This window comes from Tachyglossus aculeatus, chromosome 9 (genome assembly GCF_015852505.1).
Source record: "Tachyglossus aculeatus isolate mTacAcu1 chromosome 9, mTacAcu1.pri, whole genome shotgun sequence".
In the NCBI taxonomy this organism is placed as follows: domain Eukaryota; kingdom Metazoa; phylum Chordata; class Mammalia; order Monotremata; family Tachyglossidae; genus Tachyglossus; species Tachyglossus aculeatus.
Genome location: NC_052074.1, coordinates 8727530 through 8799618, shown reverse-complemented (window position 1 = coordinate 8799618; position 72089 = coordinate 8727530). Strand labels below are relative to the sequence as shown.

General features: G+C 43.3%; 1 protein-coding gene and 1 non-coding gene across 4 annotated transcripts; both read right to left on the bottom strand.

Annotated features, from left to right (window-relative positions):
* Positions 1 to 21762: 21762 nt before the first annotated feature.
* Positions 21763 to 50490, bottom strand: PAPOLG (poly(A) polymerase gamma). 3 transcript variants are annotated; one of them, XM_038751131.1, is made up of 23 exons: positions 50242 to 50490; positions 44248 to 44406; positions 44098 to 44164; positions 42619 to 42700; positions 42429 to 42538; positions 42056 to 42109; positions 40816 to 40927; positions 39382 to 39471; positions 37261 to 37399; positions 37005 to 37077; positions 36631 to 36751; positions 35473 to 35557; positions 35052 to 35105; positions 33465 to 33584; positions 33118 to 33227; positions 27881 to 28002; positions 27044 to 27222; positions 26483 to 26592; positions 26134 to 26357; positions 25014 to 25079; positions 24722 to 24784; positions 23036 to 23136; positions 21763 to 22880 (listed from the first exon to the last, which is right to left on the bottom strand). In XM_038751131.1, the coding sequence occupies exons 1-22, from the start codon at positions 50256 to 50258 to the stop codon at positions 23038 to 23040; spliced, it is 2256 nt and encodes a 751-aa protein (XP_038607059.1). In that variant the 5' UTR covers positions 50259 to 50490; the 3' UTR covers positions 21763 to 22880; positions 23036 to 23037. The 3 variants fall into 3 exon arrangements, with proteins under 3 accessions (XP_038607059.1, XP_038607058.1, XP_038607060.1); XM_038751130.1 differs by having other exon boundaries at positions 23042 to 23136; XM_038751132.1 differs by lacking the exons at positions 21763 to 22880; positions 23036 to 23136; positions 24722 to 24784; ... (1 more) ...; positions 26134 to 26357; positions 26483 to 26592 and having other exon boundaries at positions 27108 to 27224; positions 27882 to 28002.
* Positions 50491 to 60740: 10250 nt separating this feature from the next.
* LOC119932703 lies at positions 60741 to 60878 on the bottom strand. The gene has a single exon (XR_005452444.1). It is a non-coding gene; the product is annotated as a small nucleolar RNA SNORA7 (small nucleolar RNA).
* Between the last annotated feature and the right edge of the window lie 11211 nt (positions 60879 to 72089).

Here is a 72089-nt window from a genome sequence, read left to right as displayed (position 1 = left end):
TCAATGGAGCCTCCTCAGGCTTGAAAAATAGTTGGGGCTAGTTCCTGACCCAGACAGAGTTCGTGCAACCAACACTTGTTTGCGTGTCCTTTACTTAATTCCCATTCAAGCAAGGGAGTAGGGAATAAAGGTTGGAAAGAGGTGAAATAACTTCTTTTTTATTCAGATGATGTATTGGGCTAATATATCAGATCAGATACAGATATCTAATCTCAGACTTCAGATACGGACTTCCCTCTAACTTCCGCTTCCCAAGTTGGCTCTTCTCAATTTAGAATCGGTGGATAAGGCTGAAAGGTGCCTTGGGCTCTGGATCCTGGATCCTGGTCTGCATTGACTTTGGGCCAGGGTTGGCCCGGATCCCGGTCTGCATTGAACCTGGGCCAGAGTTGGCCTGATTAAATCAACATTCTGTGGAGTTGGTACTTCCCAGGGGCAGCTGGAAGTCAGCAAGCAGGAGGGTGGAGTCCCCGTCCCAAGCCGTTTCGCCTCACCCTCCTACTCACCCAAATACCTGGCAAGCCGAGAAAGTTTTCCAAATTTCAGCCGAAGTTCAGAAGGAACTCCCACCTGACATAGATGTGAGACTGAAGGAAGCGGGAGGGATCAGTTGGGGACTAGGCGTCATGGAAAATAGAGGGGGCTAAAGCCAGTTGCAGGGAGTTCAGCTTCCCCATTTGTTCCACGTCTTCCTCTGTTTCCCAGCGACAGTGAGGGGAAGCGCTTTGCAAACTGGCAAGTCTGGAGAAATAGAGCTGATGCAGTCTCCTTTGAGAATGCCGGCTAAGCCTAGGTCTTTCTAGTGGTTTGCACAGTGCCACTGGCACTCTCTTGTTGTCTCTGCCAGTTGTGTTTCCATCGGGGCAGTGGGGACATCGAGAGGGAGTAGGCAGGCAGAAGTGCAGCACATTGTGAATTTCATGCAATTTTTTTTATGTGCAGGACCTATTTTGTGGCCACAGTGACTGCAGCATGGTGCCCGTGTTACATGGCAGAGCCGTAACCCAGCAGGAAGTTGCTTGGGGAGCTGGTATGGTCTTCACCACCCACATTAGCCAGCTATTTTTCAGGATGCTTGCTGGGCCTGTCCAGCTTGCAGAGTGCGCTTGGTGACTCTTCAATCAGAGACCCTCACTGCTAATGACAATCAATCGATCGCATTTATTGAGTGCTTACCCTATGCAGAGCACTGTACTAAGTGCTTGAGAGAGTAGATATGTTTCCTATTCACAATGAGCTTACAGTCTAGAGGGAATGCCTGCAAGATATTTTCCTACTTAGAAAGCTGGGATTAGAGCCCAGGTCGCCTGATTTCCACTGACCAATAATAGGGCTTGAAATATTAATACACTAGAAAAGGAAATGTGGGTTCACATCTTGTGTTGGTTTTGTTTCTCCTCTTTTGAAGGAAGAGATGGCATATTGTTTGACCAAGTAGATTTACTTCTGTGGGCCTCCGGAACAAAGGTCCTCAGGTGTTATCTGAGTTTTTCATTATTTTGAGCAATGGAAATTTAATTCAGCAAGGGCTGGATGAGAGTCCTGTAAAATAAGACATTTCCCAATGAATTCCTCCCTGTTTCTGATTACGCCATCCCTTCGGTCCTTCAGAACTCTAATGTCTATTATTTGTATCAACTTTCACTCTTTAAGCTATCATTTTATCAATTTATGTCAGCATGCACCCTGTCAGAACTTGCCACGGTAAAGCAGCAGACCTAAAAGTGGAGCCAGGGACCAAGTTTTTATTGGCTAAATTTGGGTGCCCTCTTGTCTGCATGGTACCATATTCTCTACTATAATTTCTTTACTTTATGACACTTTCTTAACTCTTTTGGAACCATGGGACACATTATGATGGAACTTCCTTATGCAAAGCCCCACCCTTTTCTTTGCACTTGAGTTTGTTTCTGCAGTTGCACCTGCGTTTGTTTCTGCAGTTGCACCCTGCGTTTTCCTAAAAAAAGAGTGGAGCCAGGGGCTAAGTTTTTAATAGCTAGATCTGGGTGCCCTCCTGTCTGCATAGTACCATATTCTCTACTGTAACTTCTTTACTTTATGACACTTTCCTAACTCTTTTGGAACCATGGAACACGTTATGATGGAACTTCCTTTTGTAAAGCCCCACCCTTTTCTTGGCACTTGTGTTTGTTCCTACAGTTGCACCCTACTTTTTCCTAAAACCCCAGATCATCATCTCCAGACTTTTGGAAATGGATGGAGACTTTGGTTTGATGACTTCTCTTTATTGCGTTCTATAATAATAAATGTTGTCATAATGATTTATGAGCTTGCAGATAAGAATAGATGCAGTGACTAGGGCTATATTCATTTATTTCTCTCTCCCTCTCCCTCGCTCTCTTTCTCTCTGTCTCCTTCTTCTCCTTTTCCTTCTCTTCTGGGAGGCAATTTAGAGGCACAAAGCCAAAACCAGATCAAAGACATGCCCTAACCTCCCAGCTCTTCTGGACCAAAGGTTTCTTTCACCAGGGGGCTTTTACCCTGACTAGGACATAATAGTGCTCCTTCAATACCTTACTCTTCTCAGCTTTCAGAAACTGTCTCAGTAGAGGTGACAAGAGGGCTTGAGTTTTCAGGAACTATACAAATTATCTTCCTGTTCTCTAGAGTTGTGGACTGCCCTCTGACTTGTAAATCTACAAAGCTAACAGTTATACATAGGATGGGAAAGCACAGCCCAGTTAATTTTCTTCAGGCTGATTCCTTTTGTTTAGGGTGCTAAAATCTGTAGCTTTATAAATTCCTTCTGTGAACAGTGCCTGGCACATAGTAAGTGCTTAACAAATACCATCATCATTATTATAATTATCCACCCCCAACATGAAAACTAATGGGAAGACATCATGTTAGGCACGCCTCCTAGGATGGAGTGATAACACCTCTGGTCTGTGTAGCAATAGCTAGCAATTCTACTTGTGCTCTATGTTCTTAGGTGATGGTTCCATCCTGGTTGTTCTTCAGTTAGTTGTCTTACCACTATTGTTTCTACAAATTCCAAAATAGGGCAATTGATTTACTGGAACTAATACAAACATAGAAGGGCAACTGGCTGTCAAGAATGGTAACCACCACATGGTTCTTTTATAGTATCTATTAAATACTTACTATATTCCAGGAATCATAGAAGAATTGGGGTAGGTACAAGATAATCAGGTTGGACACAGTCCAGATCTCATATGGGGATCACAGTCAATCCCCATTTTACAGATGAGATAACTGAGGCACAGAAAAGTTAAGTGAGTTGCCTAAGGTCACAGAGCAGACAAGTGGTGGAGCCGGAATTAGAACCCAGGTCCTTTTGACTCCCGGGTCTGTGCTGTATTCACTGGGTCATTCCCTGCCCTTTCCATCCCTTCATTGCTTTTACACCTCCAGCCCACAGCCATGGATTGCAGCCACAATCCCTTCCTCACTTTTGTGTGGTGGCTGGATACAGAAATCCAGATTCCCTGCTGGCTTAACCCTTTCCCCCCACAGATTCACACTCTCATGCTTGAAGCTTTGTCTTCTGTTTGACAACTCCAATATTCCCCCTCAGGGACTGACAAGACTCCTAAACCCCACCAACACTTTCGAACTGTCAGCTCCCTCTTGAAACCCCCGAGTCTCCCCACCTTGTCCCTCACCCCGATGACCTTGCCAACTATTTTGTTGATAGAATCAAAGCCATCAGGAATGTTCTTCCCCAGATCTCCTCAACTTCTCCTCAACACTGGCTTCCTCCTCTTTTTCCTGCTGCCCAGCTATCTCTCAAGAGGAGATCACCCACCTCTACCTGTACCGCTGCCCCTATCCTCTCTTGCTTCCTAAAATCACTTGCTTCTATTCTCCTCCCTTTCCTCACTGTCATCTCCAACCTCTCACTCTCCAAGAGCTCCTTCCCCTCTGCCTTCAAACCTGCATGGGTCTCCCCCATTTTAGAAAAGTCTTCTCTCAACCCCATGGTCCACTGCAGCTATTGCACCATTTCCCTTGTCCCATTTCGATCCCAACTCCTAGAGTGAGTTGCGTACTCCTACTGTCTTAACTTCCTCTCCATAAACTCTCTTTGTAACTCTACAGCCTGGTTTTTTGACCCTTCCATTCCCCTGAGACTTTTCTCTCCAAGGTTACCAATGACTTCCATATAGCCAAGCCGAAAGCATTATACTCTATCTTGATTCTCCTTGATCTATGTGCTGCTTTTGACACTCGGGACAATCTACCACCTTGAAAAACTATCAGACTTGGATTCTTTTGACACCCGGGCCAATCCTACCACCTTGAAAAACCATCAGACTTGGATTTTACCGACACAATGGCCTGGTTCACCTCCTACTTCTCTGAGCATTCTTTCTTAGTTTTGTTTGCTGGCTTCTCCTCTGTCTCTAATCCTTTAACCATGAACCTCCCCCAAGACTTTGGTCTGGATTTTCTACTTTTCTCAGGGAGTTCATCGCTCACATTGCTTCAGCTACTTCTACACAGATGATTCTCACTCTATCTCTCCAGCCCCAACTTCTCGTCTGACCTGCAATCCTTCCTCTCCTCTTGTCACTATTTGAATGTCCTGCCGAATTTCTGACTCAACATATCTAAAACAGAACTCAACTTTCTTCCTAAACTTAGCACTCCTCTCCTTAACTTTTCCCTCTCAGTCAGCAAAACCACTGTCCTCTCCATCCCAGAAGCCTGCTCTCTTGGTGTCATCAATCATTCTTCGTTATTGGTCAACTCTAGACTGTGAGCCCGCTGTTGGGTAGGGACCGTCTCTATATGTTGCAAACTTGTACTTCCCAAGCGCTTAGTACAGTGCTCTGCACACAGTAAGCGCTCAATAAATACGATTGAATGAATGAATGAATGAACTCTCATGTTCAGTTTTTCCTGCACAACGTTTGCTGGATCTGCCCCTTCCTCTGACCCAAGGTGCTTCCACCCTGGCCCAAGCTCTGGTCTTGCCTTGGTTAGATTTTACTGGGTCTCCTATCCTTAGTATACGCTACTGCCCAGACAATCTTCCTGAAGTATAGCTCGACCCACATCTCTCCTCTCCTCTCAAAACCCTCAGTGTGGCCTAGTAGAAAGAGCACAGGCCTGGGAGTTAGAAGGACCTGGGTTCTAATCCCAGCTCCGCCACTTGTCTGCTGTGTGATCTTGGGCAAATCACTCCCTTCTCTATGCCTCAGTTACCTCATCTGTAAAATGGGAATTAACACTCTGAGCTTTATCTGTGACAGGGGCTGTATCCAATTCAATTCTCTTGTCTCTACCCCAGTGCTAATTGCAGTGCCTGGTACATAGTAAGTGCTTACAAATACCATTGAAAAAATGCCCCCCAAAGCCCCACCAGCTCCCTATGTCTCTTTGCATCTCGCAGTCTACTTAAGGGCTGCCCCCACTGCAGCACCATCTGCCCCCACTTTCTCTCTTCACCTGCTATTCCCCAGCTCACTGCCTTCGCTCCTTGCAAGTCAACCTTCTAGCCATACCTCAGTCTCGACCCTCCCACCTCCAGCCCCTGACACATGCCCTCCCCGCACTGTTCTCCCTCCCCATGTCAGATGGACCACAACTCTTCCCACATTTAAATCCTTTCTAAAATCCCACATCCACCAACGAGCTTGCCCAGAATAATTTCCTAGCTACCTAAGGCCTACTGTTCCTTCAGACTACTGTAGCACCTATGAACTCATTTATGAACTCGCAAGCACCTCCTTAACATTCATGTATCTATTAATATATATATCTGCACAGTTTGTTTATTTTGACCACTCTAGTTGTAAGTATTTTTATGTTTGTCTCCCCATTTAGAGTGTATGCTCCTTGCAGCCAGGGAATGTGGTACTTCATTATTCTGTCCCTAATACAGTCCACCACACCAGGTGGGCACTCAATAAATGCTGCTACTACCACTACCACTGTGATTACTATTACAACTACTACTACTGAGAAGCAGCGTGGCTCAGTGGAAAGAGCACGGGCTTTGGAGTCAGAGGTCGTGGGTTCGAATCCCGGCTCCACCACAAGTCTGCTGTGTGACCTTGGGCAAGTCACTTCACTTCTCTGAGCCTCAGTTCCCTCATCTATAAAAATGGGGATTAAGACTGTGAGCCCTATGTGGGACAACTTGATCACATTGTATCCCCCCCCAGCGCTTAGAACAGTGCTTTGCACATAGTAAGCGCTTAACAAATGCCATTATTATTATTATTACTACACTGTTGGAGTCTGGAGGTACCATTGTTCTGAGCTAGTAGTGGCACTGCTTGTGCTTTTATGGATTTAAGTGTTTTTCAGCAGCAGATGGCACCTGATAGCAAAGAAACACCAAGTTGCTGCTGGTGTTGATCCAGTTGGTTGATTTAGTGATGATCTGAACTAAAATCCAGTTATTGCAGTAAAAATATATTGATTTTAAAAGCTTTGTCTTGGGATCCAGGTGAATTATTCCCACAATAAGGATTTGTGTCTTCACTTCTACTTCTCTTGTCAGGACACTCTGTGAGCCTATAAGCAGAACAGTTGATCTCTACCCAGCGAAGGAAATCTACTTGTTTAAAGGACATATAAGTTAGAGGAAACCTAAGCATGACATTTGGAATTGATCCTTATCTATGGCAAAGCCCCAAAATAAAGGTTGCAGCTTGCTCAGCAAAGTAGGATTTGAATTTTCTTCTCATGCTTTAAAGGTTTTGATCTGTTGGTCTCAAGGGCTGGAATTTCTAGTATAACTGGTGAACATGAGAATTTAAGAAGATCCTGGATCAGACCAACAGACTGTCTGTCTTAGTATTCTGTCTTTGATGCTGGCAGTAGAGGATTCTGGGAGCTGGGATGGATGCTCTCTTGCCGTCCATCCGCAGAGCTGTGAATGAAGTAATAATAATAATGATGATGGTATTTGTTAAGCGCTTACTATGTGCCAAGCACTGTTCTAAGCACTGGGGAAGATACAAGGATTATCAGGTTGTCCCACGTGGAGCTCACCAGTCTTAATCCCCATTTTACAGATGAGGTAACTGAGGCACAGAGAAGTTAAGTGGCTTGCCCAAGGTCACGCAGCAGACAAGTGGCAGAGCTGGGATTAGAACCCACTTCCTCTGACTTGCCACTAAGCCACATGTACTTTCCACTGACTTTGATGAATCCCCAAACAAGCCTTATTTTCCCCTCCTCTGGATCATCAGTGCATATCCATGCATATGCAGTTACATGCATATCTGTAATTTATTTATTTATATCAATGTTTATCTCCTCCTCAAGACTGTAAGCTTGTTGAGGGCAGGAAATGTGTCTACCAGCTCTGTTGTATTGTGATATTGTACTCTCCCAATCGCTTAATACAGTGCTCTGTGTATGGTAAGTGCTCAATAAATATGATTGATTGATTGATCATGGATCTATCGTTCACGAATCTACTTAACCCTTCTCGAATCTCTGACACATCTGTTACCTTTAGCATCCCAAACTTTTTTCCTAATAAGCCAGAATGACTCTCTTATTATTATTGTGGTATTTATTAAGCATTCACTATGTGCCAAGCACTGTACTAATTGCTGTACAGGTTGGACACAGTTCCTGTCCCACATGGAGCTCACTGTCTAAATAGGAGGACAAACTAGAGAAACAGCGTGGCTTAGAGGCAACAGCATGGGCTTGGGAGTTAGAGGACATGGGTTCTAATCTCGGCTCCGCCACTTGTCTGCTGTGTGACCTTGGGCAAACCACTTCACTTCTCTGTGCCTCAGCTACCTCATCTTTAAAATGGGGATTAAGACTGTGAGCCCCATGTGGAACAACCTGATTACCTTGTATCTACCCCAGCGCTTAGAACAGTGCTTTGCACAAAGTAAGTGCTTAACAAATGCCGTAATAATTATTAGTAGTATTAATTAAAGCACAAGGAAGCTAAGTGTCTTGCCAAGGTTAATGTCAGGCAAACAGCAGAGCCAGAATTAGAAGCTAGTTCCTCTGATTCCCAGGCCCATATTCTTTCCCCTAGGCTGCTTCTCTCTTGTCCAGGAGTTTATTCAAAACTTTCTTGAATATATTGATTTTTGCTGCCTGAAGAGATTTCTTGAATTCTATAGGCTGACCCTCCTCTCTGTGGACAGGTTTCTCCTTTGATTTATTTTGAACCAGTCATTGTCAAACTTCTATGACCCTCTTCTTGGTGTTATGAAATTTGGAGAAGAAAAATTCTCTTTGCTTTGCCCACCCACTTCATGATTTCACAGAAATCATTTGTTTGCCAGAAACAAGACCAGTTTGTCACTGTCAGTGCAGGATATAGAAGGACCTAAAAGAAGCAGATTCTGAGTAACTAACTGCCTTTCCTCCCTTCCAGTCCTTCAGTGAAAGGTCAGAAAAGGATCTCGGACTATAAAATCCCACCTCCCCTCTTAACCCCAGGAGTAACCCTTTGTCCAACCTTCTGCTTTCTGTGTCAATTCAACCTAATTTATCAAAAGCACTGATAGCTGAGCAGTAGTAACAAGGCTTTTTTGTTGTTGTTGTTGTTGTTATTGATGTTTTCAGTGCCTTTGATGAGGAAGGAAATGATGAGAATACCCATCAACCCGCTTTCTGTGACATCCAAGACCAGCGATGTCAAAAAGGAAATGCAGGAACCACAATACAGCTATTCAGTTCACTGCTTATGCTGCAGATTTACACCTAATTGTCGTCCTAATTTAACTCATGCTAAGGCAGTGTTTCCGCCCTTAAGTATCTTGCCCAGTGAGCAAATGGAAAATGAAAAAAGAAATCTGGAAAAAATTAATGTACCGAAGAAAAATAAGATCTAGCATCAATACAAAAGGTGAAAGGGCAACCTTAGGGCTTCAGTCAGAATGAAGCCTAGGAAGGAAATCACTAGGTGTTCATAATGTGAGACTTTCTTTTCCAGTTTTGAATTGGGTTTGGGTCCCTCCACTCCAGGCTTTCTATATAGGCTGATTTCTCCACGTTCAAGGGTATGGACTAGTCTGTGGTTGGTATGTGGTACATCCTCTGTGTGTGCCTTCTCTCTGATCTCCCATTCTCGTGTCTCTCCCCACTTCAATCCATACTTCATGCTGCTGTCCAGGTTATCTTTGTCCAGAAACGCTCTGGGCATATTACTCCCCTCCTAAAAATCTCCAGTGGCTACCAATCAATCTGCGCATCAGGCAGAAACTCCTCACCCTGGGCTTCAAGGCTGTCCATCACCTCGCCCCCTCCTACCTCACCTCCCTTCTCTCCTTCTCCAGCCCAGCCCGCACCCTCCACTCCTCCGCCGCTAATCTCCTCACCGTACCTCGTTCTCGCCTGTCCCGCCATCGACCCCCGGCCCACGTCATCCCCCGGGCCTGGAATGCCCTCCCTCTGCCCATCCGCCAAGCTAGCTCTCTTCCTCCCTTCAAGGCCCTACTGAGAGCTCACCTCCTCCAGAAGGCCTTCCCAGACTGAGCCCCTTCCTTCCTCTCCCCCTCGTCCCACTCTCCATCCTCCCCATCTTACCTCCTTCCCTTCCCCACAGCACCTGTATATATGTATATATGTTTGTACATATTTATTATTCTATTTATTTATTTTACTTGTACATATCTATTCTATTTATTTTATTTTGTTAGTATGTTTGGCTTTGTTCTCTGTCTCCCCCTTTTAGACTGTGAGCCCACTGTTGGGTAGGGACTGTCTCTATATGTTGCCAATTTATACTTCCCAAGCACTTAGTACAGTGCTCTGCACACAGTAAGCGCTCAATAAATACAATTGATGATGATGATGATGTTTATATAGGATTTATACTTTCAATTCTCACACCTCCAACCCTTTTCCTTATGCCCTCCCCTCTTCCTGGAATTCCCTCCTTCTTCAAATCTGCTAGACCACTGCTCTAACCAGTCAATCGATCAACTGTATTATTGAGCACTTATTGTAAGCAGAGCACCATACTGAGCAGTTGGGAGACTCCAAACCCTCCTGAAATCCCCTCCTCCAAGAAGCTTTCCTCACTTAATTTTTTTTTTTCTCTCCAGATCCTCTCCCCACAGCTGCCAGCATGGCCCTTTTATGCATGTTGATCTAATGCTTTCTTATTTAAGCACTATTTCGTTTACCTCTTCAGTTTCCCATTCTCTTCTTTCTCCTAGATGTAAATTATTTACTGTCTTCCCCATTAGCTTGTAAGCTCCTTAAGGGTAAGGATTAGTGTCTTTTACCTCTTTTGTGCTGTCTCTTCTGAGAGTTCAGAACTGAACACTCTGAGAACTCTCTGAACTATCTATTCAGAACTGAACAGAACTGAGAGTTCAGTCTCTGTACATAGTAGATGCTACTGATAGATTTTCTATGATTCTGGTGGGTTGGCTGAGTTCTGGGCCTACCTCATGGGTCATCTTGTCCTGCCATTTGATAATGAGGTGTGGTCCTTGGATGACCTGCATAAATGACTCAAGAAGCTGAATGGACCTTCTGTGGTAGGACCAAGTTTCTCAGTCTCATAGTGGATCAGACTGTAGACCATAAGCTCGTTGTGGGCAGGGAACGTGTCTATCAACTCTGCTGTACTGTACTGTCCCAAGCGCTTAGTATAGTGTTCTGCAGAGTAAATGCTCAATAAATACCATTGATGATGGTGATGTTGACTGCCAGTAACCAGTATTAATTTGTGCATGAAATTAACTGCCCCAGTGCGACTTAACTGTCTCTCTCCCCAAGACTATGTTTGCCTTCTGGATTTTTGATTTCTCTTTATTTTTGCATAGCTGAATAGTGTACAGTTGTAGTGGATAGAGCACAGCCTGGGAGTCAGAAGTTGATGGGTTCTGATCCCAGCTCTGACATTGGTCTGCTGTGTGATCTTGGGCCAGTCACTTCACTTCTCTGGGCCTCAGTTACCTCATCTGTAAAATGGGGATTGATACTGTGAGCCCCGCTTGGGAGAGGGACTGTGTCCAACCTGATTTGCTTGAATCCACCCCAGCGCTTAGTACAGTGGCTGGAACACAGTAAGTGCTTAACAAATGCCACAGTTATTAACTATTATTATTACAGCCTGGGTAACAGAAATCAGCAGCAGCATTAATGTCTGCGCTGCTGCTGAAAATCTTAGGTTATGTATAGGACTACCCATGTGTGGACTGGTATAACTTTGGTTTGCTTCAGATGTGAGGTCAGTCCTTATCACTGAAAAGCTATTCAGAATCATCCCCATATCTCCTTGGCACTGTGGCTGAATCGTACAATCAATCAATCAATTGTATTTATTGAGCGCTTACTGTGTGCAGAGCACTGTACTAAGCGCTTGGGAAGTACAAGCTGGCAACGTAAGTACAAGTCATCAAACATCCAAGAGCCCTGGATGATTGTCGCAAAAGACTTACAGTGAGGCTGTGTTCATCATAACTCAGTTTGTTCAGTTTGGCTGGGTGGGAGATGTGAGGACGAATGATAGCAGAAAGGAAATGCTTTCGAGAAGTGCCAAACAGTCGTTAAATGGTGCCCAGGCTCAAAAAATGTGATCGAACTGTGAGCCATTTAGACCAGAGCAAAAGACAGATCAGCTGAGTGGCAGTCAGGAGGGGGTGGTCTGCTGTGCAGAGGTTTTCAAGAGGCAATCTCAAAAATAGGAACCAGCCTTGCAAGCAGCAAACATGTCAGGCCAGAAGGGCAGTAACTCTGAGTAATAATAATAATAATAATAATGGCATTAATTAAGCGCTATGTGCAAAGCACTGTTCTAAGCACTGGGGAGGTGACAAGGTGATCAGGTTGTCACCAGGGGGGCTCACAGTTTTAATCCCCCTTTTACAGATTAGGGAACTGAGTCACAGAGAAGTGAAGTGACTTGCCCAAAGTCACACAGCTGACAGTTGGTGGAGATGGGATTTGAACCCATGACCTCTGACTCCAAAGCCTGGGCTCTTTCCACTGAGCCACGCTGCTTCTCTCTGTTTTGTTTGTTGGGCATCAGTTTTTTCAGCTTCCTCTGTATGCATGATTAGGATCTCACTGACAGAAATGACATCTTTGAAAATGAAGGCTAGTTATATGCGTGTGTGTGCGCGCGTGTGTGTGTAGAGTTTACATTTGCCTATGTAGATTATGCTGCAAGCAATTATCGTTGTCATTTCCTGATTTTTCTCTCTGCTATTCCTGTTCACCCACTCTCAGTGACTCAGGTTCCCCAGACTGGAAATGCATCGCTATGAAGGAAAATAAAACCCGGACTAAGCTTGAGGGTCTCAACCTGATGGCTAGGGTCAAGGTCAGGCTGAGCTAAAGCTTGTTAAGGATGGATTCAGATGCCTTTTTAGCCCCAAGTCCCCTCATTTTGGTGGCTTCAGATCTGAGGATACCTTAACAAAGTAGCCAAAGCACTGTTGGGCAGGAAGTGAAGCTTAAGTGGGAGGGCCCCTAGCCTTACTTTCATGGAGAATAAGCACCCTTTTATGGCATGCTGCTGGGCTGCAAGTCCCAGTTCTCCAGCTACTCTCCCTTCCCGTCCCTCTTCACTAGATTAGTCCTCAGCCAAGTCTGTTTGACCCCAGGTCATGTTGGGTTTGGTACAGACCGGAAAGTCTCAGGCCAGGCCACCTGGGATTCCACTTATATTAATGTCTGTCTCCCCCTCTAGATTGCAAGCTGATTATGGGAAGGGAATGTGTCTGTTATATTGTTATACTGTACTCTCCCATGTGCTTAGTCCAGTGCTCTGCTCACAGAAAGTGCTCAATAAATATGATTGACTGACTGATGGACTGACCGACCGACCTTATGGCTTCCGGCCCCTGTAGGGTGTTAGGAAGTGAACAGAATCGGGAGAAAGATCAAGGGTGAGAGCCTCCAGAAATCTTTTCTGATGCACATGCCTGGGAATCAGGGGACTTGGGTTTTAATGCTGACTCTGCCACTTGCCTGCTCTGGGACCTTGGGCAAGTCACTTAACTTCTCCGTGCCTCAGTTTCCTGCGCTTAGTACAGTGCTCTGCACATAGTAAGCGCTCAATAAATACGATTGATTGATTGATTGATTTCCTCATCTGTAAAATGGGGATTAAATGTCTTTTCTCCCTCCTACTTATACTGTGAGCCCCTTGTCGGACAGGGACTGCGTCCAACCTGATGATCTTGGCATACAGTAAGCACTTACCAGATACCCCAGTTATTACTTGATTACATATGTACATATTGTACATATTTACTATTCTATTTATTTTATATTATTTTATTTTATGAATATGTTTTGTTTTGTTGTCTGTCTCCCCCTTCTAGACTGAGTCCGCTGTTGGGTAGGGACCGTCTCTATATGTTGCCAACTTGTACTTCCCAAGTGCTTAGTCCAGTGCTCTGCACACAGTAAGCACTCAATAAATACGATTACTTATAAGATTATAATATACTCAGCGCCAGAGCCGGGGTATCCTGGCCAGAGCAGCACCTTACCCAGACCCTCTAAAGCCCACACATCTGCCCTTAATGTTCCTGTAACTTGGGGGTGGCCCAGGGCAGGGAGGGTAGAGGCCTGCCATGGTCACGTTTTGACCGTCCCCCCGACCGTGACCTTTTCATTCATTCAATCGTATTTATTGAGTACTTACTGTGTGCAGAGCACTGACCTCCTCCCCTTACCCTGCTTCCCACTGGTGCCACCAACTTCCATGGCGGGGAAGGAGCATCCAGCACAGGTGTGCAAAGTGAAGCAAATTCTACATTTGCTGCCACACTGTTGGGATACTTCTGCCTTGGGCCGACGGGCCAGATTGGGTTTCTGCGTCTACACAGTGAGATAGTGGCACAACCAGTTCCCCGGCAGCACAGATCACTTCCTGTTGCAGTGGTTTACGCTCAGCTTTCGGTATTTAAAGATTGGATAGGTGAGTAACCCCTCCTCTTCCCTGCCCTCACCTTCTAGCCTCACTCTCCCCAGTTCCTGGCCCGGCTCTCAGCTCCTTCAGTACCCCAAACTCTCCATCTCCCCGTTTCCCGTACCCTTTATGCTTTTCCTTATTTGATTTGCTCCCGTACCGTATTTACTTAATGTCCATCTGTATGTTTTGGTTTATTCTCTATATTTACAATTTCCAGTTACTTAAGCTGTTTTCCTTCCAGCTTGACTGCAAGCGCCTTGTGAGCAGGGATGGTCTACCGACTTTATTGTACTGTTCTCTCTCAAGCACTTAGTTCAGTGCTCCGCACACAGTGCCATATGATCGATTGATTGATGTGCTAGTGTTCCTTCCTGTTTTTTTCTTGCTAGTCCTTCAGTTTTCTGTTGTCACCGTTTGGTCGCAAAGCCCTCAAGGGCAGAGAATGCATGTTTTGCTACTATTGTATTCTCCTAAGCATTTACTGCAGTACGCAGTAGATAGATGCTCAATGCTTACGATTGATTTTTCCAATAGAGCCACTACTACCAACTCCATGAGCTCCCTTCCACCCTTTCTTGGCCACCCTGACCCCCAGAACTGTCCCAGCTTTGGATTTTTACTTCTATTTTCAACATAGCATCCAGTCATTGCCGCCCCCTTTCCTGCCCCTTTCCTGCTCTGGCCAAAAGCCGAGAGGATGGGGCCAGGCCAGTGTACGTCACGGGGCGTGAGGAGCAGATGGTGGTGGGGAGGCTAAGGAAGGAGCCACACCATTACCCTCCCATCCTTCTACCTGACTACTCCGGTCTGGTTTAGTCTGGCTTTGGCCGAAGCGGGGAGTGGAACAGTGCATGCCAGGCATGGGGTGGGATAGCAGGAATCACTTGGTTGAAAGTAAGTTTTTTTTTAACAAAAGTCAGGCTTCTCACCCGGGCCGTGTCGGCCCTCAAGTAGGGTGGGGTAAGGAAGGGTGGTGGGAAAATGTAGGGAGAGGGGCCGAAGGTGGGTTTACTCACCTTTTCAGGATGCACGTGGTGAACAGCTTGGACGATTGAATGAATGAATGAATGAACCAACAGTAGCCGCTGAGCATCTATTCTTTCTATTTCTATTTATTCTGATGACTTGACACGTGTCCACATGTTTCGTTTTGTTGTCTATCTCCCCCTTCTAGACTGTGAGCCCGTTGTTGGGTAGGGACCGTCTCTAGATGTTGCCAACTTGTATTTCCCAAGCGCTTAGTACAGTGCTCTGCACACAGTAAGCGCTCAATAAATACGATTGAATGAATGAATGAATGAACCAGGTAAAGTGCTCGGGTAGATCCCAGACTTTGGGTTGGCCCAGGATGCTCAGGAGCATGGATTTGTAACATTGTTTCCAGGGACAGCAATGCTCACCCCATTCCCCTCCCTATAGCCCTAAAATAGGCCAGGCCGGCCCCGTGGGTCCTAGGCTGTGTGGGCAGGGCAGAGCAGGGAACACAAGCAGGCCAAGCTGAACTCGGATTTAATCGGCCACTGCAGCTCCCCTCCCCAGTTTGGGATTTTCAGGCAGGGAGAGGGCAAGGTCTGGCCCCTTGGGCATCGCCCGGCCCATGCTATAGCCTCCTAGGTCTTGAGTCCCAGCAGTCTGAGGGACCATAATGCCCCAAGGGCACTGCCCCACCCGTGGCAAGTCCCCGATGGCTTCTGACAAGTTACAGGTTCACTTGAGCCATAAAAATCGAACCAAGGGAATGAAGAGAACAAATCCCTGTTGTTCTAGAGTTCTCTTTGGGGAACAGTCTTCACCTGCAACTCCTCCTGGGGCACAGCTGTGTTTATTACGACTCCACTGTGTCCCCTGGCTGGCTAAAGTTCAAGAGGAAACAAAAGGCAGCAGGTTGAATAAGGGAGAGGAGGAATGAGATTCCACGGGAGACGAGATCAGCCACGGGGAAGCAGCATGGCCTAGTGGCAAGAGGACGGGCTTCGGAGTCAGAGGATGTGAGTTCTAATCCTGGCTCTGCCACTTCTCGGCTGTGTGACCTTGGGAAAGTCACTTAACTCCCTCAGTCACTTAACTCAGTCACTTAAGTCCCTCAGTCACCTCATCTGTAAAATGGGGATTGAGACCATGAGCCCCATGTGGGACAGGGACTCTGTCCAACCTGATTGCCTTGTATCTACCCCAGTGCTTCGAACAGCGCTTGGCACATAGTAAGCGCTTAACAAATACCATAATTATTATTAACAGCCAAGGTCTGCCCCACCTTGCCCCTGACCAGCCTCAGTTCTGCCACTTGCCTGCTTTGCCAAGGGACTTTAATTTGCTTTCTCTGAACTGTCCATCCAGAAATTAAACATCATCTTTCAAAGGTAAACAATTGAATTAAGCCAAAGAGGTGACTTTGAGGCAGATTAGACAACCTTCAATTGGGCTGAGCATCCATTTTTTGTAACACAGTATTTGAGGGAGAAGCTGCTATCATTATGGTGGTTTTTGTTAAATGCTTTCTATGTGCCAAGCCCTGAACTAATGCCGGGGTAGTACAAATAATCAGGTCAGACACAGTCCCTGCCCAACATGGGGCTCACAGTCTAAGCACGGGGGAGAACAGGCATTCAATCCCCATTTTACAGATGAGGAAACTAAGGCATCGGAAAATTCAGTGACTTGTCCAAAGTCACACAGCAGGCAAGTGGCGGAGCCTGGGTTCCCCCTGACTCCCTAGCCATAATTCCAGGGGGTGGTTTTCAAAAGCCCTCCCACACACATCTGGTGCAGAACTTTTGCAAAGTTTCAGGAAACCCATCTTCCTTTTGGAAAGAACCTTGCAGTTGGCACTCACATCTCTCAGTGCCTCAAGAACTGGAGAAATGTTTCCTGTCATTAAGAACAGATTGTTAGGCAACCTTCCACACACTTCATCTTCATACTCCTCCACACTGAGGTCTGAACATGACATGCTTATCTTTGGAAAGACCGGAGCCAAGGTTCTTCTGTCGTTTCTTCCTTCTTATAGAGAAGCAGCGTGGCTCAGTGGAAAGAGCCCGGGCTTTGGAGCCAGAGGTCATGGGTTCAAATCCCGGCTCTGCCAATTGTCAGCTGTGTGACTTTGGGCAAGTCACTTCACTTCTCTGTGCCTCAGTGACCTCATCTGTAAAGTGGGGATGAAGACTGTGAGCCCCACGTGGGACAACCTGATCACCTTGTATCCCCCCGGTGCTTAGAACAGTGCTTTGCACATAGTAAGCACTTAACAAATACCATCATTATGGGTCATCCCTGGTGATGGGTTCTGAGCAGGGACTTCAGGCCTCTTAGACTAAAGAAAGTGCCAATGCCAGCCTCCCTTGTCTTCCCCCTCCCAGTTTTCTTTTTTAGATGGTATCTGTTACACGCTCACTACGTGCCAGGCACCGTACCAAGCGCTGGGATAGATCAAAGATTGTCAGGTTGGACCCAGCCCTTGCCCCACATGGGGCTCACAGCCTTAATCCTCATTTCACCTGTTTTCCCTCAGTCCTTAGACCCCTAGCATCCGTTCAAACTCCCAGGCATGATCTGACTACCGCTTAGAACAGTGCTTTGCACACAGTGTTTAATAAATGCCACTATTATTATTATAACAGAGTCCAAGCATCTCCTCTGCCATTAAGGAGATGTGAGCCTGAGACCATTATTAACCTAGTACAAGGCTCAGTGTGGTTTATGGGTGGGAGGGCGCAGGTGTTTCTACAGATCTTCCCATAAACCTTTCCCCTTGCTCCTTACCCCGCCCTCAGTCCCCATACCAATGTGCTACACACACTGCCACCACTTTCCACCTTTCCCAACCCCCATCGAAGCAGGACTCCAGAGACTATTCACTAACAGAGGGGCTCTTGGGTTTCCAGCTCTCCTGCCGATGTAACCAGCATCATGGTCTGGCGGAAAGAGCAAGGGCCTGGGAATCAGTAGGACTAGGTTCTACTCCCAGTTGTATTACTCTCTGTGATTTTGAGCAAGTCAATTAACTTCTCTGTGCTTCATCTTCCTCATCTGCAAAACAGGGATCAATACCCGTTCTCCCTCCTACTTAGACCGTGAGCCCCATTTGGGCGAAGGACTGTGTTCAACCTGATTATCTGGTATCTACCCCCGTACAGTAACAAGGCACATTGTAAGCCCTTAAAAAACACTACTGTTACTATTATGAGTATGCTGGGGGAAGAGGAGGGCTTCCCCTTAGGGTAGGGGCCCTGGGGTCATTTTCCCAGGGCCGCTAGGAAAATGACCCCAGTTAACCCTACCACAGGGTCATTCCTGCCCTTATCTAATTCCTCTCTTTCTTACAGACTTTCAGCCAAAAAGAAAAAAAAAACCCAAATTAAGTGTATTTATACTTTGAGAAACATGGAAAAATGATCAAAGCCAGGGGAAAGGAAAACGTTTTGTAGATTCGGCTGAATTCACTAGTTGCTTCTACCTTTCTGGCTTGAACTTACATTCCCTCAATGAGCCAAATTTAAAAAGCCTTTAAAAGTCAAAAGGCACTTGCAAAGACCCTTGATTTCTACAGCTGATTGGGTGGGTAGGTGTCACATGCGCAACATGCTGTGGACAGGAAATAATGCTAATAATACTTCCTGTCCTAGCTACTATGTACAACTGAACCCACATTACTCTAGAAAGAGCTTCATAGAAACTTGGTTGTCTGGCCAACTTCACTCACCAAATAAATCTATACTATCGATACTCAGTAGCAATAGGAAATTTATTTTATCAGTTTATTCTAGACAGCATCTTTGTGCAAAAAAAGACACCCAAAAGGCAAAATGAAAACAGGAAGAAAAAGCTGTTTGTTTTGAGAAACGATGCAGAGATACATAGCACCATTTATCTCATAGATTCATAAAGTGCCTTACAAACCTGGGACAAACCAGTTACTTGCACCTGACTGCCATTAACAGTACATGCATAGCTTCTGTTCCTTGACAACAGATGAAATTTTAAATAGCAGGGGGAGGGTTTTAGGAAGAATTTAGGTTTGAAAGGGGTGTAAAAAACTACAGCTATGGAAATAGATTGGGACTGCTTTGAAATTTGTTTTTAGGAAACAGAATACTATCTCTACTTATATTTTCAGAGCATCCATTTACATATTAAGGTACTTGTTAGGGCTGGAGGGACCCTGCGGGACACTAAAGCCGCTTTGGGCCAACAGATCCTCTGAGTAAAAGAAAGCAGGATAAAGTGGAGATTTTGCGGCCGCTCCTGACCTACAGTGGTCACTATTTGGCTGGATCAGGCCAAATAACAATCAGTAACCTCCACAATCCACCATTCTTGGAGCCCCTGCATGCTGGAAAGTCGCTACCTGCATCTGTGGCTACCCGCTTCAACATACTGTTCATTTTACCCACTTCTGATCAAGTCTGACAGGGTGAGATAGAATTACAATTGTGGAAGTGGACTGCTGACTTTTTTTGGCTTTGCAATATTTTCTCTAACTAGAAAAAAGGAGTATTTCACGTTAACTTAAAATTTACTAGTTTAAATGGGACTGATGTTGCTCAATGGAAGTTTCAGAGCATAACTACACTCTCAAGCAATACATACGTGAAAGATGGATCGCACACATACTGATCCCACTTTTAAATTCTGAAGAAAAATCATTATCCCAAATCTCAGATTTCTACTAAATCAATATAGTCAGTCAATTCACAGATGAGTCTTCATTATAGGGGAGACTCTTTCCATGGGAAAGCAGCAGCATGTTCTAGTGGAAAAAAAAAAAATCACAGGTCTGGGAATCAGAGAGCCTGGGTTCTAATCTCAAGTCTGCCACTTTTCTTCTGTGAGACCATGGGCCAGTCGGCAACAGATTTGAAAAGCTCATTTATATCTCGGTCAGAAGATGTGTGCTAAACACCAATTGTTGTTCAATCTTAACCAGTACTGACAAACAGAAAAATCAATTACTAAGCTACACTGCAGCCTTAGGAATCTTGCTTTATTTCTCTTCAATGATAGTCCAGAATGAGTCATGGATGTACAGGCCCAAGGATGTTGAAACAGTTTTACTCTCACCTTTGGTGGCACAGAATGGGCCTCGTGGAAAGAGCAGGGGCTTGGGAGTTAGAGAACCTACGTTCTAATTCTGACTTTGAGGTGTGACCTTGGCCAAGTCACTTAACTTCTCTGGGCTTGTTACCTCACCTGTAAAATGGGGGATTAAATCCTATTTCCTCCTCCTTAGTCTGTTAGCCCTACGTGGGGTAAGGGCTATGTCCAACCTGATTAACTTGTGTCTGCCCTAGCGCTTAGAAAAATGCTTGGCAAATAGTAAGCACTTAATAATAATGATAGCATTTATTAAGCGCTATGTGCAGAGCACTGTTCTAAGCGCTGGGGAGTTTACAGGGTGATCAGGTTGTCCCATGTGGGGCTCACAGTCTTCATCCCCATTTTACAGATGAGGGAACTGAGGCACAGAGAAGTTGTGACTTGCCCAAAGTCACACAGCAGACAAGTGGCGGAGCCAGGATTTGAACCCATGACCTCTGACTCCAAAGCCTGGCCTCTTTCCACTGAGCTATGCTGCTGGCACTTGTTAACTGGGTAGAAGCAGAGGTTGTGACTGGCTCAGAGCTTATGGAAAATACAGGTTTCATTTTATGAAAATAAATTTTTTTTTAGGAGGCAGCTAGTTTTGAAGTGGAGCTTTCTTTTTCTTCTTTGAGGGAAAGCGGGATTTTTTTTTTTCCTGCATAGGTGAAGGGGGTGAGGGCGGGAAGGAGGATGAGGAACGAAACTGCCAGATACCAGGCTTGCCTTCAAGTTAAGGAAAAGGTAATTCAAACCTCAAAACCTTTTCAGTCCCACACTTTCATCTACTCGTGCCTATCAGACAGCTATTCAGCTACAGAAGTTTCTGGCACTTGATGTAGAGATTTAGGGAAATATATACTAGAGACAGTAAGCACTCAATATCTGTAATTTATTTGTAATGATGTCTGTCTCCCCACCTCTACACTGTAACCTCATTGTGGGCAGGAAATGTGTCTGTTGTATTCTCCCAACCGCTTAGTACAGTGCTCAGCCCACAGTAAGTGCTCAAATACCACTGATTGGTTGACGGGTGGATTGTACACTAGTGTTTTGACAGAGACCAAGACCCAGGCATATTGGTAAAACCTGCCAGGCCAATATTAACTCACTTTGTTGGCTACTGCCAAGCTCATAAAGAAAAGACACCAGGTCTTTCCTACTTCCTCCTTATCCTCCACATAATTCTATTTGTTCTGATGATTTTGACACCTGTCTACATGTTTTGTTTTGTTGTCTGTCTCCCCCTTCTAGACTGTGAGCCCGTTATTGGGTAGGGACCGTCTCTATATGCTGCCGACTTGTACTTCACAAGCACTTAGTACAGTGCTCTGCGCACAGTAAGTGCTCAATAAATACGATTGAATGAATTGCTTCACTTACAAGAAGAGCTAAATAAGGGAATTTTCTTTTTATCCTGGGTGGGGAGAAGAATCAAAATGCGGTGGTTTATTACTAAATAACAGGGTTGGAACAGCTGAAGACTTGAAAATTTAAGTGTCGGATTCATGTCGGGAGGCAAGCGTTCCGGAAGAACATTAACATTCCCTCATATGCTCCTCTAACACGATGTTCCTGCTGTTCAACCACTGCTTACATGCCACCAAAAACGATTTATTCCTATTCAGAAATTAAAAGAATTATTAATGGTTCAATTTTCATTCAGTACAGTCTACTATTGCAGGCTGAGAAGTGGTGATGGTAATGTAATCTGGGCATTTATTTTATATGCTTTTAAGGGTAAGGCCTTTCAGCATATTTTGTGTAAAATAATTAAGACTAGAGAGAGACGGAAAAGATTTTAAAGTTTTCTCTTTGAAAAGATGGTCATTTACAGTACATACAAAAATACTCTGAAAATACATATGACTTAATTTACAAAACATTGAATTGATTACAAGAGGAATTACAAGGTTATGGATTGTTTTATAAACTTTTGTGCATGCTTTCATGAAACAAAACCTCCCACTGAAACACTAAGAGGTTTGCTGAAAAAAAAAAAGCAGCCCATGAAACTAAGTTTGGCTGTCAAATGAAGATTACAAAGGCCCTGAGCCACTTAATGGTCATTCAAAAATACCCTTAGGTTTACTATAATGTACTGCTTGTTTCTGCATGCCTACCCAATGAAGAACTGTTTAAGATGTAAAATAAGTGATGGACAGGAACTATCATGCCAGGTAATAGTATAGTTCAAAAAAGCAGATTTCCAGTTTTTTAGGGTGTCAATGTTTATTGATGCTGGGATGTTAAGTTTTGCCGCTCTGAAAAGCTGCAAAAGCAAAGTCAGTTAAAGGACGGCAAGAGAGAGAGAAGAGACACGGTATTTCTGCCATTCACATACTGGCATTCAGTATCCTGGTTCTAATTTGATCTCTAATAAAAGTCGCATTTCAAGGCCTCCATAGGAGGCAAGTTATGAAGGTGGTATGGTGCTCCGTTTTTGCACTTATCCCTGTACTGATATGATACTGTCTAAATTGAGCACCATTATGCAAGAAATGCACACAAAAAGTCTTAAATATTCTATGTACTAAACTGAAAAACAAAAATAGAATATATATAATTTAAATCAACAGTGAATAGAACAGGCAGTTATAAATATATACACAAACTGGGAAAGCAGAAACTAAACCTCACATCATAGATCTTAAGTTCACAATGTGGCTTCAATGACTAAAGAAAATGTACTGAGATGTAGAAAGTTACTTACACAAGAAATTTTTTTTTGATTTCAAATTTCAGCTTTGACCAATGATTACAACACAGAACTTAGGGGGAAAACTGCTGTTTCATGAGTTCAAAAATGCTTCCACAGAGGAAGCAAGCACTGAAAGTTAAGGCATAAAAATTCAAAAGACTCTAAAGCCAGATTATTGTAGATGATGATCTGACAGCGGGCGATCATGGTAAAGTTACTCACAGTCAGGGGAGTATCCTGCAGCACCTGAAGGTCAAAATAGACATAACTCAAAAATTGGATCACAAATTCCAGAACAATAACTCATTTTATATAGGACAGATAATTGGGGAGGAGAGGAAGTAGCTACTTGGGAGCCACTACACAATTGCATATTCTCTTTCTGTGTGGTGAGGCACTACCTTTACCGGTTAAGGGTCAGTCTGATGGAATTTTTAATGACACGGATGTTATTCGCTGGTACAGGAGATGAAGAATCTGGTAGTTCTTTACTGGGTAGTCTCTAAGGAAAAAAGGTGAAGCATTTTAAATGAACAGTAATTCAGACAAAACAGACAAGGCAACTTTCCTTCGACTCCCTTTTTGCCCATTAAGAACCACGACTAGAGAATATACTGTTTGTTTCTAATTTTTGACATTTCAGTTAAAGCTATTCAGGTGTAAAGGAGGTGGCAGAAAGGAGTTTCTCCCTCAAAAATCTTTCTCCTTATACTGGCAAATTAATTTCCCCACTGAGGCAGGAACACCATGGTATCCCCCAGGAGTCTATTTACTCTGTTACTCTATTTATTTGTTACTCTATTTTACTTGTACATATCTATTCTATTTATTTTATTTTGTTAGTATGTTTGGTTTTGTTCTTTGTCTCCCCCTTTTAGACTGTGAGCCCACTGTTGGGTAGGGACTGTCTCTATATGTTGCCAACTTGTACTTCCCAAGCGCTTAGTACAGTGCTCTGCACACAGTAAGCGCTCAATAAATACGATTGATGATGATGACGAGTCAGTCAATGCTGCTGGGAACGAGGTGAGCAGTTGACAAAAAATAAAAAAAATAACCAAGGTGTTGCTCAACAGCAAATTGATTACGGCCTTCGAAAAGAGAAAAAGGGACCTCTTGTTGATACTTTATGTATTTAATTTGTGCCTGCCAATTTCCCCATTAGACTGTAAGCTCACCGAGGGCAGGGACCTTATTTTATTTCTATGTTCTCAAGTACCTAGTACAGTGGTCTGCATCTAGCAAGGACTCAATAAATACTGATGATGGCAACATTATTTTTTTTAAGTTTTTTCCTACATTTGACTTTTGTAGAATGCAGTGTAAACTACCAAGGAGCAAAGCTGGTCTTTAGAGCTAGACACCCTCATTTTTGAAGAGTGTGTGAGGTCTGGTAACAGCTGTGTGGGGATTCTGATGACATCACAGGATTATTTTCAGTCACATAAAGTTCAAGCAAGTCAATCCAACTCAAGATAAAGAGAAAGTAAAAAAGTTTGTAATGAAAGCTTTACACAGGGAAATTTGGTGGTGTTACATTTGCTACTGCAACCCCAGTAAGCCTCAACCGGATTCTTGCTCTTTACCTTTGATCTTTTTATTTAAATCAACCTGGCCATCACTTTTTCTTCAATCATCAATGGTATTTACTAAGTGCTTACTACATGCAGAGCACTGTCCTACGCATTTGGGAGAAAAGAGAGTTGGCAAACATGATTCCCTGATCCCAACGATCTTACAATCTTAAACATGTAAAAAGCTACAAACCCTTCACAGCTGTCTACCATTTAATTCTTCCTACTGTCCCTGAACTCCCAATATGGTGAAGTATTTAGGGAGACCATTAACTGGTTTCCTACATTGTGGGGCAAGTATGGTTCTTTCTGTCACCAACACTCTGCTGAAACCTGAATATTAAGTAGAAATTTAACACTATTGGCCTGAAAATAAACCACCATTATCAGGTTCTGTCTCAGAATCAAGTTACTGAAAAAGACTCTTATAGTCCAAAAAAAACATTAGGAAAGAAGTGGGAAAATCCTGGCTATAAATTGTCTAGGCTCCTGAATAAGTTTTGAAGACATTACCTGTAATCTTGATGTGTCAATCGTTGGAATAGGCATTGGCTCACCTCCTACCAGGCCATCGTCCTAAAGACAAACAAGATCATGCAAATGAGGCCCTGGCGTTCACTGTGCAAGAACACTGGCCTGAGCAGTTCAGATGAGAAAAGTATCAAAATGAAAAACTAAGGGACTGTATCAAATTTACTCCTCAAATAGCTGTATTCCAAAATCATTCTAAAATATGATCCAGAGTCTTTAAAAAAAAAAAGTTATTCTGAACCAATCTTGAATCTTGAATTTAGTTTGTATTTACCATGGATTTTCTCTTCCCATCTTCTGGGGCACAAGATTCTTTGAATACTGAATCAAGACCAATGATCTGCAACAAAAAGCATTAGCCCAATTGCCCATTATTCACCATTCAGTTAACAATAATAAACACCTTACTATGTATTAAGCTAAATGGCTGGAGGTTTTAAGTTTTGATGGGGGAATGACACCACTCAGAACTAAGGTGCTTAGTACGGTGCTCTGCACACGGTAAGTGCTCAATACGACTGAATGAATGAACTAAGGAAGACTCAATTCCTTATATATACACAATTTATATATATATATATATATATAAATAAAATCTATACACACAAACTGCCACCTACTGGTGGCAAAAGGAATTAATCCCTGCCATTCACCCCAACCAGGGTAACCTAGCAGATACTCAAAAGTCAAAAGCTGCTAGAAGAATAATTATCTTCTAGCATGGGAAGCAAAATGATGTAGTGCATAAAGCCTGGGCGTCGAAGGTCCCGGCTCCACCATTTGTCTGCTTAGTAACCTTGGGCAAGTCACTTCACTTCTCCGTGCACCAGTTACCTCATCTGTACGATGGGGATTAATCAATCGTATTTATTGAGCGCTTACTGTGTGCAGAACACTGTACTAAGAGCTTGGGAAGTACAAGTTGGCAACATACAGAGACAGTCCCTACCCAACAGTGGGCTAGACTGTGAGTCCCATGTAGGACAGGGGCCGTGTCCAACCCGATTTGCTTGGATCCACCCCAGCACTTAGTACAGTGCCTAGCACATATCATGTGTTTAATACCATAATTATTATTAACTTTGAATAAGACCAAGGCTTACCTAGGGTAAAACCATCTCCCATATTACCCATTTAAAAAGTTGAAGAATTTAACTAGTATAGGGGTTTAGGAATATGACCCCCCCCTATGTGGCATTCTAATTCTCTTCCTAAAGATGATACTCTGTGTAGCTAAAGCCATGCAAGCTTAAAAGGCCAGAAAACCAAAGCTCAGGATAAAATGATTTGAGCACTGTGATGTTAAAAGCAGTAAGCTCTTAGAATTTGAGTTCCTACTATAAAAGTTGTTTTTTGTAGACAAAAAGCTACAATAACCAAAAAAGTGCCCTCACCGCTTCTTTATCTTTTAGTCTCTTGGGAGACTCATCCAAGGATGGTGAATGGGGTCTCTTTGGGATGGGATTCTTAGACATCAGATTGGCTGCTCCATTTAGGTGCTGTTGTCCCTGGGCAGGGTTATGAGGTGCTATGATCCGAGGAACCACATTTCGCCCTACTACTGTAGGAATGGTGCAGCCAGATGGGAGAGGCATGGCTTGTACTGTCGAATCAGTATCTGGAAGAAACAAGAACTCCTTTAAACTGCAAGAAGTAACAACTCTGTTTACTGAGCATCCACTGGGTGTTTCTTTCTCTCTCTCCCACCCCACCATTCCCCAGTCCCCCGATTCAGATACGTACTTGAACCAATAACTGGAATGGACAGTCCTTGAACTGGAGATGAAGGCAGAACGTCCAATGGCTTCTCTGGAGTGGTGGGTTGGGATGTTCTATCTGGTTCTACATCGTCTCTGTTAAATTAATTTTGACACATCTTGTTACGTAGCTGACATTTAACCCTCAGAAATCATTCTTCAGCTTCAAAGGCACGAACAACTAGTACTGCTTTTGCAGAAAGTTCTCTTTACATTTTTCAGTTCAAGCAAGAACTTAAAACTCAAAATTTAGGCACAAATATTAAATACTAAATAATAATAATAATAATGGCACTTATTAAGCGCTTACTACGTGCAAAGCACTGTTCTAAGCACTGGGGGGATACAAGGTGATCAAGGTTGTCCCACGGGGGGCTCAGTCAACCCCCATTTTACAGATGAGGTAACTGAGGCCCAGGGAAGTGAAGTGACTTGCCCAAGGTCACACAGCTGACAATTGGCGGAGCTGGGATTTGAACCCACGACCACTGACTCCAAAGCCCGTGCTCTTTCCACTGAGCCACGCTGCTCCTCTTTACATACACACCTTTCCATTTCGGCCGTAGGAGGAGGACTCTCAGGTTTAGGGAGTTTATTTAATGAAACAGGGGAGTTAAAAGGGGTTCCATTATCAGTGTCCCTGGAACTGTCCAAGCAATTGCCCTCCAGAGATGATCTTTTCGACTGAAGACCGCTGGCACTTCGATTAATGTCTGGCAGGCTTTGCTGAAAGGGAAAAATTCAGTAGTCATATTAAGAACAGGTGCCTAGACGCTTACAGTCCTACCTCTATGGGGTGAAGACCTGGCATATAGGGCACAAAGCCGGTCCTTTTGGGCCCAGTGCTAACCTGCCCCACCCTGACGGTGGGGCCCATGGGGCCGTGGGTGCACCACACCGCTTTTGAGCCGGGATCCCTGGCTGTGGCCCTGGAGCCAGATGGCTTTGGCAAGCAGTGGCCGCCTCAGGTCACCGGTTCCGGAATTGTGCACTGTTTCCAAGTCCCCACGGGGTGCCCACCCCCATGGGGGCTCCAGAGCCCTAACCCCCACCTCATCCCCAGGGAACTCCAAGTTGCCTGAGCCAACTGGACAGCAGTGCAATGAGCAGACAGTTCCTTCTTACTAAGGTTTAGAATGGAGGAGAAAGGAAACCTCTCATGTCTAACTCTGGGATCTGGTGGAAGACCAGAAAAATGACAGTGGAGGAGCTGCACAAATAAGTTCCTTTTCCTACCTCCTCCTCCTCTCTTACCTTCCTCTTTTCCTCCCTTCCCCCCACTCTTCCTCTCCTCCAAGGTCCACTCCTGCCCTGGAATGCCGATGAAACCAACCAGAGGTGCCCCGAACTAACCGAGGTAGAAAACCAAGAGCTTTGTGCTTGCCTTTTTTTTTTTCTGCAGGAGTTCTGCTGGTAGATAATGATGCAATTGCTTTTTCTTTACATGAGTGGCTTCAATCTTCATTCCTTCCTTAAGCATGTTTATATTGTTTGCTTGCCTGTATACTGTAAAAAATACATTAAGCAGAAAGTCTGAGACTTACATTCTGACCTATCCCACCCATATAGCTAACATCCAACGTGTGAGCTGAAAATACAGACTAACCTGCTTCTCTGGGGGAGGAGAGCAGACAGCTGAAAATTAGCAGAGGGGAAGGAAAGAAGAAGGGGAAGAATGAAGAGCCCACTCAATTTAGGCCCAGAAAGTGGCATCTGTGCAAGCCAAGTGTCAACCATCGATGGTATTTACTGAGTGCTTGCTATGTGCAGAGTGCTTCATTAAGCACCTGGGAAAATACAGAGTTGGCAGACATAGTCCCTGCCCACAATGAGTAATTTGGGGACAGGACACCTGGCCACTACTGGCAGTTCTGCCATCCACACTAGTGTTATTGCTCCACCCCACTCAGACACCTTCTCTATCCACCTTGGGGATCTCGCTGCTGATAGAGGGCCGCGGGAAGTGAGCAGCACGGACCCATTGCCCAGGCAGCAGTTCAGTCTGACACAGGTGTGAAACAAGCTCCAAATGGAGCCTAATGGAGATAGTTCTTAACTCCAGTTTCCAAGGAAGTATTACCACCTCCACCAGGTGAGCAGGGCTCAATGTCCGTTTAGCCGAACTAACACTAAGACTAATCCAAAGGACTGAGGGGGAGGCGCGGATTCCCAAATGCTTCTCAAACATCAAGCCTTTCCATTTTTGGCTTAGCCAGCCCACAAAGTCCTTCATCTTGGCCACTCAGTCACACGGGTTATTGATGACAGCACACTGTCCTTGGACTACTGGCAATGTTCAAGAGCATTCTATGTCAGTTTTCAAGAGATGGCTTTGGCTAGTGTACTCTGAGCACAAAAATTCTTCATCCAACTTAGTCACAGATGCCTGACAAACAGCTGCAGTAAAAATTCCGAGAATGGTAATGTCAAGGCTGACCCAGTTATATTTAGATTAAAATCTGCATTATGGATTAGTGAGACAATTTCAAGCATTTTTTTTTTTTTACTTTGCCTATATGGGAAAGGATGGATTGCTTTTTTTCCCCCCAAATTGACCAAAATACTAAGCTTGGTACCTGTTTGCACAAACTTTACCTATTCTCTTCCAATCACACAATATAGTGGAAAAAACTAGACTTCCCATGATAATATTTTCCAAAGAGCCAGCACTACTCCAGTCATATAGGTTGGTTAATATCCCCAAGGCTAGTTTATTGAAATCAATCAATCGTATTTATTGAGCGCTTACTGTGTGCAGAGCACTGTACTAAGTGCTTGGGAAGTACAAGTTGGCAACATATAGAGACAGTCCCTACCCAACAGTGGGCTCACAGTCTAAAAGGGGGAGACAGAGAACAAAACCAAGCATACTAACAAAATAAAATAAATAGAATAGAATAAATATGTACAAACATATATACATATATACAGGAGCTATGAAAGCTACTCAGATCCAAGAACCACTTGCAGTGAATGTAATGCTTTTAAAAAAAACCCTGAAGCACTACATGATGCTGATGAAAAGCTTATAGAAGGCTGCACTGCAACATGCAAATCAAATTAAGAAATGTGCAAGACAAACAGCGGGATGCCAGAGCTGGAGAAATCCAGGGACGCCCTAACAGCCAAGTCAAGGACTTCTAAACTTTAGTAAAACAGCTGTAGAACAAGATGGAGGGGGAGAGGGAGAGAGACAGAGAGAGGACACAGCATCGGTGAAGTTCACCTGTGAATTGGGAGTGTGGCTGAAAGGCCAACGTAGGACTGACAAGTCAAGGCTACATTGTGCTCACACAAAGATCAATCCATTCAGCTGCTGCAGATTTCACTTTTGCCTCTCACAGTGCTTTATAAGCTTCCATTAAAACGAGAGCCTGGCTTTTCTAACTGCTCTGCCCCAAGCTGATCTCTTTGCCAGGTGTTTCCCAGATTTTGGCTAGGATGCCAGACCGTCAGAGGCAGTGCTTGACTGCATCTTTAAAGTGTTTTCTCTGACCTCCTAGTCCTTGGCTGCTTTATTTCAGTTCACCATTCAACAGCTGTTTGGGGATCCAGTCTTATTTGTCCCACGTCATAAGTTAGGTGATACTGCTAGGTTGATTTTATTCCAGAGCTTTGTCACTTCTGATCTTATCTCCACACTTGAGATGATATATGGCCCATAAGTGAAAGTGATGAATGTGGCAATAGGCATTACTATTTAGAAGGATGGACAACATTCTAATTCTACAACCTTCAGTCTGGCCCGAAGCCCGGTACCACACTGCTGCCACACTGTCAGCCTATGAGGATATGCTGGACTTGATTTGATTTTCTACATCCTTATCTTCCACTGCACTGCTGGTGTACTACTTGCATAGCAGGCTGTAATGCCATTCAGGTTGTCACTTTGCCAATGAAACCTTCAAATGTAAGGAGAGGTTCCCTGCTGGAGGCTGGCGCTTCACCTTGGCTTCACTTACTGTCTCTACAAATCACAGAGAACTCAGAGTAGCTGTGATTTAGTTTGAAGATGACTTTGCCAACAGTGAGACTGCATTCTTGAATATGAGAGTGGCTGAGAGAATCTCACTTGTGCAACTTTTTCTGTCCCCTTAATATTTGAGGTGAGCCCTGCTACACACCAAAAGGTGCTATCAAATGGCACAGCTGCCTCTGCCTCAGTAAAACCTCACCTTGGGCTGCCTTTGTTTTCTAGGATTGTACAACATAGGGAGACAGGCATACATAGCTCTTGTTGTAAGTAGTGGGAGATTAGACAGAAAATGGAAACATATCCAGACTACATGGCATTCCTTGCTAAGATTGACAAGCATAGAGGAAATCCATCCCTTTAGCACTTATACAAACATTTCTTCAATGGTATCTACTGAGCACTTAACTAAGCACTTGGGAGACTACAATACAATGCAGTTAGTAGATGCATTCCCTGCCCACAAGGAGCTTATAGTCTGGTAGGGGAGACAGACAATAATATAATTTACACAAATACTATGGACCTGAGGGTGGGGTGAATACTAGATGCCCAAAGGGTATAGTCCAAGTGCACAGATGACTCCGAAGGGAGAGTTGGGGGGTGGGGGGGGGGAGAAAAAGAGGACTTCATCAAGGAAGGCTTCATATGCCTCAATATATGACGTGCACTTAGGTCTCATAATAGTCACATTATGTTCCCGATGAACTCCCCCCACTTAAGTATGCTACTGACTGATAGAAACCTGAAGAAAACTGATATTATATACATATGCTACTGAAAAATCCCTATTCAGCTAACAAGGAAAATGGAACTGCCTTACAATCTCAGTGTGGTCTAGTGGAAAGAGCATGGGCCAAGGCGTCAGAGGACCCGGGTTCTAGTCCTGGTTCTGCCACTTGACTGTTTTTGTTTTTACCTTGGGCAAATCCTGTTACCTTTTCAGTAAAGTGGGGATTAAAAAAAAACTGTGAGCCCTATGTGGGACAGGGACAGTGCCCAACCTGATTATCTTGTATCTATAGACCCCACTGCTTAAAACAGTGTCTGGCACACAGTGAACCCTTAAATGCCATAGAAAAAAAAAATCTCAGGATTCTGTTACCTAGAAAGAACCTGTCCAGGGATGTGATGGAGGAAGCCCTACCAAGAAAAATCTCTCCAAAGATACACTGGTATCAGTGTGGTGATGTTACGGCATCAGGCCAAAACCAGAAGGTCCAAAGAGCTGACCTTCAATATCCACAAGTTATTATATCCTTAAATTACTTATGCTAATGCCCGTCTCCCCCACTAGACTGAAAATTCAGTGTGGGTAGGAAACGTTTCTACCAACTGTGTTGCACTACACACTCCCAAGCTCTTGGTACAGTGCTCTGCACACAATAAAGTGCTCAAATAACACTGATCCAATATGGCTGAGGACCACACTTACCATAGATCAGTGCCTCCTACGTACATGACTCAGTACTGATAAGACAAGATCAAGGTCCCAGAACAAAGCCAGTAAGTTGTTCAGCATAAAAGCTATGTTCATCTCAACCCCGCCTGCTGAGAGTGGATGTGACTGTAGGATACACAAACAGCTGCAATGGGAGCTGAAAATGGAATGGCTGGAAACATTATGTTAAGGACGCAGCAAAGCACAGCCTTGGAGAATGGAAGACAAATCAGCCTGGCATGCCGCAAATCAAGAAAAGTGGTTCTTTCTGAGAGGACTATGAGTCAAAGGGTAAAACTGAGTACACAGCTGGCATACTCATGCAGTCTGTCACCATGTCCTAGGAAAGATGACAAGCCAGAGAAGGGCAACCAAAATGATTAGAGGGATGAAGAAGCTTCCAAATGAGGGCAGACCAAAAACAAAAAACAACAAAAAAAAAAAGAAAAGAAAAGAAAAAAAGGCTGGAAAGATAAAAGGATGAGCTAAGCTGTAACTCAAGTTGATAAGATTATGCAAGGTGTGGTCGGGGCAAAATGGAATTGTCCCCTAAATCCCACAACAGCTAGAAAGCATTTCTCCACCCAGTGGGAAAACTCTCTCTTTCTGTGTCTCTCTCTCTCTCCTGAAAATATCAGGAGTTGCAAGGGGGATTTTGATAAATTTATGAAAGAATCACGAACCAAACAGTGGTATTTACTGAGCACCTATCCAAGTGACAAGTATTATACCAAGTGCTTGGGAAATTATAACAGTAGCAAGATACATGCTTGCTGCTCTTAAAGAGATAATGGTCCATTATGAGGTTTCCAGAAAAAAAAAAAGTGGAGACACGGCAATGAGTTTAGACATTTTAAATGGCTAAACATTACACATTAGGATGGATGTCAAGGAGGGCAACCATCTCACAGCCCCTCCAAATGTTCTATTGTCATGGTGGGACTCATATACTGGAATGGATAGATTCATGGTTTCATCTAGACATGACATTGATGTTTTTAAATCCTAACACTAAAACACTGCAAATTGCAAGCATGTCCATAAACAACGGATATTGTCTGTGGTACACAGTGTGGTTCAGACTTGTCCCATCGGCCTTCCAGGTTATACTGGCCCGGTCAGTAGTGTTATCTTCTAATACAAAATTAATGACATTTATTCATGGTTTCCCATAACCAAGTCAATTTTGGTATTTGAAAAATCTTACCTGTATCAGTAAATGACTGTATGTCATATGTTAAGTCTATGTTAACACTTTCTGCATTTTCTACTCTTCTAAAAATGATTCCAAGGAACCACATAGACACGTAGTCACTCCTAGAAACACAAAATTACCAGTTTGTTAAATGGAAAAATAAGGGCTATTGATGCTTGATAAGTCTATAAGGACAATATGATTTTTTTCCACTTTTAAGGACAGGGGTGGCAATCCTTGTGTGCAGATGGGCTAGTTTACATCATTAATCAAGTTTCCTACAATCCTTGTTTAGGAAGGAGCATGATGCAACATTGAACAAACAATTATAGTAGTTACTGAGATTTTTTTTTACTTACTCCTTGTATTGTTCTGTGTTCCCAGGGAATGACTGGGGATTCACGTGGGCAAGAGTAATAAATTCATTTCGCTCCAAGTTTCCAACAAGTACCCGTATTTTAGATTCTACAAGGCCAACCCTAAAAAGAAAAAAAAAAAAAATGACGATTTTGTTGGTTTCGTCTTGGAGTTACACATGGCTGGTCGTAGCATATCACAGCAGTTGTAATCTTGAACAGCTAAGCACAGAGATAGTAGGAATGATCATGTTTGGCCTATTAGGGTAAAAACAAACAAAACACAAACAACCCTCCCCACCCCCAACCTCCAAGTACTACTGCAAAGTAAAATTCCCAAAAAGGAGAATCCTACAGTGAACTCCCTTTGGGACAGGAAACGTGTCTGGTCTGATTATCTTGTGTGTTTACCTGAATGCTTAGTACAGTATTTGACACCGAGTTAGTACCTCAAATACTACAGTTATTAGTCATTTTTTAAAAGTTCATTCATTCAATCGTATTTGAGTGCTTACTGTGTGCAGAGCACTGTACTAAGCACTTGGGAAGTACAAGTGGGCAACATGTAGAGACGGTCCCTACCCAACAATGGGCTCACACATCTCAGAAACCAGGAAGGAGGAAGTTAACAACCCAAACAAACAGGTGCAGAGTGGAAAAGACCTCTCTGCACAACCCCGCTTTTTTCCTCCAGTCTCCCACTTCAGACGGACATCCAAAGGGGCTACACTACAGCGGACCAGGCTGTCAGCCACTATCCGAGCAGAACTCTTTTTTGAATGCCAGCCGTTACTTGCTCTGCCTCAACAGTCCCTCTTTGGGGCTATATATACAGTTGGAAGCAGTCACACAGTATTCCCCCACCTGTGTGTAATGGGGGAAAAACGGGGTCAGTGGGTTTCTGTGCTTTAATTCAGTTGCTCTGCTTAATTATTCAGCCTGGAAACCTCGGAGAACAAGTTGAGCATAACCTTAGATGACCATTTTCTTTACCCACCTCTAAATATTCAAACTCACCTGGCCCTGACCCCCTTGTCAGTCAAAGCATCAAATCTTCGGCACCCACACTGCCATGTTCATATCATGTTACAGAGAAGTAGTCACATTAACTTAACAATGTTCCCTATCCCCCTAACACAAATCTGAACAATGCTGGTGTGGAGTTAACATTTAAAGTTTAAACCTGCACTACCCAGGCAGTTAAAGGCTCCCCTTGAAAAACTAGGCACAATGGAAACAGCTTGGCCTAGTGGATACAGCAAATGCCCGGAAGTCAGGAGGACCTGGGTTCTAATCCCAGCTCTGCCACTTGTCTTCTGTGTGACCTTGGGCAAGTCAATTCACTTCTCTGTGCCTCAGTCACCTCATCTGTAAAATGGGAATTAAGACGGTGAGCCCCATGTGGGACAGGGACTGTGTTCAAACCAATTACCCTCTATCTACCCCAGCTCTTACTGCAGTGCCTGGAACATAGTAAGCACTTAATACCACAATTACTATTAATTATTATTAACAAAGGCAAGGCCTCTCCTCCTGTCTCCCTCACTTGCTGGAAGGAAAGGAAGGTTAAAAAAAAAAAGTGATACTTACCATTCTAAATGATTTTCTTCTGTAGATGCACTAGCAGTTAACACTATGTAATGCCTGAAAAGAAATTTAGCAGTTAGAAGAGGCAAAAGTACATATTGTACCAGAAACAGATTAGGAGCATCTCATCTTACTCCATCCTGTTGGGCCAAACAACAGATTTCCTGTAGGTCTTCAATTACCCTTTTTAAGAATTATGCAAGATTCTATTGCCAAAAAAGCAAAACAAAACTTTATGCAAATTTAATTAAACAGCATTTAGCCTCAGTGGTAGCCAACCTTTAATTTTACATTTACTATCACATTACTGAAATGTGACAGCTGCCATAAATACCCAAATGAAATTAAGTTTGATGTATACCAATTACTAAACACAGAATGATTTAAAACAAAGAAAAAAGCCCCACACTCTTCCCACACATACCTATACTTTTGGAAAAAGTTTGGTGGCTCCAGGAGTTTGGACCAGTCTGATTTTCCTTGAAGAATTTCATCTGTGACTGCAAGACCTACATTGAAAGACAAACGGATCAAAAAAGTCTTACATTTAATTCACACTACTTGATATAACCAACTCTAGAATAAGTTCAACTAAGCACTCTGTTCCTTCCCAAATGTAACAAAGGCAAATCTGAATATAGTGGATTGGTCAATTTATTTGTTGTGCTACAATATCAACACTGTAGCATTATTTGAGTGACTGGCTCCTATAATAAACAATGAACCCTAGAACAGCGGTTCTCAAACTCCAGTAAACCAACGACCCCTTTTTAGTTAAAACTCTTGGCACTCATCTCACTTTCCTCCCCCGCCACGCAAAAAAAATAAAAAAATAAAAATCTACAATTTGGATTCTAAAAATCTTTCCAAAAATAAATTTTTTAAAACTACTTTTAAAGTTACAGAAATATAATTGGACATTGAACTGTTCTTTATTTTTATTATCAGTAAATTTACAAACCTGTAAAACCTGAACTCCTTTGGGCTCCTCCCAGCAGAAGCCAGAGCTGCTGAGACCGAGGGGCTCCGCTCTGCTGCAGGGGAAGGGAAAGAGCAGCCCGGGAGAAAGAGGTTTCAGCAGCTGCTTCTCATACTTTTCCTGAGTGGCAGGACCAAACCAAGCATGCATACATCTATGCACGCACGCTTGCATGTGTACAAACACACACACACACACACACACACCTGAGATTCCTCTCCCAATCCAACCCCCACTGCCTGAAAGTCTCCAGTAGTGACAGCACAGTGACAGACTTCACGTGTGAGTGTAGAAAGATAAGGTTTACTCAAAAAAAAATTCCAATAAACAAAATCACAATTCTTAAAAAAATTCAACATGATCCACAGACCCCTGGGATCCAAAGACCCCAGTTTGAGAAACGCTGCCCTAGAAATTGAGACTTTGAAATAACCATTAGGTCATGTTGCCCAATCTACCCTTCCCTTATAGAACTTTCCAATTCTCAATTGGCTTGTTTGGAAATGCTTTCCCTCACTCCCTCTATCTACCTCCCTATTAACGACTAAACTGCTGTGGGTGAATCTGTGTGGGTTCCTTTATTGTAACCCAAAATACACATACCTTGTTTGAATTCTTCTACCATTACTGTGCGAGTTGAAGTTGAGACATTGTATGTAGAATTCTGCTGTGGATAGGCAGGAGTGATTATGGGCATGAGATGATATCTATCAGATGGATTTACCTATGGAATCAGGAATGGAAAAGAACAATTATAGTTTATTTCCATGGGTCTCCCCCAAAAATATTTTACACACACAAGAGAGGGTCGAAATGATTTATATTTAAAGTGAACAACAAAAAAAAGATCACATCCACATTCCTTGGAAGTGCCCAACGATTTCTGCAGTCTGAAGTTGCACAACTCTACTTTCTCCCAGGACACAACAATTTGCTTGTTCGAAGGACTGAAAAAATTTAATAAGTATTCTACATACCCTGGGATCCCAGACAGGTAAATTCAAATTGCTATCTTCAGGTTGCTTCAGTAACACTGGATTTGGCCATTCCCTAGGAACAAGTTAATTATATCCTGAGACAAATACAGGACAATTATATTCAACTGAAAACTGCACTAGAACTAAAGAGCCCCTAAGACGGCAGGAAGAGTCTTAACAAAATAAATTGGAATGCGTGTTTTAAAATGTCCTATATTTGGACAAAATAAAGTGAATTATACAATGGAATACTTACCACTTAGAAAATACTAAGAAGAATTTATGTACCAGGGTGGATGCTGCTGCATTTGGATACAACTGACAAGTTCTTGCAACCAACATCGCCCAAGAGACACCACCAAGAAATCCCAACATGTTGGAATAAATGCCACGTCCTAGAAAGCATAGATGAAGCAGAAAAATTTCTCAATATGACTTTCTTTTAAAGCTAGATTAAGGATTAAAATCATATTCTGGTTGCTATTTAGTACATGACAACACTGAAATCTCTAGGTTCTCACTTTTGGAAGACAAAAATCTATTTTCATGCCAATAAGAGCACCCAAAAAAATGTGAACCACCACTGGGGTTTGCCAAAAGTGATTTGAAGTCAGTTCTCAACCGGTTGCCCAGATACCAATGAGCAAAAAAAAAAAAATAAAAAATAAAAAATCACATTGCCTACCTAGAAGAGATAGTGATTATTGTTCTTTTTCTCACTACTTTACTCCCCTGCTCACATTACACCTGAGTGCCTTTCCAGAGATGATACTGGCTTCTCAATGCTAAATTTGCTTAGTTTGAACCACTGGAGCTTAAGGTACTTGCACATTTTAAATGAAAAACTTCACTGTGGTTGAGTACTAAAAGTGATTTTAACATTTCAGAAATGAAGTCATCGGACCAGAAATATAATAGATGTGCCAAGTCAATCAGTGGTATTTACTGAGCGTTTACTGGATGCAGAGCACTGCACTGAGCTTGGGAGAGTGCAATACAACAGAGTTAGTAGATCTGTTTCCTGTTTTCAAGGAGCTTACCAATCTAGTGCAAGCACTGTGCTGAGGTGTATGAAAGTCAGGTAAGACATGGCAACCCCCTTGCCCCACTGAGACACCCTGCTTCTCAAGGACAGCACTTTCTTCCTCAGCTACTGCTCTCCCTTAAAGTCTGGCTTCCCACAACGCTTATCTGTTATTTTCCCTATGTGCAATTTATTTTAATGCCTGTCTTCACCTTCTAGACTGCAAAAGTTCCTTGTGGGCAGGGATGCCTATCTACTCTACAAGCAGTGCACTCTCCTAAGCGCTTTGCAGAGAGCTCTGCACAATAGGAAGTGCTCAATAATTAAGGGAAATAGACATTATGATACATTACAGATAGGGGAAGCCTAAGAATATGTACCTACATGCCATGGGGCAAGTATCAAAGGACTTAAGGGGTACACACACACACACACACACACACACACACACACACACACACACACAAGTGCATAGGTGATGCAGGAGGGAGAGCAAATAGGTGGAGGAAATGAGAGATTGTATGAAGGGAGAGGGGAAGGGAGAGAGGTTGGATATGAAGAAGGAGGGAATTCAAAGCAAAGGGTGGATGTGAAAAGGGATCCACAGAAAGAGATGTGAACAAAGTACAATGAGTAGGAGGACGTTAGAGGAGCAATATATTTGGGCTGAGTTGAAGTGAGAAAAGAGTGCGGTTAGGGAGGGGGAGAGCTGGTCAAGTGCCTTAAAGTCCATGAAAAGGAATTTTTGTTTGATGCTGAAATGGATGGCCAACCTCTAAAGGCTTGTGAGGAAGGGGGAAGATGTGCACAGAGCCTCTCCCCCTCAAAGAAAAAAGGATCCAACAGCAGAGTGAAGTATAAACTGGGGGTTGGCTGAGGCGGGAAAAAAGAGAAAGAGGAGGGAGGTTAGAGAAGTCAGCAGAGCACTGGACTAAGCACTTGAGAGAATACAATGCACAGGCATGATCCCTGCTCTCAAGGAGCTTACAATTTTTTCCATTCCCCCCCACCCCCATTCTGGTGGGGCTTTCCTGTAGGATAAAATGGAATGATGTAACAGGGCAGGCAGGTAACAGAATTACTCATTCTTGGAAGTTTGTTTCCAAGGCCAAATGAAAACTAAGGCCACAATCAGCACCTTGTTTTGCTTGCCAAGGCCCAAGGGAACACAATACCAGCTATGTGGATTCTTCCCCAGGTACCCCTTCCGCAACCTAACTGCTGAGCATCAGCCTACTTCAGAAGATCAGAAAACTACTTTCAAAAGACTTGGCCGAACCAAGGCATTTTGGGGCTGAAAATCTGGACATGAATGGTCAAGTGCAAATACATTTTGAAACCTTAGGTACGTACTTTTTGCCCACAGTTTAACTGCTCTGAGGGTGAGCCTAAAAGTTTCTTTATTTGGCACTAAATGCAAAATCTCATCAGTGACTCTGCAACCTGGAAGATAAAGAGAAGACTTCATTGTTTATCAGATGACACCAGGTGGCCTGTTCATTACTCAGTTACTGCACAAACTTGCCAGGCTCTCAAAACCTAAATACAGGCATTTGTCTTACAAACAGGAGCTGCAATCCTGCAAACCTCAAGCTATCCAGAAATTGTGTTGTGTCAGTTATTTCAATAATAAGGGGCTTGAGGGAAGATAGTTCAAAAGCAGTTGATAACTGAAGCAGTACAGGGCTTCCCTTACACAGATGAAATTCAAGGAAGTTGCAGAAGACAAAAATGCCTTTCAAGTTTTAGATGACTAAATAGCCACACATGTGTCTGAGAGACAACTATATATGGAAAGAATTTGTAATACACTATTGTACTTCACGTGTGCAGACAGCTCTCTGACACTTACTGGTAATCAACACCTTACAGAGAATAAATTAGCATTTCTTAAATCCAACAATTTTTCAACATTTGCAAACGGCTCCCTCAGCTCACCTAGGACGGATAACAGGATTTCCACAAGATCCTAGATCTGTAGCATTCCTGGCAGGGCCCCATCACTGTCACCTTGAGGTAAGTACATTCTCCTATTCTGCCATCCTACTCTATCAAAATCCCACAACGAAAACATGAGTTACAGAAGAAGTGACAGAAGCGGGGTTGTGCAGAGAGGTCTTTTCCACTCTGCACCTGTTCGAGTGGGTTGTTAACTTCCTCCTTCCTGGTTTCTGAGATGTGTGAGCCCGCTGTTGGGTAGGGACCGTCTCTATATGTTGCCCACTTGTACTTCCCAAGCGCTTAGTACAGCGCTCTGCACACAGTAAGCGCTCAATAAATACGATTAAGTGAAATGAATGAAATAAAATTTGCCAAGGAAACACCAACTTCTTGTGGGATGCTAATTTGTACTGGAGACTAGAAGATAATCATTTAAAAGGCCCATTTTGAGAACATCTTTCACCGTACTTATAAATTACTAGCTTTATAATACAAGTTTATCTGTGAATTCCATTCACTATGCAGATTTGGTTGAACAAAATAAAATGACTGAGGACACGCTTTAGTTTTGCAACTGCAGGAATAACTATCAAATATTAAACACAAAACAAAACATCAAAAACAACAAAAAAGACAAAATACATACATTTGGGTCCCTACTCGCTCACTGTCCAAACAAATGAATGTGAGGCAATTTGAAGCCGCCATGTCATCTATGCTACAATGTCCACTGCATGCACAGCATAAGGGGCTTCATTTGATTTTTAAAGCTATCAATAGGTAGTTTTGCAGACAAGATTATTCTTACATAGTGAATTTCTCAAATAATTTTTTTTGGAAGCTTACCATTTAAACTTCGAATACATCTTATATCAAGGCTTCTCAGGCGTGAATCGTCTCGAAGGTCCAAGTTATCTGAAACAGTCTGTATTGCCAATCTAGCAAACACAAGGTCAATCTTGGAAGGGAAGAGGGAAAAAAAATAGTTTAAGTGGTGCAATGACTGAGTTAGACAAAATCCATACAGAGTTGGGTGCTGGGGGTGGGAAATAGTTCAGAATTTCCTGGAACAAAATGATTACTAATTCCTAGGTACCCTCTCCCAAAGGGAAAGCTATCCTGCATAAATTCCCTTTGCTTAACTTTTAGCTCCACTTGGAACACGGCCAATCCTCGAGCAGTAAGAAAAAAAAAAAGGAGGGAGCTAGGTAAACAAGGAATAAGATTCATAGGCCATTTTACACTGTAGTTGGGACCAAATGTCCGGAAGAACTAAACTTGGAGAGTTTGATATCCATCCGCAGATCTTGAGGGAACGACTCAGGCATGGGCTTGAGTATCTGGAGACAAAGCTGTGACCAGAATTACATTCTTAATTAAAAGTTACAGTCCATAACCTTAAGAGTTCATGAGGCCAGGGTGAAAGACTACTGCAAGGCAGAACGAAGAAAATAATAATAATTAAAAAGTCAGTTCTCTGAGGCCCAGTGACCCATCCTTGGGGTGCAGGCAGGACCCAGATGGTTTCTTTACTTTTGAGGGGTGGGTGCTCATCTAGTAAGGCAGTAAGTTGACAGCTAGAATAATGACCCTTAAATGTCATCCCTTTCTTGGAAAGGGGAAAAAAACAAACAAAAAACCAGAAGACTTTAAGACCTCAGGGACATTTCTGGGCATTTGAGTGCTGTTCCAAGTAGCTTTGGAGATCATTTAGGCTGAGTTAGAAAACCTGCAAACCACCAAGTGGAGACAGTAGGGATGGCTTGGCTAAACTGATTAAATGGTTGCATGGACCCATTATTGAAGAAACCTATACTTATTCTATTTGAGGCATTGTTTTTCATTTGTAACATCCAAAATTTTCAGGTTACTTATTCCATTTACTGTATTTTCAAAGCTCTCGACTTTACAAAAAAAAAAAAACAAAAGAAAAACCCTTAATTGTAAATATTTTTTAAATTAATGGTGTTCACCCCAACTGTGATCTTTTATACAATGCTAACGGAAGTACCAGAAAAATCTTCTAAAAGGACAATGGTGAAGATAATTCAAGTTTTCCACACCACGAAAATAGGAAAATTCTTACCTCAATACCATCAAATTCAAATTTAACAACTGGAACATATGCATCTTCTACTGCCTATTAAAAAAATGGACGAATCAAGCTTATTGCACAAATGTGTTTTACCATCTTACTTTTGAACTTCAATGGGCAAAACATTCCCATTTTAATGCCCCACCTCCCAAATGGTAGTATTTTACAACACTATAGTACACAGTAGTATATAGTGCAGAGTACTGTATTAAGCACTTGAGTGATGATTAATTTACAGAGCACTGTATTAAGTACTAACACAATATGATAGAATTAGCAGACATGTTCCTTGCCCATAATGGGATACTACAAACATCATCACAGTTAAAATTTATAAGCACCTCTTGGTCAAATCAACACTTACTCTCAAATTCCTAATTCCATCCTGATGTTTGAGCTTTTCAAAAAAGGACTGAAAGAAATCAGATCTTTCCACATGTCTGGGTGCAACACAAAGGGCATCTATATCAGCACCTGTAAATCCAAGCACATATTCCTTTAAAGTCAGGTCAAACCTAAAATGTATTACGGCTAGAAAACTTCCAAGTTCATACCTTTAGTGTGTACTCCGAGTCTATAAGAACCAAATGTGAATATCTTACCACCAACATTCACCACAACTGAAGGTGGGAGATTCTAAAACAAAACGTCAAGCAGAGTATTAATTGGATCTAATAATCCTAGAATGATGCACAATAAAAAGACTGCTAATGGCAACTACCTTGGTTCAACAGAACACCACCCACGGTTGAGCTTCTACTAGTATACCTCACAGGGTAGATTGTTTTACCCAAGCAGAGATAAAAGATGTGCATATACGGCAATCATAAACAGTCCACTTTCTCTGACTACGGGATTTGATCATAAGTCACGCTGTCTCCCAGTGAAACAGAACACTGGATTTACCATTGAACCAGTTACCTTGGGAAGACCTCTTCACCCACGTGCCTCATTTTCCCCATCTTTCAAGTAGGAATGATACCATCTACCCCTGCTTCAGAAGAATGTTGCCTGGATAAAATGCATTAAGTATTTCAAGAATGAGGACCTGGACACAGAAAGGTTAAGTATCTTGCCCAAGGTTACACAGAAAAAGTATCTAGAATCCAGGCTCTTTAGTCACTATGATTAGCCCAGTGATGTGATCTTTGTGGTCACCTTTTTCAAGTTGGTGACAAGAGCCATCCACAAGAACAATGAATGGCAAGGCATTTGAACCCTAATATAGCATTGCACTAGTTTATCTGGCACTTTATAGTCTGTTAAATTCTGGAAACCCACACCAATAGTGGGCAAAATCTGCATGATTCCTTGTGGAGAATGAATTTTCATTGCTGGAGTCCTCAGCTGCTCTGCAACTCCCCTGGGGTATTTGCTAATTAAATTAGTCTCCCGCTAGGCAGCCCTGACGCTTAGGTAACTGGTTTACTTGATTAACTGGCAGAGGATGACAGACAACAAAATTGTTTCTGAAGTACTGTTAGGTTCTCACTCTATCCTGAGTTCCCTTACCGGGTTCTGAACACTGCAACAGCAGGGACCTAACCCTATAGTTTGCAAATGCCACTTGAAGTTTGGAGGTTTGTGGTGAAGTCTGCAGATGTAATCCCCATGAACAAGAGATTGATTTGCTTCTTTTTAATGAGACATACACTTGAATCCATGGCATAGAGTATAGCCAACTACTAATAAATTAGTCCCTAAATTATCTGGGTCACTTGCTTCTACTTCAACTGCTTTCCTTTTTGTTACTTCACCACTCATTAACATTTCCACTATGAGTTACCGTTGCCAGAAGTGGGTGGAGATAAAAACCTCCAAAACCGTGTTTTGTAAACTGCCAGAAGCACTGGAAATATGGTTAAGTGCAGGATAACTTCTTTTTAACTTGTAAAATGAAGCTTTTTTTAAAAAAAAAAACCCTATCTCACTATTTTCCACCTACTGTCACATATAATTTAAAGTAATCTTTAGCTTACTTAATAGCTTTCAATTTCCAAATGGTATTTGGATTGGTGTTTAAAGATCCTTACCTTACTTTCACTGAGTTCTGAAATCCATTCTTTTACTAAGTTATTCAATTTTCCAAGAACAACAAGTCTGAAATGAGAAATATGACAGTTTGGTTTGGTAAAAAAAAAAGAATTTTAACTTTTTCAATTTAGTTATACTTACTGACATACCTATGATTCAATTCCTCTTCATCTTCAAATACCCCAAATGGTTTCATGGCCTCAATTAACTTCTGTGTGTAAATATGATCTATTTCTTTAGGAGCAGCCAAACTAATTGGAGATGTGATTCCATAGTGCTTTGGACGCTGAGGCTCCAGCACAGCACTTCTGCTTGAAGAGGAAAAAGGGAAAATTAAGAAGGGGGATTAAGGATGAGAACCAAGTCTAATAAGTTATGATCGACTATACTAGGCCTGAGACACACTACACATTTTTATTGAGCTCTGGTTTGGCTAATTTGTTCAATGGCCTCTGAGCATTTCAAAAATCAGATTTAAAGTTAAAATGAAACTGAATATTAATAAACAATCTCCACCCAAAGAAATCATATGAGACCCAAAGAAATAATTTATCGAACAAGGCATGCCAAAGCAGAACACAAAATTTAGTACCCCTAAATCAGGTTATCAATATTCAGTTTCTATTAAGCTGCTTATTTTCCTGATTTATATTAAAGGCATTTATTAAGCTTACTGTTTGCAGAGTACTGTACTAAGCACTTACATCAATGGTATTCTTTGAGTGCTTACTCTGAACAAACCACTCTACCAAGCACTTGGGAGAGTACAACACAATAGAATTAGCAAACATGTTCCCTGCCCACAACAAGCATACAGTCTAGAGGGGGAGATAGACATTAATATGGTTCATAATAGTTTTAGTAAGTGAAAAGGAATTGTGCCAAAAGATGCCAAGGAATTGAAGACACCCCAACCCGTTCCAGGCAACATGTATTAATACCCAGTTAGGGGGTGGGGTGGGGCAGGGACAGGACCATTGTGTCTAATTTGTACTTGATTACTGCCCTTAAGAGATAGGTCATTCATGCGACAGGAACAGCTTAAAGATCCAATTTCAAAAGTATTTTAAAAGCTAAATACCAATGTTCTATACTAAGTTGTGGTCAGCACCATTTCATCTGTAGCAAAATGGATCAGGCCAATTACAAGGCAGCAAACACATTGTACCCAGAGTTCAACTGGGAAATTCAAGGCCAAGACAACACATTCTGGCATGAGAGGCAGCCAGGCAGGCGTGGCCCAGAACCTACAGTCTAAATGCATTTTAGAATTATTTTGAACCAATAAGGTTCAGATTCAACTGAACAGATATAAATTACCAGCTCCAGGGAGAAGTTACGAATGCTTACTGAAGACCCCAGGAGCATCTGAGAAAGACTAAAATGCCTCCATCTTTCTCTCGAATCATCTTAGGGTCTCACACTTGCTTTAGAAAATAGTTCTTGGGAGATTTCCAAGTGGTTTACATTGCCATAGGAGTCCAGACTTTAGCCTCCAGACAGATCGTCATCATCAATCGTATTTACTGAGCGCTTACTATGTGCAGAGCACTGTACTAAGTGCTTGGGAAGTACAAATTGGCAATATATAGAGACAGTCCCTACCCAACAGTGGGGTCACAGTCTAAAACGGGGAGACAGAGAACAAAAGATGTATTTCATCCTTCAATTCTCCACCACTTGTACTCTTGGGGGAGAGTGGGGGAACACCTTAGCACTACTATTTTTTTCCCCAATGGATCCAATGCCATCTGCACCCATTCTAAAATTCACACCCTCTAAGGAAAAGACCCTCCCACACCCAAGTGGTTCTTGGGCTGAACATTTTGAGAACTACTGCACCAGAAGGCTAAGCTTCTGTTGTCTACATATCAGTCGATGAGTCCTAATAGAAGAATATGCAAACACAATCCCGCAACTCTAAAGTGAGGGAGGTGCCTGCACATGAGCAGAACACATGAATGTAAACAGCCTGAACTTTCAGCTTCTATACCTGCATGACAATTAATAGGATTTACTGAGTGCTTACTGTGTGCAGAGCACTGTTCTAGGTGCTTTGGTCTACACTGGAAGATTTCATTTAATAATAATGATGGCATTTGTTAGGTGCTTACTATGTGCAGAGCACTGTTCTAAGTGCTGGGAGGGATCCAAGGTTATCGGGTTGTCCCCCTTGGGGCTCACGGTCTTCATCCTCATTTTCCAGATGAGGTAACTGAGGACCAGAAAAGTGAAGTGACTTGCCCAAAGCCACACAGCTGTCAAGTGGCGGAGCCAGGATTAGAACCCACGACCTCTGACTCCCAAGCCCGGGCTCTTTCTACTATGCCACGCTGCTTCTATTGTCCTCCAAACTTCACTTGCCAGAATTTGATTAATTTTAATCAAGAAGTCACAATATAACCCAGGAAATCATTAGCCAGATCACCTGTTACCTTACATCATTTCTGCTAATATAGCTGCTTGGTTTCCTTACCAAAGTGAGCCCCATAGGTCACAGATCTTGGCAAGCACAAACTGCAACTGAGAAGACATGTGGCCTAGTGGATAGACCACAGGCTTGGGAGTCAGAAGGACCTGAGTTCTAATCCCTGCTCTGCCATGTGTCAGCTGTGTGACCTTGGGCAAGTCACAACTTCTCTGAGCCTGTTACCTCATCTGTAAAAAAGGGGGTTAAAACTGTGACCCTCACGTGGGACATGGACTGTGTCCACCCTGATTAGTTTGTAGCCATCCCAGCACTTAATACAGTGCCTGACGCATAATAAGCACTGACCAAATATCATTAAAAAGCCCACTAAATGCTGGAGGTGTAGGCTAGAGCTGGCCTCTTGGTTTTTCCAAAGCAAAAGCTGCCTGCCCCATGGAAAAAGTCAACTGCCCTTGTTAGCCTCTGTACTGCCCAACAGGTGTTTTTCTCCAGTTGAGGAAAATGACTGCCAAGAAGTACCAAAAATTCCATCTTGCACCTTAATTGGGCCAAAATCATGAGGCTGCAGAGCTGGACAAGAGAGAGAAGAGTCTGATTAAAACCCTGACCAGCCTAGGAATTGAGTTGAGCCAAACAGTTGTTCTGTTCTTACACAATTTAATTTAGGTGCTTCTCCTGTGCCTTTCCAGTGCAGGCCAATACACAAACACACAAAACACCCCCCACTTTGGCCTCCACCCATTTCTGCCCCTGCTGAGTCCCACTTTGGGCCAATACTTTCCCCTTAAAAAATTGCTGAGAAAAAAGGAGTAGGTCCCTTCTGGGCTACCCTCAACCCACTCACATACTTGATTATTCCCATTTTTGGTCAGTGAAGAAGTCTGCTGGACTATTTCTACAGCTTCAACTCTACTTGCAATACAATAGTATTAATGGTCCTCAACTATAAAACGACCTGACAGATAAATGGCGGAGACTCAGGTAGAACCATCCATTCTAAAATGGGCAACAGAGCAAGCCACAGCAGGACAAAGTGAATTCATACAATATACTTTTCACTCCACTGAAATTCTAATCGCTTAATTTGCATTTAGCAGATTACTTATAACTTCATGTCATAAAGCCCAGGAATAAGCAAAACATTAAGAGTTCCCTGGTGGAAGGCAACAATAAAAAAAGAGAACATAAAGTGAAAGTGTCAAGGAATCACTAAATACATATCCCTTATGGACCTCGTAAGATGCAATTACTGGGGAGAGGAAGTTATCCACTAGACTGTAAGTTCCTGAGGGCAGGGATCATGTCTACCAATTCTATTAAAATAATTGTGATAGCTGTTAGGTACTTGCAATGTGCCAAACATTGTACTAAAGCATAGGTCCCGCACAATCCAGTCCCGCACAAGGCTCACAGCCCAAGCACTTAAAACAAAATAAACACACCATAATTACTGAATGATGCAAATGCAAGTTGCTATCCTTGCCTAAACCTTATAAGCATTTTTTTTTTTTTAAATCAGGACATCCCTGGGCAGGGAATGCGTCTATCGACTCTGTTCTCTCCCAAGCGCTTACTACGGTGCTCTGGATCCAGAAAGCACTCAAATACAACTGACTGTTATCTTCTCACCTTCTTAACTGTTTTTTTTTAAATAAAAAAAGAGGCCTAATAATCGCCCTCCAGGACTTGTTCGGATTAGAGAAGCAGTGTGGCTCAGTGGAAAGAGCCCAGGCTTGGGAGTCAAAGGTCATAGATTCTAATCCCAACTCTGCCATTTGTCAGCTGTGTGACTTTGGGCAAGTCACTTCACTTCTCTGGGCCTCAGTTACCTCATCTGCAAAATGGGGATTAAGACTGAGTCCCACGTGGGATAATCTGATTACCTTGCATCTCCCCCAGCGCTTAGAACAGTCCTCGGCACATAATAACCGCTTAACAAATGCCATTATTATTATTATTATTGTTCTAATCCCGGCTCCACTGCTTGTCAGCTGTGTGACTCTGGGCAAGTCGGTTACCTTCTCTATGCCTCAGGTCCCTCATCTGCAAAATGGGGATTAAGACTACGAGCCCCACGCGGGGCAAACTGATCACTTTGTATCCTCCCCCCGGCGCTTAGAACAGTGTTTTTCACATAGTAATCCCTTAACCAATACCAATATTATTATTGTTTCACCAGGGCCCGATATTTTAGCTGGGGAAGGAGCATCCGAGAAGACTATGTGAGAAGCAGCGTGGCTCAGTGGAAAGAGCACGGGCTCTGGAGTCGGAGATCATGGGTTCAAATCCCGGCTCTGCCAACTGTCAGCTGTGTGACTTTGGGCAAGTCACTTCACTTCTCTGAACCTCAGTTACCTCACCTGTAAAATGGGGATTAAAACTGTGAGCCCCCCGTGGGACAACCTGATCACCTTGTAACCTCCCCAGCGCTTAGAACAGTGCTTTGCACATAGTAAGTGCTAAACAAATACCATCATCATCATTATTATTATTACTAAGGTGGGAGAAAAGGGTGGGAGTGTGTGTGTGTCTACAGGTGTGGTTGAAGGGCAGCCCCTAGCACGAAGAAAGAAAACAGTGAGCCCGCTGTTGGATAGGGACCGTCTCTATATGTTGCCAACTTGTACTTCCCAAGCACTTAGTCCAGTGCTCTGCACACAGTAAGCGCTCAACAAATACGACTGAATAAATGAATATATTGCCAACTTGTACTTCCCAAGCGTTTAGTACAGTGCTCTGCACAGTAAGCGCTCAATAAATACGATTGAAGGAATGAATATGTTGCCAACTTGTACTTCCCAAGCGCTCAGTACAGTGCTCTGCACACAGTAAGCGCTCAATAAATACGATTGAATGAATGAATGTTGCCAACTTGTACTTCCCAAGCGCTTAATACAGTGCTCTGCACATAGTAAGCGCTCAATAAATACGATTGAATGAATGAATGCTGCCAACTTGTACTTCCCAAGCGCCTAGTCCAGTGCTCTGCACACAGTAAGCGCTCAATAAATACGACTGAATGAATGAATGTTGCCAACTTGCACTTCCCAAGCGCTCAGTAGTGCTCCGCACATAGTAAGCGCTCAATAAATACGATTGAATGAATGAATGCTGCCAACTTGTACTTCCCAAGCGCCTAGTCCAGTGCTCTGCACACAGTAAGCGCTCAATAAATACGACTGAATGAATGAATGTTGCCAACTTGCACTTCCCAACCGCTCAATACAGTGCTCCGCACATAGTAAGCGCTCAATAAATACGACTGAATGAATGAATGTTGCCAACTTGTACTTCCCAAGCGCCTAGTCCAGTGCTCTGCACACAGTAAGCGCTCAATAAATACGACCGAACGAAAACAACCCCGGCCGCTTTGGAGGCGGGGGTGGAAGGGGGCTAAATAATAACAACGATGGCATCTGTTAAGCGCTTATTAGGTGCAAAGCACTGTTCTAAGCGCTGGCTAAACGAGAGAAGGGGGAGGCCGAGGGGAGCGGGGCGGCGATCGGGTGGTCGCCGACACACGTTTCCGCGTCCACATGGCGGGGCCCATACGGCCCACGGCCCTGCCGGGACAAGCGGGACGGAGGGACGGAGAGAAGGAAAAAGAAAGGGAAGAAGAAAGGAAAGAGGAAGGGAAGAAAGGAAAGAGGAAGGGAGGGAGGGGAGCGGGGAGGCCCTGGAGGCCCAGGCCCCCTTCCGCCCCGGCACCTACGTTGACATTTCTTTCATCGCTTCCGCCGCCGAAGCCTCCTCCAGCAACTGCTTCCCTACCACCACCACCACCAGCAGCACCGTCCTCTCCTTCTCGTCCTCCCTCTCCCGTCTGCCGGCCGGTCGGTCGGTCGGTCGGTCGGTCGGTTCTCCCAATCTCTCTGTCTGTCTGTCTGTCTGTCTGTCTCTCTCAGCACGAGCCCCCCGGAGGCGGTCCCGGCGGGGCCCTACTTATGGCCGTCCGGTGGGGCGCGGGCCGCCGCCAACATGGCGCCGCTTCCCGGCAGCCCCCGCGCGGGCCGCTGGCCCTCGGACCGCCCAGGGGCCGCCGCCGCCTCCGCCTCCTCAGGGACCGGCCCGCCCGCCTTGGCCTCACCCTCGCCCCGACCCGCCTCTTTCTCCTCCTCCTCCTTCCCCTTTTCCCCTTCCCCTTCCCCTTTTCCCCTTCCCCTTTTCCCCTTCCCCTTTCCCCCTTCCCCTTTCCCCCTTCTCCCTTCCCCCTTCTCCCTTCCCCCTTCTCCCCTTCTCCTTCTCTTCTCCTCCTCTTCTCCTTCTCCTCTTCCTCTTCTCCTTCTCCCCTTCTCCTTCTCCCCTTTTCCCCTTCCCCTTTCCCCCTTCTCCTTCTCTTCTCCTTCTCTTCTCCTCCTCTTCCTCTTCTCCTTCTCCCCTTCGCCTTCTCCCCTTCTCCTTTTCCCCTTCTCCTCCTCTTCTCCTTCTCCTCTTCCTCTTCTCCTTCTCCTCTTCCTCTTCTCCTTCTCCTTCTCCTCTTCTCCTTCTCCTTCTCCTCTTCTCCTTCTCCTCTTCTCCTTCTCCTTCTCCTCTTCTCCTTCTCCTTCTCCTCTTCTCCTTCTCCTTCTCCTCTTCTCCTTCTCCTTCTCCTCTTCTCCTTCTCCTCTTCTCCTTCTCCTCTTCTCCTTCTCCTCTTCTCCTTCTCCTCTTCTCCTTCTCCTCTTCTCCTTCTCCTCTTCTCCTTCTCCTCTTCTCCTTCTCCTCTTCTCCTTCTCCTCTTCTCCTTCTCCTCTTCTCCTTCTCTTCTTCTCCTCTTCTCCTCCTTTTCCCCTTCTCCTCCTTTTCCCCTTCTCCTCCTTTTCCCCTTCTCCTCCTTTTCCCCTTCTCCTCCTTTTCCCCTTCTCCTCCTTTTCCCCTTCTCCTCCTTTTCCCCTTCTCCTTCTCCTCCTTTTCTCCTTCTCCTTCTCCTCCTCCTTTTCTCCTTCTCCTTCTCCTTCTCCTTTTCTCCTTCTCCTTCTCCTTTTCTCCTTCTCCTTCTCTTTATTGAGCGCTTACTGTGTGCAGAGCACCATACTAAGCGCTTGGGAAGTACAAGGTAGCAACATCTAGAGACGGTCCCTACCCAACAGCGGGCTCACAGTCTAGAAGGGGGAGACAGACAACAAAACAAAACATATTCACAAAGTAAAATAAGTAGAATTTTATTCTACTCCACCCCCCAGCTGCCCATTTCCTCTCTTAAACTCTGGGACACTTGCTCCACTCCAGCTCATCCATCCACTCCCCACAGCACCTGTATATATGTTTATGTACAAGGCCCTACTGAGAGCTCACCTCCTCCAGGAGGCCTTCCCAGACTGAGCCCCCTCCTTCCTCTCCCCCTCGTCCCCCTTTCCATCCCCCCATCTTACCTCCTTCCCTTCCCCACAGCACCTGTATATATATATGTTTGTACATATTTATTACTCTATTTATTTATTTATTTTACTTGTACATATCTTCTATTTATTTTATTTTGTTAATATGTTTGGTTTTGTTCTCTGTCTCCCCCTTCTAGACTGGGAGCCCATTGTTGAGTAGCGACTGTCTCTATATGTTGCCAACTTGTACTTCCCAAGCGCTTAGTACAGTTCTCTGCACACAGTAAGCGCTCAATAAATACGATTGAATGAATGAATGAATAAAATAGAGTAATAAATACATACAAACATATATACAGGTGCTGTGGGGAGGGGAAAGGAGGGGGAGAGGAAGGAGGGGGCTCAGTCGATGGAGGAGTGGAGGGACAGAGGAAAGTTTCTCCCCCAACCTTGCCCCGGTCCGCAATGGCGCGTATTTGAAAAAACTTTTCCCCAGTCAGGCCGCCCCGACTAGGCCCAAAGCGGGGTTGGGGACCTTCTCCCTCAGCCTGGCAGGCGCTTCTCCTCCTGGAAGTCCAGACTTTGTCCTTTGGGCTGGGAAACGTCCCCTCCCTTACCTCTTTTCCTATTTCAAATCACCAAGTTTCCCTAGGTAAGAGTCAGATCTGTTTGGGTTCTCTCACGTTTTGAAAATTCCTGTTTGGAAACCCACTTTTCAGTGTGCTCCTCCTCGCGCTTTTGCCTCCTAAACTGAGGCACCCGATTGGAGGGGGAAAAAAAGGCTTCTTGTTGAGGAGTAGAATCATAATAATAATTAGTAATAATAATAGTATTTGTTAAGCGCTTACTATGTACCAAACACTGTTCTAAGCACTGGGGTAGATACAAGGTAATCAGGTTGTCCCACGTGGGGCTCACAGTCTTAATTCCCATTTTACAGATGAGGTAACTGAGGCACAGAGAAGTCAAGTGACTTGCCCAAAGTCACAGAGCTGATAAGTGGCAGAGCTGGAATTAGAACCCATGACCTCTGACTCCCAAGCCTGTGCTCGTCCCACTAGGTCACATGTCAATTATAATTATAATTATCATTATTAATCGTATTGAGCACTTACTGTGTGCAAAGCACTGTAATGGTGATGATAATAGTATTTGTTAAGCGCTTACTATGTACCAAGCACTGTTCTAAGCTCTGGGGTAGATGCAAGGTAATCAGGTTGTCCCACGTGGGGCTCACAGTCTTAATCCCCATTTTACAGATGAGGTAACTGAGGCACAGAGAAGTCAAGTGACTTGCCCAAAGTCACAGAGCTGATAAGTGGCGGAGCCGGAATTAGAACCCATGACCTCTGACTCCCAAGCCCATCCTCGTCCCACTAGGTCACGTGTCAATTATCATTATAATTATTATTATTATTAATCGTATTGAGCACTTACTGTGTGCAAAGCATTGTACTAAGCAGTTGGGAGAGTACAATATAACAATAGGCACATTCCCTGCCCACAACGAGCTCACAGTCTAGAGGGGGAGACAGACATTAATATAAATAAATAGATAAATACATTACAGATAAATACAGAGTGATTTTACAGTCAGTTGACTATACTGAATGGTTATGATATTTAAGTACTTACTATGTTCTAAGCACTGGGGTAGGTACGAGTTAAAGTCGACCTGACTTGCTCCCTTTATTCATCCCCCCTCCCAGCCCTTATGTGCATTTCTGTAATTTATTCATATTAATGTCTGCCTCCCCTTCTAGACTGTAAGCTCACTGTGGGCAGGAAATGTGTCTGTTGTTCATTCATTCAATGGTATTTATTGAGGGCTTACTGCAGAGCATACAGTATTGTATTATTGTATTGTACTCTCCCAAGCACTTAGTACTGTGCTCTGAACATGGAAAGCACTTATTAAATACAACTGACTGGTGGGGAGAACAGGTATTGAATCCCCATTTTGCCAATGAGGTAACTGAGGCAGAGAAGTTAAGTAATAATCATCATTATCATCATCAATCGTATTTATTGAGCACTTACTGTGTGCAGAGCACTGTACTAAGCGCTTGGGAAGTACAATTTGGCAACATATAGAGACAGTCCCTACCCAACAGTGGGCTCACAGTCTAAAAGGGGGTCTAAAAGGTGGGGGCATTAATAAATAATGGCATTTATTAAGCACTTACTATGTGCAAAGCACTGTTCTAAGTGCTGGGGAGGTTACAAGGTGATCAGGTTATCCCACGGGGGGCTCACAGTCTTCATCCCCATTTTACAGATGAGGTAACTGAGGCCCAGAGAAGTGAAGTGACTTGCCCAAAGTCACACAGCTGACAATTGGCAGACAGGATTCGAACCCATGCCCTTTGACTCCAAAGCCCGGGCTCTTTCCACTGAGCCACAGTGCTTCTGCCCAAGGTCACCCAGCAGGCGTGTGGCAGAGCCAGGATTAGAACACAAGTCCTCTGACTCCCAAGCCTATACCCTTCTCATAGTCCATGCTACTTCTCTATTAACTACTGAATGAACAGTATAGTATGTAAATTATATACTCATGGCTCAGATGCATATAAATTTATACATAATTGCTAGAGGTGGTTGTTGGGTTCATTAGATTTAGGGAAGGCTTGCTCAAAGAGACAGAGCTAGAGTTCATCAGTCAATGGTATTTGAGCACTTACTATGTGCAGAACACTGTACTAAGCACTTGGGAGAATACAATACGGACTTAGCAGACACGTTTCCTGCCCACAATGAACTTACAGTTTAGATCATCAATCAATGGTATTTATTGAGCACTTACTGTGTGCAGAGCACTGTTACTCCCCTCCTCAAAAATCTCCAGTGGCTACCAGTCAACCTACGCATCAGGCAAAAACTCCTCACCTCGGCCCCTTCTACCTCACCTCCCTTCTTTACTTCTACGGCCCAGCCCGCACCCTCTGCCCTCTGCCGCCGCTAACCTCCTCACTTTGCCTTGTTCTCGCCTGCCCTGTCATCGACCCCCAGCCCTCGTCCTCCCCCTGGCCTGGAATGCTCTCCCTCCACACATCTGCCAAGCTAACTTTCTTCCTCCCTTCAAAGCCCTACTGAGAGCTCACCTCCTCCAAGAGGCCTTCCCAGACTGAGCCCCCCATTCCTCGCCCCCTCTCCACCCCCCCGCCCTACCATCTTCCCCTCCCTACAGCACCTGTATGTTTGAACATATTTATTACTCTATTTTACTTGTACATATTTACTATTCTATTTATTTTATTTTGTTAATATCAATCAATCAATCATATTTATTGAGCGCTTACTATGTGCAGAGCACTGTACTAAGCGCTTGGGAAGTACAAATTGGGAACATATAGAGACAGTCCCTACCCAACAGTGGGCTCACAGTCTAAAAGATAGAGTGATAAATATGTACAAACATATATACCTATATACAGGTGCTGTGGGGAGGGGAAGGAGGTAAGGCAGGGGGGATGGGGAGGTTGTCCCACGGGGGGCTCACAGTCTTCATCCCCATTTTACAGATGAGGTAACTGAGGTTCAGAGAAGTGACTTGTCCAAGGCCACACAGCAGAGATGTGGCGGAGCAGGGATTCGAACCCATGGCCTCTGACTCCAAAGCCAGAGCTCTTTCCACTGAGCCACGCTGCTTAATATGTTTTGTTTTGTCGTCTGTCTCCCCCTTCTAGACTGTGAGCCCACTGTTGGGTAGGGACCGTCTCTCTATGTTGCCAACCTGTACCTCCCAAGCATTTAGTACAGTGCTCTGCACACAGTAAGCGCTCAATAAATACGATTGAATGAATGAATGAATATACTAAGAACTTGCGAGAGTATTACAGAGATCATCTAAAATAAAACGTCATACATTAGATCAGTTGGAGCAATTGCATCTCGTAATGTGGTAATGAGGAAGAGAAGTTTTCTGTGACGTTCCCACGAAAGAAAATGGGAGGGAGAAATTGCTAGTGGTGTGTAAGTTCTGTCAATGAAACGGTAGGTTCCTGCCTTCCATTCTTAAAGGAAGACCTGAGCAGCTCGTGCTTCAGGAGCAGAACTTCAGAGAAAGAAAAGTGAGAAGACTGTTTTGAAACAGGAAAAGCACTTGCAGGAGTCTAAGAATATTGGCCTCATTGATTCCCCATTTCTAAAAGGATTTTAATTTTCTCATCTCAATCATTTCTCTGAGTCATTAATCGTACTGTACAATTTACCTGTGGGAGACTGAATGAATCAGTCTAGTAGGCTGATTGACTAATTGATTGGTAGGTTGACACCAGTAAGTAATTTGCTGCAATGGGTGTCCCCTGGCCCTATGGCTTATTGTTCCCAGATCTTCATCACTTCTGCTCCTTTCTTTGCCTCCAAGCAGATCTGAAGCCTAAACCAAACCAAACTGAGAATTGTCTATGCTTAAAGACCTAGAGGGAAGAAGATTCTGTAGACTCCTTTACTAATCTGTCCTGGGAAATTTCTTTTGTCAAACTTAAAACCTTCCAATAGCTTGCCCCCATGGAGGATAGGTATGTGAGTGACTGTGTGGTGGTAGTAGCATTTATTGAGTGCCCACTTGGCTCAGTGAACTGTACTTGGGACTTGAGAAGCACAGTGTAAAGAAATGACATGGTATTTGCCCACATGGAGCTCAGAAAGGGGAGACAAAAACAGATTTACAAATAGAGAAGCAGCTTGGCCTAGTGGATAGAGCACAGACCTGGGAATCAGAAGGACCTGGGTTTAAATCCCTGCTCTGCCACTTGTCTGCTGTGTGGCCCCGGGCAAGTCACTTCACTAACAGTGCTCTGCACATAGCAAGTACTCAATAAATAGCAGTGATTAATTGATTGATTGTGCCTCAGTTACTTTATCTGTTAAATGGGGATTAATATTGTGAGCCCCATTTGGGACAGGGACTGTGTCCAATCTGACTAGCTTGCATCTATCCCAGTGCTTAGTCACCTAGGAAGTGCTCAACAAATATCAGAATACACACAAACACACACACACTAGGATGGCCAATAAATAATTGAGTCCACACACATAAAGACGAGTGCTAAGTGAAATAAGTGTGAATGTGGATTGCCCTTGATTGTACAGGAAAAGAAGATAGATTGCGATGGCCCTATGAAGAGCCCCAACCTGGACACCATCACCCAGAAAAGTCCCTTTTAGTTCCTGTGGATGACCTTACAGTCCTCTCCTGAACCTTGGGAGTTTGAGAGTCACCAGGATGCTTATGACTCAATCTTCCATCTATTGTCTTGCTACAGGGTATGGAACCCCTCTCCTCAACACTCTGGCCTGAGCAAAGCCCCAAGATTGTTACCAGGACTGGAGTGGAGATTCAGAACGTGAAAGACTGATGGTGAGGTGTCTAGAATGACAACAAAGTGTGAAAGCCTGGAAGGTGACCAGACCCACAGGGGAGAGGCCTGAGACCACAGTGAGCAGATAGACAAGGTACAAATATTGAAAATGTCGATGACTATGGGAAAGTTTCAAGCAGGAGGTTGAAGCACTAGGGGCTACTCTCTTTCCTCCCCCCTTTTCTACTTGGCTGCTGCTCAGGGGATGTCCACTAACTAATGTGAACCTTAGTGAAACTCCTCTGTGACAACTGCCTTTCAAATTTGAGGGTTGATCAGGGAGTCCTCTGCTTCACTGTGAAGAAAACCTACCACCAACCTGTTGTAAGAACCCACAAGTCAGTTCTTCGTGAGCCAGCCAACCGAGTACTAATTCTGCCAAGCTTATCCAGGCTAAAGGAGCCATAGGTTAGGATGGATAAATGGAACCCAAAGGAAATCCATGAGCCTCCATTTCATCTGTAGTTTTAATCATCTCCCCCATCGCAAGACCTAACAAGCAGAATAGAGCTATTTGAGATTCCTTTTTTCTAAAATACATTTGTCAAGCAAGTTAACTGGCTAAAAAGCAGGTAGAGTGGAGAAGCAGCAAAGGGCATCGTTAATCTATAAACCAGATCATCTGACCTGGTTAGAGTTGATTTATTTTTTCGCCGATTGTGTCAAGGATTTGTGGTAAGGATTTCATTCTCAGGAGGATAAACTAAGTTGAGCCAACACTGTTTAAGAGCTGATTCAGGTAGAGCAAAGAGTAGAAAACTTTTGTATTAGAAATCCCTGCTCTCACACTGCTCCTTGTGAGGGAAGTTTCCTTGGAATCGTGTCTGATGGTGACTGTGGAGTCTGTGGTGTTACTTCAGTACTAAAAATTAGACTTACATAGTTCAGTGCCATGCCCCCAATGGCTGTTTTATAAATAAAAATAGTTGTTGATTATGAAGAAAAAGAAATATCAGTTGTCCAGGATGATTTAGTTGCAAAACTGCCTAAAAGCAGGGAGCCAGACTGAAAGACTGCTTCATCTCCCTATTAGACCTCTGAATTCTACAAGTTGTAGACAGGGGCTGATAAGGTTCCTTTTCTTGGGTACTAAGAAAAACAATAACTAATAATAGTGATTTTCATGTTTGGTCCCAATGGGCACAGCTCTCATTGAGGAATAGTCTGGAAAATGCATGTTGGAATTGCTCATTTGTTTAGGTCTGGGAGTAGTCCCAAAGGAGATCTGGACAGGTTGATGGATTTCTATCAATGGTTTCTATCTAGGAATGGTTGATTTCTAAAGGGACAGTTTTGTGCTGTTTGCCCCCCAACACTGAGTTGCAGAAACCTAATCCCCAGAGACTTAGTTCAGGCAGAAGCCTGTATTTTCATGGTGAACCACGCTTACAACTGTACCTCAAACTTTAAATGAACATTACAAAAACTTTAAAATACATTCAGTGGACCTTGGAGCCAGCAGCCAAGAAACACCCTGGAAGCTCTTGTTTTGGGTTGTCATGATTAATGACCATTGAAATTCTTTATTTTGGAGGGGTTTAGTGTTCCTACAGGTGGGTTTCTCCGTTGAATTGTAAATTCCTTGAGAATAGCAATCATTTCAGTACAGTACTTGTAGCTCCCCTCAGTGTTTTTCACCTCCTTTGTAGGGTGGATACCCAGTTGAAACGATGATGATGACAGTCCTTTATGAACTTGGGAAGGGAATACTGGAGATGATTACTTTAATAAAGTTGTCAAAACTCTATGGTTTGGCAGGGGATTTAGTTAGCAATGTGACACTGAACAGCATTTCACAGGTTTTGAAATTAACATATTAATGTAAATGTGTGTTAAATCAGCCATGGAAATTAGCACATAACCACGTGCCCAGGGTTTTGAAAGAAATCAAGCAGCCGGCCTAGAAGTAAATTGAAAAATCTGATTCTCCTTTCTGTCACCTTTTCTCTATACTTCCATGGGAATTTTTATTTGCAAGAAAACTTTGTGTTTGGCTTCAGGCAGTTATTGATCTTTGATTATCTAAGGGGCATGATGAGCTGTAGACAGTCAGGAACCAGGCCAGTGGAGCCATTCCAAGGTGGATGTGGTTTGAGCTAAAGGTCCAGTGCTGGAAAGGTCATTCAGGGAGATAGGTTTTGTGCCTTCTCCTGCTGGCTGCCATTAGTGCTTCTGTTCCCTTACTCTCTCTTGGCAGCTTGCTGTGTAGCCAAATTTGAACGTTTTTGCCTCCTCAACATTTCCAGGATCTGCCTCTTCCTCCCCATTCATATGGCCATACAGCACTGGTCTAAGGAACCTGTCATATTTCCCAGCTTGATTCCTCACTGACCTCTCTGCCTCCAGTCTCTCCCCTTTCCAACCCACTGGTGGGTCAGTATATCCTGAATTTTACTCTCTGGTTCTGCCAAATCAATTCATCAAGTTATGAGTGATACTCGTAGAGCCTTTACTGAGCGTGATGTACTATACTAAGTGTTTGGGAGAGTACGAAAGAAGACCCAAAGTTCCTGCCCTTACGGAGCACAGAACCTAATGGGGTAGAAAGACAGGCCCAAAATATTTACCAGTGGTAGGAGGTATAACAGGAAGTAGTTAAGCCATATCAGGGTGGAAAGCAGAATAAGTAATGAAATTTATATAAATGAAAATCCAAATAAAACTATACATATGCCATGTTTACTGGCCAAATTGCTATGGGTTGGTCAACTTAATAAAATGAAGGACATTTTGAAATCACTTAAATGAAGGCTCTGGGTTATCACATGGCATGCGGTTAGGGATGGTAGAATAAGTTGCCTCACGAAGAAGGCATGTTCTTGGAAAAACCAACAACCCCCTGTTCTCTTATAATGCAGGAGGTGGAAGAATTCTGCACTAAGGAAAACTCATATTGCGGTATCACAGGGGGTGAATATATTTCTTCTTCTTGTCTTATGCTGTCAAGTCATCTCCAACCCATAGCAGCACATCGCTCCCAGAACTCCCCACCTCCATCTGCAATCGTTCTGGTAGTGTATCCATAGAGAAGCAGTGTGGTTCAGGGAAAAGAGCATGGGCTTGGGAGTCAGTGGTCATGGGTTCAAATCTCGGCTCCACCACTTGTCAGCTGTGTGACTTTGGGCAAGTTACTGCACTTCTCTGTGCCTCAGTTACCTCATCTATAAAATGGGGATGAAGACGGTGAGCCCCACGTGGGACAATCTGATCACCTTGTATCCTCCCCAGTGCTTAGAACAGTGCTTTGCACATAGTAAGCACTTAATAAATGCCATCATTATTATTAGTATTATCTGTAAAATGGGGATTAAGACTGTGAGCCCCACGTGGGACAACCTGATCACCTTATATCCTCCCCAGCTCTTAGAACAGTGCTTTGCACATAGTAAGCACTTAACAAATGCCATTATTATTATTATTATTTTTATTATAGAGTTTTCTGGGTAAAAATACGAAAGTGGTTTACCATTGCCTCCCTCCGCGCAGTCAGCTCGAGTCCTTGCCCTCGGCTCTCCCATGCCACTGCTGCCCAGCACAGGGGAGTTTTGACTTGTAGCAGATTGCCTTCCACTTTCTAGCCACTGTCCAAGCTAGGAATGGAATGGACAGGCCTCTGCTTGACTCTCCCTTAAGTAGTCGAGACTGGTAGAGGACTGGTAACTCTCCAGGGGTGACCCTGAGAGGGGTATGTTTCTTCTGGTACCATGGTATACCCAGACAGCTATTGCTGAAGTAGCATTTATATAAGAAGCTCCTTGTGGGCAGGGAATGTGTCTACCAACTCTGTTGTTTTGTACTCTCTTAAGCATTTAGTGCAGTGCTCTGCACACAGTAGGTGCTCAAGAAATACCACTGATTGATTTTTGAACACCTGTTTGGTGTGGTGAGTATAGCAGGTGCTTTACTAGTCATAATAGTATTTATTAGCGCTTATTGCATGCTGAGCACTGTACTAAGTGCTCCAACAGATTTGACAGCTAGGTTGCCCGCCCACAACAAGCTTGGGTAAAATTTGCTGGAGGAGGATTTTAGGAGGGATTTGAATTGATATTAGGAAAAGGGGAAGTTCCAAGCTGGAGGAACAATATGAATGAGGGCACAGAGCTGGGAGAGTTGAGAGTGAGTAGAGCTAGAAACCTGGCTTGGAATGAACCAAGACAGTGAGGTGGGGAAGAGGGGGTGAAAAGAATAGACTGTGGGCTCACAGTATTTTAGACTGTGAGCCCACCTTTTAGACTGTGAGCCCACTGTTGGGTAGGGACTGTCTCTATATGTTGCCAATTTGTACTTCCCAAGCGCTTAGTACAGTGCTCTGCACATAGTAAGCGCTCAATAAATACGATTGATTGATTGATAAGTAAGGTGGGGGCTGGGTGGTGGAGAGCCAGGAAGCCTGTTGTGAGGAGTTTTTGTTTGATGGCACTCCCTAATTCCCCAATGTAGTGAAAGCATGTGTTCTGGCAGAACTAAGTGTACAGTATTCTGTTTTCAAAGTGGATTTTGTTTGTGGCTGTTGGGTCAAGTTCATTCGCTCTTCCCCCTGCCTTTTGCAGTTACTTGCATTTGACAATATGGTGGGTTTAGCAGATTAGAACTTCACTTTTGGCACCTAGGTGTGATGAAGCAGCCAACAAAGGCAGCAACAATAAAGAGCATTCCTGATCCGTTTTTTACATTGTGTGAGTCCACCTAAATCTTCACTGTCCATTCTGATTTATTCTCCACTTTTTCTGCAGAAGAATCTTTATGCCAGTGTTAGCAATTCTTGCACAGAGCCCAGGGGTCCAGTTTATATGCCCAGTGGATTAGTCAGGTCAGTTTTTATTTCACTCCAAATTGAAGCCAAGATTAATTACGGTGTTCACCTGTTCCTAAAGCAGGTTGGGAAATAGAAACTCTGTACTCACCGAGGCAGCACTAATCTCCCTGTTCTCCACGAGGCCACTCTCTTTGATCAGCTCATTCTGGCTCAGCAGGCCAAAAAGGTAGCCACAGGACACAAGTGCTTAGTTTACAATCATGTTAATTTTACTTTTTGTTTGTCTTTAGCTGTTCGAGATTAATGAGTAAAACGAGTGTTGAAATTTTCAACCCATTTTCTGGCATTTCTACAACTTGGCAATAATACCCCTGGTGGATTTATTTCTTTGATTCTCTGAGTCAATTGGACATTTGATCCCATCTACCCAATCATGGGGTAAAAATGAAAGTCAAGCCAAATGGCCTCATTGCCCAGTCATTGAAATTTTTCATGTCTGGGACTAGAGACCAGTTGAAGAATGTTATGGTAATACTTTCATGCATTAGAGAATGTTATTGTGCATCTAGTCTTGGCATTTTTAGTAAATCAAATCTTTTCTGTTTGCCACCCATTTTTCAGGTATGACAACTGAGGTTTGCTCACTCAAGAACCCATGTAAATTGAATTAAGAGATGGAAATTAATCGTCACCTGTGCGCTTTGAGTTTCTTGAAAGATTGTTGTGATTTACAAATGAAGTGGGTTGTTAATCGACGGTAGTGTGGCCTAATGAAAAGAGCATGGGCCTAGGAGACCCTAGTCCTAATCCTGGATCCTTCACTTGCCTCTTGTGACCTTGGGCAAATCATAACTTTTCGAGCCTCGGTTTCCTCATCTGCAAAATGGAGATTACATAGTTATTCTCCTTACCTCTTAGACTGTGAGCCCTATGTGGCACAGGGACAGTTTCTGATCTGATCATTCTGTATCTGCCCCAGTGCTTAGTATAGTGCCTGCTACATAGTAGGGACTTAACAAATGCCACAAATATTACTATTATTATTGCTGTTACGAAGAAAGAGCTTTCTGAAGTTCTAATACAAGAATCAGAATTTACAAACCACCTGTCATTCAATCGTATTTATTGAGTGCTTACTGTGTGCAGAGCACTGTACTAAGCGCTTGAGAAGTACAAGTTGGCAACACATAGAGGCGGTCCCTACCCAACAGTGGGCTCACAGTCTAGAAGGGGGAGACAGAGAACAAAACAAAACATATTAACAAAATAAAATAAATAGAATATGTACAAGTCTATGGCAGGATTAGGCACGAAGAAAGGAAGAAATTGGAATGCATGTTGTGCAAGGGAAAGGGCAGAGGGAGCGACTTTTTTTAGAAAAAATTTTAAGTACTTACTATGTGCCTGGCACTGACTAAGCACTGGGGTAAATGCAAGTTAGTCAGATTGGACACGGTCTTTGATTTTTGAATGGGGCTGAATGGGGGTGGGCATTTGGTGGGTGAGCTAGCGGGTGAAGTTTGGGATAGTAGATTCTGAAGAACTAGAAAATCAGAAAGACTAATTTTTGAGTCTTTATATGGCTGCTTGGAAACCTTCATTTTTTTTTGTCCCTACACTCAAGCTCTTGGAAATTCAGAAGGAGGCTGGGTGTTCAGCTCAGAAAGCCAAGAGATGAAAACTGTGGGTTCCCCCAGCAACTGGAAGCCTGTGGGGGGTCAATGGCTCCATCCTCCTCTCCCGCCCACACCCAGTGAGATGACTGAGGGTCATTGCAGAGAAGCAATATGGCCTAAGAGTCAGAAGGCCCTTCCACTTTCTGCTGTGTGACCTTGGACAAGTCACTTCACTTCTCCATGCCTCAGTTACCTCATCTGTAAAATGAGGATTGAGATTGTGAGCCCCTCATGGGACAGGGACTGTGTCCAACCCGATTTGCTTATATTCACCCCAGCATTTAGAAAAAGTGCCTGGCACAGAGGACGCGCTTAACAAATACCATAATGATTATTATTATTGTTATTTTAGCTTGAGAGAGAACACCATGTAGAAATGAATCAATTAATCCAGGCCTTTTATCGAGTGCTTACTATGAACAGAGACATTGGAGGTGGTCCTTTCCTTTCTGAATTTTGTGGGCACAGGGGCAAGAAAGAAGCCACTCTCCACTCTCTTCTCTCATTTTCTGACCCAGCCAGATGTACACCCAGATTTGATAGGTGGTAGGATCTGGAGGGAGAAATTCAGAATAATCCTTCCTAATGTGGGATGCCCGGTCACTTTAACTGTGTCTTCTATCCCATTTGAAGAACTTAGAATGGACCTTAGCATGGCCTTGAAATGTAAGCTCCTAGAGGACAGGTATCATGTCTACCCACTGTATTGTACTCTCCCAAGCGCTTAGTACAGTGCTCTACACACTGTAAGCACTCAGTAAAAACCACTGATTGATTTGAAATCATATCAGGCAATGCTGTGTGAATAGGGCTTGAAATTAATTATGTTTTTGAGTTAAGACTCTAGGTGATTCGGTTTAAATCTGAAACAATTTGAGATGTGTTTGTAAGTAGTATCTGGTCTCCACTGAACTCTTGGTAGTAATGAAATCTCCCATCTGAACTTTTTTTATTTCCCATTTTAAACGCTAATGGGCTGCTGAAGAGGATAAACTCTCTCAAGTCCTAGTATTTAGTATTAGTATTTGTTAGGTGCTTACTGTGTGGAGTATTGTAGTAAGCATTTGGGAGAGCACAATAAAGGTGGTAGACACAATCCCTGCCAGCAAAGATCTTATAAAATAGTTGAGAATTCGTGTAGGGAATTTGTTTCATTCAGGAAGAGGGGTGGTTAAGTTGTGTCTTCCTTCTTTTTCTACTTCTATAGGTTTATTTTTAAGTTTTGTGACTCCTTATGTTATGGATTTGTCTATTGGAAATAGAGAACTGCATTTAAAATAAAAAGGGTGAAATGGCATCTTAAAATTATTTTATTTTAGTTATTTACTCCTCTGTGAGCAGACCTGGTAAAAACATAGTCTCTCCCCACCCCCTCCTTTTCCAAGTCATCTTTCCCGGGTTTTCCATATAATAAGGAACTGTGAGACAGAGTCTCCCCACCCCCCACAAGTGATAGGGACTGTGTCTAATTTCTACCTGTGTAGTCTTTCCCAGTGTTTAGAACAGTGCTTTGCACACAACACACACTTAGTAAATGCTATTCCTACTACTATTTTGAAGGCAAGTGAAAATGCTGAAGCAAAGACTTCTTGTTTGGTCATTATTTTTTACCTACCAGCTCTACTACCTTGACTGTCAGTTCCATTTAGATTCAGACATGGCCCCAAGTCTAGTCTTCCGCATTAAAGCCTGACACTAATACCCCCTATGCAGTGTCTTTTATCATGTCGAGTAGTATTCTTTGTCATGATTTTATTAGTTTCAAGCTGAGATTGTATATAATTCTGTCTGCTGCTTGCAGCGAAATCTTAAAGACAAGAATGGATACCAATAATTATTGCAACTTGGGCTCTAGGTGAGAACGGGCTGTTTTTCATGTCAAACACCCTCCTGTTAAGGCTTTGTTAAATCTGAATATTTGGTGGTTAATTTTAAGTGACAGCATTCTTCTAAAGTAAGCTCTGGTTCTCTCCCATTTTTCAAAGCTACCTCAGAATAACAAGAATCAAAGACGAGTCTTATAATAGGCATGAAAAGGAAACTATTCAGGGAAATGCTTTTTTGTCGATGGTAAATATCAAATAGCTTTAAGTGTACGACAAATTGCAAGTTATTAATTGCACGTGTATAATGACTCTCTTCTGAGGAATTTACAAGAAGCACTTACAAGGAGCACTACACTCTGCTGCCTGGATCATTTTTCTACAACAATGTTCAGTCTATTTTTCCCCATACCTCAGGAACCTTCATTCATTCATTCAATCGTATTTATTGAGCACTTACTGTGTGCAGAGCACTGTACTAAGTGCTTGGGAAGTACAAGTTGGCAACAAGTTGTACATCTTCGGTGATTGCCCATCCAACTCCACATCCAACAGAATCTCCTTGTGATGGGCTTTAATGCACTCAATCTCTTGGTCCCTTCGGCTTAGTAGAAAGAATGTGGGCTTGGGAGTCAGAGGTTGTGAGTTCTAATCCTGGCTCCACCACTTGTCTGCTGTGTGATCTTGGACAAGCCACTTAACTTCTCTGTGCCTCAGTTACCTCATCTGGAAAATGGGGGTTAAGACTGTGAGCCCCACGTGGGACAACCTGATTACCTGGTATCTACCCTAGCGCTTAGAACAGTGCTTGGCATGTAGTAAGCACTTAAATACCGTAATTATTAATATTACCTTACTTCCCTGATTTCCTATTACAAACCAGCCTGCACACTTCAGTCCTCTAATGCCAACTTACTCTCTGTAGCTCGATTTCATCTATCTCGGCTCTGACATCTCACCCACACCCTGCTTTTGGCCTGGAACTCCCTTTCTCTTCATATCCAGCAGACGTCGATTCTCCCCACCTTAAAAGCCTTTTCAAAATCGCATCTCCTCCAAGAGACCTTCCCCAACTATCCCCTCATTTTCTCTTATCCCATTCCCTGCTGTGTTGCCCTTGCACTAGGATTTTCACCTCTTATTCATCCCTTCCTCAGTCTCGTAGCACTTATGTACATATCTGTAACTTAATCTATTATCTATATTAATATCTATCACCCCCTTTAGACTTTAAGCTTGTTATGGCCAGGGAACTGTACCTACCAATTCCATTTTATTGTTCTCTCCCAAGCCCTTGGTACAGTGCTCTGCACATAGTAAGTTCTCAAACAATACTGGTGATTGAAGCTTTATAAGGCCCAATTAACAAATGGCAAACAGAACAACAGAGGAACAGGGTAATTTACAATCACCTAGCAAATCAGAAACATGAAGTGGGTCCCAGATTCTCTCTCTCTTTCTTGTCTGCTGACCATCTTAATAATAATAGTAATAATGATGACTGTGGTATTTGTTAAGCATTTGCTATGTGCCAATCACTATACTAAACACTGGGGTAGATACAAGGTATTCAGATCAGACACCGTCCCTGTGTCTCAATGATTCACATTCTCAAGTAAGAGAGAGAATAGGTATTGAATCCCCATTTTAAAGATGAGGAAACTGAGGCACAACGAAGTAAAGTGACTTGCCCAGGGTCTCATTAACAAGCGGTGAGTTCTCTGGGATCTAATTTTGAGAGAAGAGGTTTGTGAAAGAGTTTTCCTAGTGTCTTGTGGTTGAATTGAATCTGCGAGGTGCCTCCACTGACTGAATCTGCCTGGGTTAACGCTAAAATCAGATTGAATGTTTCTGCTAAGTCTGTATTTGCCTTCTTGGCCTCAATAAACTCCAGCTTATTAGCTAAATATGGGGGTCTATGCTATGACAGTGAACTCTCATTTTAACAAACTGTTCTTTTTAGATGATATTTTAAGTGGTATTTGTCAAGATGCATTCGTAAGGTTAAATGAAGCAGCTTAAGTTTATTTTTTTAGGAGGGAAGCAAGGATGGCCTAGTGGAAAGTGCTTGGTCCTGGGAGTCAGAGAATCTGGTCTAATCCTGGCTGTGACACTTGACTGCTGTGTGACCCTGGGTAAGTCACTTCACTTCTCTGTTCCTCAATTTCTCATCTGTAAAATGGATATTTAAGACCTGAACACTCCTTTCTACTCAGAGTGTGAGCTCCCTGTGGAACAGGGACTGTGACCAACCTGATTATCTCACATCTAGCCCAGTGGTTGGCACACAGTAAACATTTAAAAAATACCACGATTCTAATAATAATATAATTGTTGTAATATGAGCCATTCTGGGGTGTGAAAGATTAATGACAATTTAGAATTTACTGATTTAGTGGAAAGGGACTAGGATTAGGAGGCAAGGCCTGAGTTCTAATCCCAGTTTAGCCACTGGCTTGCTCTGTGACCTTGGGCAAGTCATGCGACATGTCTGGGCCTCACTTTCCTCGTGTGAAATGGCAATTTTCTTTTATATTCTGGTCATAATAATTTCAACCTTCGTGTCTCTGTTCAGTCAGTAAAAACCTGTAAGCTCCTGGTGGACAGAGAATGCGTCTTCCAACTCCCTGGTACTATATTCTACCAAGTGCTTCGTACAGTGCTATGCACGCAAATAAACACTCAGTAAACACCGTTGATTAATTGATTAATTAAAAACCTGAGTCGATATAAGCTTCTCAAGTTTTCTGTTTTCCAATCCCCCGATATCATCACTCTCCTGGTAACAGATTTTGGTGTCACAGACATGATGATTGGTTCCCCAGTGGTTTTGCGCTGCACTTTTGTAAATTTTACTTTATTTCCAGGTTTGCTGGGCAAGATGGTTAGGGAATAGAATGGAACTGGAAGTGTATTTGGCACAGACATGATGATTGGTTCCCCAGTGTTTTTGCGCTGCACTTTTGTAAATTTTACTTTATTTTCAGGTTTGAAGTGTATTTGGACCCATCGCCCTCTGCTGGTCATTTTGCTGAAGCGATAGCATTCATTCATTCATCCATTCATTCATTCATTCATTCAATCGCACTTATTGAGCGCCTACTGTGTGCAGAGCACTGCACTAAGCGCTTGGGAAGTACAAGTTGGCAACATAGAGAGACGGTCCCTACCCAGCAGCTGGCTCACAGTCTAGAAGGGGGTGACAGAGAACAGAACCAAACATATTAACAAAATAAAATCAATAGAATAAATATGTACAAGTAAAATAAATAAATAGAGTAATAAAATACGTACACACATATATACATGTATACAGGTGCTGTGGGAAGGGGATTACAATTACAATTAATTACAATTACAATTGTAATTAAGAATTACAGTTGGAACTGCCGAAATTCTTAGCTCGAAGACTGGATCCGAACCAAATATCTTCAGTTCCTTCTGATAGGCCCAGCTGGAATTCTCAATGTCTTTTGTTTGAGCCAATAATTCCCTAGATGCAGGCTAGAAGCATGCCCATATCATATCACCACGACCCAGAAAAATCTGAGCCAATGTCACTGATAGAACTTTCCATAAACAGACAGAAAACCAGGTTTACTCTGTTTATGGAAAGCTTTATCATTTACTCTGGCTACATATACCCAAACTTACCTCTCATATTCACATGCATATACTTTGTGACAAGCAGCGTGGCATAGTGGATAGAGCACAGGCCTGGGAGTTGGAAGGATCTAATCCCAGCTCTGCCACTTGTCTGCTGTGTGACCTTGGGCAAGTCACTTCATTTCTCTGTGCCTCAGTTACTTCATCTATAAAATGAGAATTGAGACTGTGAGCCCCATGTGGGACTGGGACTATGTCCAACGTGATTTGCTTTTATCCACCCCAGTGCTTACACTACCTGGCACATGGTAAATGTTTAACAAATACCACAATTATACATATATATATATATATATATATATATATATAATATATTATATATTAATATATATTATATTACACATATACCTTTCCTGCTCCTGATTCCTGTCCTCTGTTTTCCTGTGCTCTGTTTTCCATGTAAGCGGGCCTAATAATGCTTCAAGCAATGATATTTTTGAGCATTTACTGTGTATATGCATGTAAATTTATGGTTGGGGAGGTAGCATAGATCTCTGTGGCTTAGATTTGCAAAGCAAGAGAAAGTCAACATTTAATTTAAAATTTACCCTAAGTCTTAAAATCTTCCATGCTTTCCGAAGGAGTAAAAAATTTCCGTACAAAAACAAGGATCCTGGATCTTCTTTATCCCATTCCTTGTTGCTGTATGTCATGCCAGTCAGTCTTCTGCTGTTGTCACCCAGAAGTTCTGCCTTATGAAGTCTAAAACCATTTTTTCTAGCCATCATATTTGCAGACACCCCACTTCCTCTCTCCACCCAGCTGCTGCTTCAGTATCCTGCTGTAATTCATCCTCCATTCTTCCCAGTCCGGGAGAATTTCACAATGAAGGTATAAGTAAGATCCAGATTGCCCTCACAAATGTTTCAGGTGAAGGAGAGTTTGGAGAGCTTTAACTTGGTTTAAGTCCAAGGCCAGCTTTAAAGATACCCATAATGTATGTTCCTCCTTTTGAGAGCACAGCTGGGGCATTAGAGAAGATCTCCATAGGAACAAATGCTGATGGGAAATTAAGTGTCAAGGTACCTCCATGTGTCATAATTTTGGAGGGAAGAAAAACAAAAGCTGAGTGGTGCAAAATTACTTTTCACCTTACTTTAATTCAGTGTTGATAGTGGAAGAAAAATAACACTTGAAGGGTTAAATGGGGGTGGGGAGCAGGAGGAAGACTAGGAAGAACGCTTTATAAATATCTGGTGCGGCTGTAGCTAAACCACTCTGGAGTTGTTCTCAAACAAGATTCCATCCCCAGAATTCAACCTGTCTCACACACAAATTCAAATATGAACACACAGATTTGGGGTGCTCTTGCAGAGCTCAAGGTGATCTAACGGCATCTCGTCAACCAATACCATAAATCACCAGGATTATTGGATTCTGCCAGGCTTTCCTTTCCACCTATTTCCACTTTAAAAGTGAATTAGCTTCTTTGGTTGATGCAAAATTCAACCCCGCTGCACACACACACTCTGAGCGACATCACCAATCCCTGGAAGTCACATCCCTAGAGATCCACCCCCTGATAGCTCCACCGACTGGGTTGGTTTCATGGGAATTTGGCTTGCCAGGAGGAAAAAGTCCAAATTGACTTCCCCATTCTCACTTACTACCATGCCTCAGTGTACTTAGAGTGGCACTTGATGGAGGATGCAGTGGGAGAAAAGAAAGGCATAAATTGGATGGGGAGGAAGAGAAAAGGAAGTCCCCATTCATTTAATTCAATTGCATTTATTGAGCACTTACTGTGTGCAGAGCACTGTACTAAGCACTTGGGACAGTACAATACAACAAAAAATGGACACATTCCCTGCCCACATGGTTTTCTGTATGGACTCGAGGGGGAAATAGAGCTCCCCAGGGGTAGTGCGGGAGGGCAGGTTTTTTAGGGAGGGGGACTCTCAGAACAGCAGGAGTTGAAATGCTTGTCGAACCCTTTAACCCCAAAGAGCTGTGATGGAGAATCAGGCTGATGTCCGTGAACTGCTCCTTCTCACAGGAAAATGGTTTCCTTTTCGATAAAGGGATTTCTAGGGACTGATTCTTTGTGTTTATAGAAAGAAAAAATGTAGAATGTCTAACCTTTGCCCAAGAATGCAAACAGACTTTCCCCAGGTCCACAGTAAATCCTACAGTTGATAGGAAATGCTGAACACAGTGAATATTTGAAGAAAGGATCTCTTTGGAACTTGCTGCCAATAAAATATTCTCTAAGTCGAAGAGTAATCTTATCCCTAAGCTTCTTAATAATGAAAGTTCCAGGCACAGTGGTTAAGCTGCCGACATTCATGGCACTGGGGAAAACACCAGAACTCATCACCCTTTGGGCAAAAAAGTTCCTTTTGCTCATTTTCTTCAAGCTTCACCTGTAATATATTCTCAAAATAAAACTCTTCCTTCAGTACTCCTCACCCGCCTTGGAAATGGTGTATTCTAAATGGAAAGTGGAAAACTCCCAACAGAAGGGAGGGGGAATAACCTTTAAAATATATATAAATACATATATTTATGTATATACATCACTAGGATTAAGTGACAGAAGTGAAAAAAGGGACTAGACCAGAGAATAACTATTTTTTTTTCCAGGAGCTAAACTTTCAACCCGTTACTTCAGAGAGTATTCTGTCCTAGGTCATGAACTCTGAATCAAGATTTGTATTTATTTATTGTATCTGGATTTGCAATCAAAGAGCCTCGAATTTAAAGTCTAGACAACACAAAGCAGGGACCATGTTTAATTCCTTGGGCAGTTTGACACCTAGTCTGTAACTCTTAAATAAAAGCCTTCTTTCCTAGATCTAACTGGGCATTACTTAAGGCTGAAGGAATTGTCTCTTGGAGTTCAGGTGCAGGCAAACACAGTCCCAGGGGTTATTTAGATAAATGTTCTCCTGACAGATAATTCTCCATGGCTTGATTTAGTAAAACAACCTTCCCTCCTTCCCCCATTTGGGGTGGGAGTGGGATTCAGTTGGA

What these genes read in the sequence shown, in the direction of transcription:
- PAPOLG (XM_038751130.1), bottom strand. An exon ending in AACACAGAACAATACAAGGA is followed by an intron (nt 33,228 to 33,464) that starts GTAAGTAAAAAA and finishes TTGTGTTTCTAG; the next exon opens with GAGTGACTACGTGTCTATGT. An exon ending in TCCTGCAGAAAAAAAAAAAG is followed by an intron (nt 27,223 to 27,880) that starts GCAAGCACAAAG and finishes TTTCCCTTTCAG; the next exon opens with CAAAGCCTGCCAGACATTAA.